General features: G+C 44.5%; 1 protein-coding gene across 1 annotated transcript; it reads right to left on the bottom strand.

Annotated features, from left to right (window-relative positions):
* Window positions 1-18,924: 18,924 nt before the first annotated feature.
* LOC127319538 (uncharacterized) lies at window positions 18,925-29,236 on the bottom strand. The gene is made up of 9 exons (XM_051349508.2): window positions 28,926-29,236; window positions 26,709-26,755; window positions 25,398-26,597; window positions 25,217-25,305; window positions 22,204-22,306; window positions 22,029-22,133; window positions 21,121-21,244; window positions 19,481-19,642; window positions 18,925-19,383 (listed from the first exon to the last, which is right to left on the bottom strand). Exons 1-9 carry the CDS (start codon window positions 29,107-29,109, stop codon window positions 19,223-19,225), a joined length of 2,175 nt encoding a protein of 724 aa, XP_051205468.1. The 5' UTR covers window positions 29,110-29,236; the 3' UTR covers window positions 18,925-19,222.
* Window positions 29,237-72,089: the final 42,853 nt, after the last annotated feature.

Genomic DNA, 72,089 nt, shown 5'->3' on the forward strand with positions numbered 1-72,089 from the left:
TGCTGCCACAGTGAAGCCGTGGTGCTCTGCTCCAGGTCAGTACCCCTGTTCTACTTCCTTCTCTCCTCCTCCTCTTTGTCTAGCTCTGGCTACTGGCCTTGCTTCCCCTCGTGGAGATGCTGGCCATGCCGTGCTACTGCTGTTGTGATGTGCTAGGGCTTGGCATGTTGCTGCGCTACTGATGATTTCTTAGCTCTAGTTGCCATGTCATATTGCTATGCTGTTGCCTGCTGCATGCTTGGATGCCATGATCTACTACTGCTGTTCCTTCCTTACTACGGTCTATGCTACTGCCTGCTTCATTGCTTGCTTGATCACTCTAGCTGTGGCAGTGGCTTGGATATATGTGTAAGCCATCTGTTTAAGCATCTCTGCCTTACTGCCACTTGCAATACTTGCATTTGCAAGTGCCAGCTATGCTTGTTATCTTGCTGTGAAGCTTATGCCCTTGCTCATGAACATGCTGTGATGGTCATGGCATTGCCATGTTGCTCCAGATGTTGCTAGGCTACTGCCTGATCTTGTGTAATTATATAGCTCATCCCTGGCTTGATTACTTTAAGTAATCCTTGCTTGAGCAGGGACCAGTGATGTGTGTTGTGTGCTATCCTTGTGTAACTTGATCCAGTGGTACCTCATGTCTTTGATGTGCTTCTGTCTTTGCCTTATTGGTGATGCTCTCTATAGCTGTGTAGCATTTCACCATGTGCTGGTGATTGCTAATGCTTAATAAAGCATTTACTGATGTTTGCAGTGATCCTCTGGATCATGTGCAAGTGTTCCAGTTACTGGTGACTTATGTATTTCATTTATCTATATAGCTTGTCATTGTTTATTGGATAAATGAGATGAACTGCTTGCAGTGATGACTCTTATAATTAATTTGATTGAGCTAGAGGGATGCCAACAGTTGTTGGGGACCCTAGCTCCTCTTTGAACCCATCTGGGCGATGATACTAGTGCTTGGCTTGATGGTTTTGTGGTTGAGGTGACCCTAGCAGTAATCATCTACTATTTTTGGGTAGCTCCCCTCTCTATGGCTTGCTGTGGATTGCTAGATGCTTTCTGGGTGATCCCCTTTTTGGATTGCCAGTAGCTTTTGATGTTGAAAATCATATAGACAATAATTTGTCTTAATATCTGATGGTTTAGTGAATCATTTAGTGCTAGGTGAGTTGGGCTAGGCTAGTTGTGGATCAATCTTTGATGGATTCTTTGGTTTGCCTTAGTGATGATACACTTGGCTTGACCAATTCTTCCCTAGGGTTATTCTCTTCCAGCTTATTCCCCATTTTGCCAGCATCAAATGGTTTAACACCAAATGATGATGCACACAGGGTAATCATACCCTCTGACTTGTGTATGTGTTATGCACATGCTTGTGTTATGAGCAAAACTGATGTTTGCTCATGAATTTGGGCATACCTCACTCCAGCTCCTAGATTAAGTGCTGATGTAGTGGATTTGCTTCTGGTTGGATTTATGTGCTTGCCCTGCTCCTCTTGGCTTGCTGGCGATGCTTGATTAATTTCTGTGTTTACTGGAATAGGCTGAGCAGCTCTAGCTGTTCACCTGTTCTTGCTGTTCTTGATGTCTTCTTACCCTGATGCTTGTGTCGATGAGCATCAAGGGTTTGGTGACTGAAAAGTTTATATCCTCCTGGTGCTCTTCTCCTTGGTCGACAGCAAGGTGCTGTGTGTGTGATGACTCTCGCTATGTGAGTGTGCTGGTGAGCATGCACCTCACCTTGTGAGCTGCTTGCACTGTGCATGGTTGGGACTTGTGTGTTGTGGATCAGCTCGGCATGTTTGATGTTATCCTTCCATTTTCACATTTTTAGCTAACCTGCCAAGTGGCTTTGCCACTTGGCCTAATGTGTTCTCTATTTTTGTGTTTATCTTTGCAGGGATCAATATGATGATCAAGGATGTCTAATTCCACTTGTTGATCAAGAAATTCAAGATGATCATTTAGTGTAGTTTAGCTAGTTCTTTTATTTCTTGTAATTTTCCTTTTCTTTCTCATTTTTCCATTTGTTCAATTCTTGTATTGTGTTGTAATATTTCATAATTCAATTCTGAATATTGTAAATGACAATGTATCATGTGTGTTGATCAATAAAGCTCAAAGTTTCTCTAATGAGCTTTAATTATATGTTGTATTAATTATATACTTGATTATTGATATTTGTTTAATGAATTACTTCAATTTGAATTATGAAATGTTCATATGATGTTTGAATTTGAAATTCAAACTTACTAAGTTGAATTCAATCATGCAACTTAAATTTGAGATGCACTATTCCCCTCTCTTCTCGAAAACCCTAGTTTAGTTAAGTGAGGTGCAAGTTTATCGCACTCTCGAAACCCTAACCCTGTAAGGTGTCGAGAGAGAAACTTGTCCCCCTTCGATGCAGTTTTCTTTTAAAAGCGCAAAATTTCCCCAGAATTTACGATGCAATGCACATCCCTTTCTAAAATCTACCCCTCGATCATCTCTAAACCTGGGACATTACACCCCCCCTCTCTTGTTCGCTACGATCCATTCAACAATGGAAGCAACTTTACGGACTGGATCCATCATGTGAGGATTGTCCTCACTGCTAGACACCTGCAATATGTGCTCGAAGCACCGCTAGGTCCCCCACCTGCAGAAACTGCTCCCGACAATGTAAAGAATGTTTACACCACTTGGAAGACTCATTACTCCACAGTTCAGTGTGCCCTTCAATACGGCCTAGAGGCAGAGCTTCAAAAGCGTTTTGAAAACCACGGCCCTTATGAGATAGTCCGTGAGCTCAAAATGATATTTGAAACTCACGCGGCCGTGGAAAGCTATGAAGCCTCGGAAAAGTTCTGTGGCTGCAAGATGGAAGAGGGTAGCTCCGTTAGTGAGCACGTGCTCAAGATGTCTGGGCACATGAAGAAGCTCAATGAATTGGGAATTGTGATTCCTAACCATTTGGGCATTCATCGTGTCCTCCAATCACTGCCACCTAGTTATAAGAACTTCGTGATGAACTACAGCATGCAGAACATGAATAAGGAGTTGCCTGAACTCTTCTCCATGCTGAAAACTGCTGAAGTGGAGATAAAGAAAGAGCACCAAGTGTTGATGGTCAACAAGACCACCAGTTTCAAGAAACAGGGCAAGCCTAAAGAAAAGGGCAACTTCAAGAAGGGCGGCAAGAAAGCTGCCTCCTAAGAAGCCCAAGGCTGGCCCTAAGCCTGATACTGTGTGCTATTACTGCAAGGGTGATGGGCACTGGAAGCGTAACTCCTCCAAGTACCTGGCATATCTAAAGAGCGGCAACATCAAGAAGAAAGGTATATTTGATATACATGTTATTGATGTGTATCTTACTAGTAATCGTAGTAGTGCCGGGGTATTTGATACTGGTTCGGTTGCTCATATTTGTAACTCGAAACAGGAGCTACGGAATAAACGAAAACTAGCAAGGGACGAGGTGACAATGCGTGTTGGAAATGGATCCAAGGTCGATGTGATCGCCGTCGGCACACTCCCCCTACATCTACCTTCGGGATTAGTTATAAATCTGAATAACTGTTATTTGGTGCCTACGTTAAGCATGAACATTATATCTGGATCTTGTTTATTGCAAGACGGTTATTCATTTAAGTCTGAGAACAATGGTTGTTCAATTTATATGAATAATATCTTTTATGGTCATGCACCTGAGATAAATGGTTTATTCTTATTAAATCTCGATAGTAGTGATACACATGTTCAAAACATTGATGCTAAACGAATTAAATTGAATGATAATTCTACTTATATGTGGCACTTTCGTCTTGGTCATATTGGAGTGAAATGTATGAAGAAACTCCATTCCGATGGACTTCTTGAATCACTTGATTTTGAATCACTTGATAGATGCGAAGCATGTCTAATGGGTAAAATGACTAAGACTCCATTCTCTGGTATAATGGAGCGAGCTGCAGACTTATTGGAAATCATACATACCAATGTGTGCGGACCAATGAGTGTAGCATCGCGCGGTGGTTATCGTTATGTTTGTAATATTCCAGGTATTGGGGTTACAAAAATAGAGGAAACAGATGTGCGCATTGCATTCATGCATAGAAAATCTGGGGAATTTTCGCGCTTTAAAGTAAAACAGTCACAATAACTGAAGTTTCACTTGACCTTGGTGGAATTGAAGTAGCTCATCAAGTCAAGCGCTATAAACCTCAATGTGACTTTGCTAAAACTTTGTTTTGGGTAGAGATAATTTGATCCAAGGGATTAGATCAAATGGAATTAAAATCAACACAAGAACTTATTAATCAAGGATCAACTACTTTATCTTATTAAAGATCACAACATGATATTCCTTGCCATAACATATGAACATCCATTCAATTGGAAATCAAGCAACAATAATTGGAGAAACTATTCTTCACTTATCTTCTCCATGTCTTAAACTAAACCTTGATCCTACCATGAACCTCAGGGTATTCCTTTTACTCCATTCTTGGAAACATAACAAGGAGATAAACTCAAGAAATATAATTCTTCTCTATTCCAAATAGTTATACCCCAAACCTAGAAAGGTGAGAGTTCTACTATAATTATTAGAGAAGCAATAACAAACCTTGAGCTAAACCTTGGATATACATCCAAGTATTCAATTCATTATCTTCAAGAGAAACCCTAGGATATTATTCCAGACCATCCCTAGAGAGAGAACCCAATTATGTTAAACTTAGATATTGATGATCACATCATTCTCTATAGAGCCTAAACTTAGGTTAGTGTTGAAGTCCTTCCCAAATGAGAGAGACCATTCATAATAATCCCAGCTTTACCTAATTAAGAATAAAGGACAACACTTGAATTAAAGTATTAGGAGAATAACCATTTCATCTTGGAGTGGTGAGACAACCTAATATCACATGGAATAAGACTATATCCATGGATTGATAAGGAAAGGAGGAGATTAATTCAACCAAGATAGCCAAGTGGAGTGTTAGGCTAAATACCTATTGAGATATTGTGAGTACACCATAAACCCTAGAATAACTGTTCTTAAATGAGAGAGCTCAACCTATGGTGTTATACTCAAGATAATTGAGACAACCATAACCATGACCATTCAAGAAACTATAAAAGAAAGTCTATATTTAGTTGATCAAGACAACACTTGATCTTGGGAGTGAGAAACCAAATTCATCAGAGATACCTTAGCAAGCCAAACCTTGATCATTATAAATTGGGTAATGATCACAAACCCTAAGAGCTTGAGGTAAGGATATTAAGAACAAGTGGATCATGCCTAATCCATGATCATGCTTTGGAGAAATATGAGAATAATCCAAGTGCTAACACTTATATGATTAGAAGATATTATTCACCACATGAAATCATAGGGAGATCACTAATAAGCAACCCTAGGCTTATATCTCAATTCCAACTTGTGAATCACTTGGTGATCATAAGTAGAACTCTAGCACATCTATATTCCATTTATTCCTCAATTAAAGGACCTAAGAAAACTTTAGAGTAGAACTCCATACTTTATATGGTGAGAAACCATTCATCATTATAACCAAAGTTAACTATAAAAAGAAATATAACTACTTTAGTACCTTAACAATAATTGAGGATAATAATAGAAATTAATTGGCAGAAGATAAAACCAATTCTCAAATCCTTGGTAATTAGAGAAGCACATAAGATATGAAGCAAGTAACCATCTTATCATGGTTAGGGGAGATTAAACCCTAGCCAATACTCTAATGTGTCATCTCATTTCTACCACCTAGAGTTATATCTAAACCTTAGTTGGTGCATCATTTGGGTAATTACAATTACAAAACCTAAACCATATTTGAGATCCAACCCATGTGTCATTAGGTAAATAGCATTTGAACTCTAATGGTTCATGAATTAAATCCTATGCTTCAATTATAAAACATAAGAGCCACCTAATGCTAAGTCCTATAATTAAACCATATGTGTAGTGATCAAACAATTATCTTTGTAACAAGATAAACCTTGAAGGAAACAATACCTACTTAGATACTTTCAAATATAATGATAGTATTAACCTTAATAAGGGGGGTTATGATAGAAACTATATAACCCTAATACATTTGAGCTCACATAAAATCATGTGCAAGTAACCAATTCACCAAATGAAAGTCAAGTCCTAATACAACCTCTGAAATACTTTAAGTTGAAAGTATCAACTCCAAATTTCCAAACATAATTGATTCACAAGATAAATGGAAATTAAAATGGGAGCATCAATCATGCTTAATTAAAATTTGCAATAAAGGTTCACATATATTAAGTGCTCATTCAAAAACAATTCAGTGTTACAATGATCCTTTATTTAGTCCTAATGAAATTCAAATTATTAAATACCTGCAAAATAGAAAAACATTCAGAATTGAATTAAAAACAGAATTCAGTAAATGAAATAGAAAACAGAAAAAGAAAACAAATAAAAGAAAAGGAGAGACTTACCTGGCTGTGCAGTCCGTGGAGCAGCCCACCATTACAGCCCAACAGCAGCCAAGCCCAACCCAGCAGCCGGAGCCAGCACAGCCCAATACCCCTTCGTCTTGTTTTCGCACAGGTGGAGACCATCGTCTTCGTCCATCACTGCAAGCTGCTCGCTGTCGACTCGACGCCGTCTGGCCACGCCAAGATCCTCGCCGCCGCTCCCTGGCGTCTATAAAGCTCAATGCGCCGCCGCCAGACGAACCCTAACCCTAGAATCCCCTCTCTCTGCTCAATTTTTTCTCTAGGCCAAAACCCTAGCTAGCCCGGCCATCTTCAACGCCACCGGTAGGAACCTCCCCAAGCCCCGCCGTGGCCACCATCATCCTCACCATCCTCGACTTGGTCACCGCGAACAAGGAATCGAGTTGAAACGTCCTTAATCGACCGTGCCTGGCCGTCTTCCCCGACGCCGGCATCGAGCAATCTCGGCGATTGCGACCTCCTCTTGCCTCGCCGTCAAGCCCGGCGTGTTCACGGTGAGTCACTGACTCTCCAGAGCATCTTGGCTCCTCTTATAGTGCTCCATCGCATACTAGCACCATAGGACCGTCTCCGCCGCCGCAGCACTTCATCGCCGGCCATGCTCCGGTGGTCATCAGCGGGCGGCGCGGGTACCAAAATGCTCACCGTAACGTTCTGGTTCGATTGATATGAGTAGTCCATCCGCGTATGCCCGGGAACGGCGGCGCCGTCGCCGACATCCCGCCGGCAGTAGACCTCCAGGCCACCTCGTTGATTTTGACCACGGTCAAGCCAACGTGGCTGCCACGCTGGAACTAGGCCCACTGGTCAGTGACTAGATGGGTAGTTAAACCAGGTAGCTCTAGCATTGTTAGTTAATTTAAATTACAGAAAATTGCTGAATCTTTGTAAATTCATATCAAATTCAATATAACTCAGAAAAATATAAATGTGATATCAAAATTCTTAGAAAAGAAAACTCTATTCAATAAAAATATAAAATGAAAATTTTATTTTTAATAAAAATTTAATTGTTTAATAATGGTTATCTAAGCCTTTACTTTTATTCTTAATTGAATTAAAAATTCAATAATTAGGAAAAGATTATAAAATAAATAAAAACCAGTAAAGTAAATAAAGAAAACATTAAAACTAATTTTCTTTATTTGGAACTTATTAAATCTATATTAATAGGAATTAAACCCTGATTAATAATTACCCTAAATATTAAATCTTTAAAAATAGAAATATGCCAAATCCAATATTAATTTTATTTCAAAGTTATTAACAACTTCAACCTTAAAGTGAAGTTATTAATTCAAGAACTTTAGGGTATTTAGAAAACCCTAATTTCATAAGTAATAGAACCAGGAACTCATCATTTCATGTGATTCCTAAAACCCTAAATTAATTAGGAACCCTAGTTCCATTATTACATGTGAACCCTAAATTACTTCTAAAACCTAAACCCTAGATCCTCACATGTAATCATGGTACTCTATTTTTCATCCATAGTATCATGACAGGAATTAAACACATGCCATGCCACATAAAAATTGTAGGAGCCCCATCATCAATCATATAGTAGTCCATATACACATACCTATCCAACTTAGTTGATCCAATTGGATCAACCACTTCTAAATCCTAGTTCCTACCATCCAACTTACCAACCTTAACCATTCCTATTTAATTAGCATCACACCATGGTGATGATCCCGAATAGCAACCCTGCATATTATCTTGTCTTACCTAACCATACTCCACTAAACCCTACCAGTGTGAGATAATTATTAATCATCCCATTTAGGAAACCAACATTCCTTCTTTAGTAGATCCAATAACCAACCCTAGACAACCTCAACCCTAATTGCAATACTTCTTAATACTTAAGAAGTATGTTCTTCAAAAGTTATTCTTTTGAAGAAAATAAGGAAACCATCATCAATCCTACCTAATAGAACCTATAGCCAATAACCAGCTATCACCAACAAGGTATACCAATCATGATAGCAACCATGAATAATTAATCGCTTAAGTTGCTTATGCTTAAGTAAAACCAATCAAGCCTAGTTGCTAATGGATCCAACTATGTTGTGATCCATATACTACTTACTCCAGAAACCAATTAGAACCATAGAAAACCATAGAACTTCACAACCCTAATTATCATACATGTTCTTCAAAAGTTATTCTTCTGAAGTATATGATAATTAATCATTAACCATACCATGTAGTGCTAAAACCAACCATTATTCATTACATGTTAGGAATATACCAAATGTTATTGTTGTGTGCTACTAGTGTTATTATTATGATATATTACAACACCTGTTTATAATACCAAGTAATCATACCTGAATAAGAACCTTGTATGTGAATCACTCTAAAAGTGCAACACACCCTGAACTAATCATTACAACTCACCGATCCTAAATCATCGGGGTTAGGTCACATTTAGAGCGATTGCATCTCATTCTTATGCATTATTGCATCCTTGCCAATCTTTTAAACATCGTCCTTACCGGACGATGATGCTATTTCAGAATTTGGAGTTATTGCGTATCGAAGACCTTGCCTGCATAATCTTGCAGTCAAGAAAGGCAAGTTCATCACTTGCTCATGTCATTTGAGTATTTCTATCAAATTACTTGCAAAGTATTATGGTTATCACTATTGCATAAAAATCAAAACCACTACTTTCATAACTATGAATATGACTATGTGGTGGGCAATGGAACCATGGATTGTGTTGATATGGTGGAGGTTCCATTGCACGGGCTTATATCCATCTAGGATTAAACAACAAATGTCGCCAGTGATTCTTGTGCCGTAATACCCGTGTTAACCATAAGATCCGGAGTGGGACGGAGTAGTCAAAAGTGTTTCCACCTCTCGTTCATCAACGGATGCGCTTTACCGTAGACACTTGTATCTGTCAGGGCAAGCGGTTGGCTGGGGAAGCCTTAAGTCCCCACGGCATAGTCCGTAGACACTTGTCGCTCGAAGTGCAAGCGGTTGGCTGGGGAAGCCTTAAGTCCCCACGGTATTGTGGTCTATGATGGGTTGCAGCTACCGGCGAAGGAGTTTGGTTCGATCCCAAACTGTCGTCGTGGTCGGGGTCCACCCGTGAGTGGGAATAATGGGACCGGCGAGGACCCAGGGTCGGGGCATGCAACAAAGGGTGGGTGTTCGAGGTAGCGGAGGAACATGATTGGCTAGACCTTATACCGGGCCTCACACCATAGGAAGTGTGGACGGGAAGATCACCGGTTGGCACCAAGGTTAAGATCTCTTATGGGTAAAGCAACACACCTCTGCGAGTGTAAAGAACTGTGACCTGTCACTCCCTGTTCTGGGATGAGGAGCTATGACAGCGGCCGGAAAGGAGCTCCATGAAGTTCTAGTAAACCGGTGAAGGCTGACGGACATAGTTCTTCTGAATAAAAGCAACCTTTTGAAGAAATGATTATGAAATCTTGCATTGGTATTAGACTTTCTGGTCTAATGCTGTAGCTAGTGCATTAAACACCTCTTTCCTATAATGAACTTGTTGAGTACGCTCGTACTCATCCCACTCTTAAATCCCCTGCTTAGATATGGAGGCATTGAAGGAGGATCTACAGTGCAACTCGGAGACCGAGGAGTCAACAACTACTTCACGGGACATGACCCTGTCAGAAGAATCAGATATCACATCCAACAAGGAGAAAACCTAGTTTAGCCATAGAAGGGAACTAGCTTCCTAAACCTAGCTCCTATTTAGCTAGAATCTATTCATAGCCCCTATAGCTAGTCAAATACTCTACACATAGAGTTCGTGATAGAATTAGACTATGAGTCGTTCTTCTGGAGTCTATTTGCAGATTTACCTCATTGTAAAGTAGGAGGCTGTGCTGATCTTATGTAACTGAGTCTGTATGTAATTCTATAGACATGCCTTGGACCCGCATATGTTTCTGTTGTACCACTCTGAGCGATATAATACTAGTGGAACGGTGTTTCATTGGTGTTATATCAGACTTGCATACTACACCATGCAGTGGTATGCCGGGTCACCACAATGTTCTTACCTTCACGGATGATCTGAGTAGAGATGGGTATATCTACTTTATGAAACATAAGTCCGAAACTTTCGAGAAGTTTAAGGAATTTCAAAGTGAAGTAGAAAATCATCGTAACAAGAAGATTAAGTTTCCGCGTTCTGATCGCGGAGGCGAATATTTGAGTTATGAGTTTGGCATGCATTTAAAGAAATGTTGAATACTTTCACAGTTGAAACCGCCGGGAACACCACAACGCAATGGTGTGTCCGAACGTCGTAATCGAACTCTCTTAGATATGGTTCGATCTATGATGTCTCTTACCGATTTGCTGTTATCGTTTTGGGATTATGCATTAGAGACAGTCGCATTCACTTTAAATAGGGCACCATCAAAATCCGTTGAAACGACACCGTATGAATTATGGTTTGGCAAGAAACCTAAGCTGTCGTTCCTTCAAATTTGGGGTTGCGAAGCTTATGTAAAGAAGTTACAACCTGACAAGCTAGAACCCAAAGCGGAGAAATGCATCTTCATAGGATACCCTAACAAACAATTAGGTATACCTTCTATCACAGATCCGAAGGCAAAATTTTCGTTGCCAAGAATGGATCCTTTCTTGTGAAGGAGTTTCTCTCAAAAGAAGTGACTGGAAGGAAAGTAGAACTCGACGAGGCTTTTGAACCTTCTCTCGGACTTGAGAGTAGCGCTGCACCGGAAGATGTTCTTGTGCCGCTTGCACCGATAAGAGATGAAGCAAACGATGATGATCATGAAACTTTGAACGAAGTTGCTACTGAACCTTGCAGGTCAACGAGGGTTAGTACCACTCCTGATTGGTACGACCCCTGTTTAAATGTCATGATTGTGGACAACAATGATGAAGACCCTGCGACGTATGAGGAAGCAATGATGAGCCCAGATTCCAACAAATGGCAAGATGCCATGAAATCCGAAATAGAATCCATGTATGCTAACCAAGTATAGACTTTGGTAGACTTACCTAATAGTCGCAAGGCTGTTGAGTATAAATGGATCTTCATAACAAAAACAGATCCTGATGGTAATATTACTGTCTATAAAGCTCGACTTGTCGCGAAAGGGTTCCGAAAAATTCAAGGAGTTGACTATGATGAGACTTTCTCACCTGTAGTGAAGCTAAAGTCTGTGAGGATTTTGTTAGCAATCGCTGCATTTTTCGATTATGAAATTTGGCAGATGGATGTCAAAACAGCGTTCCTTAATGGTGATATTGAGGAAGAGTTGTATATGGTACAACCCAAAGGTTTTGTCGATCCTCAAAATGTTGATAAGGTATGCAAACTTCAGCATTCTATTTATGGACTGAAGCAAGCATCCTAGAGTTGGAACCGATGCTTTGACAAGGTGATCAAAGACTTCAGATTTATACAAACTTTTGGAGAAGCTTGTATTTACAAGAAAGTGAGTGGGAGCTCTGTAGCATTCCTGATATTATATGTAGATGATATATTGTTGATTGGGAATGATATAGAACTTCTAAGTATTGTCAAAGGTTATTTGAATAAATGGTTTTCAATGAAAGACCTTGGAGAAGCAGCATATATTTTAGGCATCAAGATTTATAGAGATAGATCGAGACGCCTAATGGGGCTTTCACAGAGTACATACCTGGATAAGATTCTAAAGAAGTTTAGAATGGATGAAAGAAAGAAAGGGTTCTTGCCCATGTTGCTAGGTAAGACTTTGAGTAAAACTCAAGGTCCGGCTACGACAGAGAAAAGAGAAAGGATGAACAAGATCCCCTATGCTTCGGCAGTAGGCTCTATCATGTATGCCATGTTGTGTACGAGACCGGATATCGCACATGATGTTAGTTTGACCAGCAGATATCAAAGTGATCCTGGTATGGAACACTGGACAGCGGTCAAGAATATCCTGAAGTACTTGAAAAGGACTAAGGATATGTTTCTTTGTTATGGAGGTGATCATGAGCTCGTTGTAACCAGTTACACCGATGCTAGTTGGAACACTGATCCAGATGACTCTAAGTCTCAATCTGGGTACGTGTTTATTTTGAATGGTGCAGCAGTAAGTTGGATGAGTGCCAAACAAAGCGTGGTGGCGAAATCTTCAACTGAATCTGAATACATAGCTGCTTCGGAAGCGATATGGATGAAGAGGTTCATTACTGAGCTTGGTGTGGTTCCTAGTGCGTTGGACCCGTTGACCATCTATTGTGACAACATGGGTGCCATAGCCAATGCACAGGAGCCAAGGTCACACAAGAAGTTGAAGCATATCAAGCTACGTTTTCATGTGATTCGCGAGTATGTCGAAGATGGTGACATAAAGATTTGCAAAGTAAACACAGATCTAAATGTGGCGGATCTGTTGACTAAATCTCTCCCTAGGGCAAAACATGACCTACAGCAGAATGCCATGGGTGTTAGGTACCTTACCATGTAATCTAGATTATTGACTCTAGTGCAAGTGGGAGACTATTGGAGATATGCCCAAGAGGCAATAATAAATTGGTTATTATTATATCTTTGTGTTGATGATAAATGTTTGCATGCCATGCTATAATTTTATTAATCGGAAAAATTAATACTTGTGTGTTATGTAAACATAAAGAGTCCCTAGTAAGCCTCTTGTTAAGCTAGCTTGTTGATTAATAGATGATCATGTTTTCCTAATCATGAACATTGGATGTTGTTGATAACAAGGTTATGTCATTGGGAGAATGATATAATGGACACACACCCATAATAAGTGTAGCATAAGATCAAGTCATTAAGTTCATCTTGCTATAAGCTTTCAATATATAGTAACCAAATCCTTCGACCATGAGATCATGTAAATAACTTACACTGGATGGGTACTTTGATTACATCAAACGCCACTTCGTAAATGGGTGGTTATAAAGATGGGATTAAGTATTCGGAAAGTATAAGTTGAGGCATATGGATCAAGAGTGGGATTTGTCCATCCTGATGACAGATAGATATACTCTGGGCCCTCTCGGTGGAATGTCGTCTAATTGGCTCGCAAGCATGTGACAAGGTCACAAGAGATGACATACCACGGTACGAGTAAAGAGTACTTATCGGTAACGAGGTTGAACTAGGTATAGAGATATTGATGATCGAACCTCGGATAAGTAAAGTATCGCGCGACAAAGGGAATTGGTATCATATGTTAATGGTTCATTCGATCACTAAGTCATCGCTGAATGTGTGGGAGCCATTATGGATCTCCAGGTCCCGCTATTGGTTATTGATCGGAGAGGAGTCTCGATCATTTCTACATAGTTCACGAACCGTAGGGTGACACACTTAGAGCATCTCCAGCCGCGTCCCCCAAAGCAATTTGGGGCGCGCCGGGCCAAAAAAACGTTCCAGCCGCGTCCCCCAAAGCCCATTTTTGTCCGGTGTGCCCCGATACGGTGTCCGGCGCCCCGAGCCCGTCCCCGTCCCACAGGGGACGCTCCGGGCACGCCGGACACAACGAAAAGCGAGGCGGGCAGTGGCGGGGCCGACCCGTCAGCGGCTCAGTGAAAAATCGTCTCCCACTCCAGCCAAATCCCGCCCCTCCCGCCATATCGCGCCTATCCCGCTGCGCATTTCTGGCCTCCCAACACATATCCCGCCGCCGATTCATTTCTCCTATCCCGCCGATTTATTTCTCCCTCCCGCCGTCCACCCGCCGCCGCTACCCTCTCCCCATCCATGGCGCCGCCGATAGCCCCCAAAAAGATGGCCAAGAAAGCGGCCAAGAAGCCGTCGGGCAATGCGACGAAAGGGGCGAAAGCGCCGTTTGCGAAGCCGCGGAAGGCGCCGGCGCCGAAGAAGAAGCCGGAAGGATGGACCGATGATCAGTGGCATCAAGACTGTCTGCGCCGGAAGATGTCGACGGCGGAGCGGAAAGGACGGAGGGCGGCGGAGCAGGAGAAGAAGGCTCTGGCGGCGCGCCAGCACCAGCACTTAATGGCCGGGTGTCTCGCCGCCACCAACGCGAGCCCATATAGTACGAACGTGCCGATGTATGTTCCGGGAGTGTTCTCTCCGTCGGCATCTGCTTTCTACAACGACGGCCCCTCCGGCACTCCTGGGTGCGTGACGCCTAACTTGTCGCCCCACTACCAGGATGCGCTGCCGCATGGCGGCTTCAACCCCAACAACCTCTACTCCCCGGCGTACGAGCAGCGCGAGCCAGGACCCGATGCGGACGGTGACCCTTTCACTGGCCGCAAGGGGCCACTCGAATTCGACGGCGCCGGTGCTGAGGGTGTTGAGGAAGAGGGCGGGGGTGAGGAAGAGGAGGACGATGAAGAGGAGGAGGTGGAGGACGAGGACGGCGACGAGGACGAAGACGGCGGCGAGGGCGGCGAGGAAGAAGACGAGGAGGGTGCCGGTGACGATGATCTCGTGGAGGTAGACGCGGACGGCGTGAAGAAGAAAAAGAAGAAGAAGGCGTCGGGCACACGAGGCCCCAAGTGGACGGTTTTGGAGGATCTTTGTCTGTGCGAGTCGTGGGCGACGGTGAGCCATGACTCCACCATCGGCGCCAACCAAAAATACGGGAAGTATTGGGCGAGGATCAAGGCCGAGTTCGACGAGCGCAAGCTCATCAAGAGCGACTACAACAAAGTGACAATGAAGAGGAGCCAAAAGGCAATGTCGATGCGATGGGCCATCATCCAGGCGTCGGTGAACTCCTTCCATGGATACCATCACGACTTAGTGACCAGAGCCGAGAGCGGCGCCGACCTCTCCCAAATGGTATGACTCTTTCTTCCATAATCTGTAGCGCCTACATTGTGTTCGATGAAATGATTCCGCTTCCTTTGGCTAGTTTGATAGGGCCATGGAGGTTTACCGGAGGAACTCGGATGGAAATAAGTCGTTCGCACTGATGCATTGCTATACCAAGCTCAAAGGGAACGAGAAATGGCGGTTGACGCGCCTATCGCTGTCCAAGGGGAAGGACGCCATTGATCTGGACGCGCCGCTGGCAACGTCGGCAGGGCGTCCTACTGGCAACAAGGCTGCCAAGGCCGCCTTGGCCGACGCCGCATCGTGTGAGAAGACGAAGGCGTCGATCACGAAATGCCTCGCGGACGTCTCCTCGACCTTTCTCTCCCGCGACAAAAAGACCGATGAAAGGTGGGCGAAGCTGCTCAAGAGGCAAGAGGAGAAGTTGGAGCTCAAGAAACACAGGGACGACATGTCCTTGCTGAGAGCGTCGACAGAGGGAATGTCTCCCCGGACGCGGGCGGCGCACAACTTCTTCAAAGGCCAGATCCTCGATGACATCGAAGCCAAAATGGCGGCGGCCGACGCTGCGACCGACGTTGCGGCCGACGCGGTGGCCCAGGAAGCGGCAGCGGCAGCAACCGCGGAGCAAGAGCCGGCTGACGCGTCTTCGACTGCTACACCATCGTCGGCCTATGCAACGGTGGCGGAGCAGACGAAGCATGCACATCACCAGGCAGATCGGGATGAGGTCATCGTGATCAACGGGCCTGCGTCGACTCAGGATACGTCGCCGTCGGCCAACCCCTTCTTCTAATTTAGCATGCACTATGGTCTGTAATATGATCGCGCGCCCAGTACTTTGATCGCCGCTACTCTGATCGCGATGATTCGGCGGGAACGATCTCTTCTGAATGCAACAATTTGAATTCCTGATTGGGGGCGGCGTTTGGGGGACGCGGCTGGGGAGCGACGTCCCCCAAAGGCGGCACGAACAAAACACGTCCCCCAAACGCTCAATCCGGCGCGGTTTGGGGGACGCTTTGGGGGACGCGGCTGGAGATGCTCTTAAGGTTCAATGTTGTTTAAGTAGATATGGAATATGAGATGGAGACCGAATGTTGTTCGGAGTCTCGGTTGGGATCTAGGACATCATGAGGAGATCCGGAATGGTCCGAAGAATAAGATTCATATAAGGGAAGTCACATTCCGAGGTTCGGGAAAAATGTCGGTATTTTGACCGAAGCTTCTAGAAGGTTCTAGTGGGCCACTGGTGGGCCCACCACCTTGGGAGGGGCCACATGGGCCAAAGAGGTGCTGCCTAGCCTCAATGGGCTGGGCGCACCATGCCAACCAGCCCAACCCCAAGCAAGCTTATGGGACAAGTTTCCCATAGCTTACGGGGCAAGTTTCCCAAGACTTAAGGGGTAAGCTTCCCCGAAACTTGAGAGTCAAGTTTTCCCTCTTTTGTGGGCCGGGCCCAAGGAGGAAAAGTAAGGGCCAAGGCATCCCATGGCTGCTCCATCTCCTATATAAAGAGGGGAAGGGCAAGGGTGCTAAGGGGCGAAACCTAAGAAACCCTAGCCGCCATCCTCTCTCTGTCCTTGCTCATGTACCGGCTTGGCGAAGCCCTGCAGGAAATATTCTCCACCACCACCACCACGACATCATGCTGTTGGGATTCCGAGAAGGATCTACTACATCCGCTGCCCGCTGGAACGGGGAGAGGACGTCTTCATCGACACCGTATGTGTGACTGAGTACGGAGGTGCTGCCCGCTTGCAGCACTAGAAGGACTACATCTCGAACTTGAGTTCGGCAAGAGTACGACTACATCATCCACGAGATTTGATCTCGTTAACACTTTGGATCTTCTAGGGCACGTCACTTATCTATCTCGTTGCTTAGATCTGGTAGATAAGATCTTGGTGGTATTCGTTCTTGCGGTAGAATTTTTTGTTTTCTATGCTACGAACCCCATCAATTCAGGCACGACTACGACTTATCAGCGTGTCAAGAAATTTTTCATTTGGAAGGGACTCAAGTCAGTTGTGGATGATTTGTTCGTCAATGTACTATTTGCCAGCATGCTAAACACGAACATACCAAGCCAGCTAGGAAGTTTCAACCCTTTCCTATTCCTGTAGCACCACGGCAAGACATTACCATGGATTTCGTAACTGGTTTGCCCGAAGTCTGAAGGGTTTGAAGTCATAAGTAGTCGTGGATCGTCTTACAAAGGTGGCTCACTTTGTCCCTTTACGACATCCGTTTACTGCTGCTCAGGTTGCCTAGACTTTCTGGGAAAATGTCGTCAAGTTGCACGGTATCCCCTTGACAATCATCTCTGACCGTGATCCAGTGTTTACTAGTAACCTGTGGCGTGAACTAATGGAAGCAGCGGGCACTAAATTGCATTTCTCAACAGCTTATCACCCGCTGACCGATGGTTAAACAGCTGTGAATCAGTGCATGGAAATGTTCTTGCGTTGTGCAGTGCATGACAGTCCTCGAAAGTGGCGTCGCTGGTTACCCGCTGCTGAATTTTGGTATAATTCAACTACTCATGCTTCCTTGATTTGTTCTTCCTTCAAAGCTCTCTATGGCCAAGATGTTAATACAGGTGCTATGTTGCTTTGGCAAGGGAATTCTATACTGGCAACTGAGTTAGACCGGGAGTTGCACACTACTCAATTGCGGGATTATCTGTTGAGAGCTCAACATCGTTTCAAGAAGAAGGCAGACAAGAACAAAACTGAGAGGGAATTTCAGGTTGGTGATGCTGTGCTCCTTAAGCTCCAACCCTATGCTCAATCTACTGTGGCAAATCGTCCATGTAAGAAACCGTGTTACAAGTTCTTTGGTCCTTACATGGTGGCTCAGAAGGTGGGGACATTGTCATACAAACGCAATCTGTCAGAGGATAGTTGAGTGCATACAGTATTTCATGTCTCGCAACTGAAGCCCTTTCTGCCGAACTATTCTCCGGTTTTCTCTGAACTACCGAAAGCACCAGACTTGACTGCTAAGGAGATCTCTCCTGTGGCTATTCTTGACAGAATAATGAGTAAGAAAGGTCAGGAACCGGTCGTCCAGCTTCAGGTTCAGTGGTCGACCTTACCTGTTTCAGATGATACTTGGGAAGATTACACTGTTTTGCGTTCTCATTATCCCAAGGCTATGATCTGGGAGGAAGCTTCATCTCAAGAGAAAGGCAATGTAACATCTACTAGTACGGTGTAGTGTTCCATCAGTGCACTTCGTGCATTCTGGCCCACATTGTAATCGGTATCAGAAAAAATAGAAGCGCCGTCTCTCATCCTCTATCTCTTGTTCTCAGCCCCTGCTTACTATTCCCACCTCAGATTCAAATTCTCTGTATCCACCAAACCTATTCGTGTTATTCAAATTGATTGGGCCGTCACATTGAGCCCCAGACACATGAGGCCTGCTAGATATCTGACGCAGCTATCAGCGACCCAAAATCAGGAAACTGCAAAGAATTAGCACGTTAGAGGATCCAAGTTCGTTACCAAGGTTTGAGCCGTCACGCACCAACTGATCTTGACCGTCACCTACCAGGCTACCACGTCCACGCAAATGACGTGCACGTGTAGCATCTTCCTCTTTGTGTCTTTCGTGGAGCATAAGTATAACAGCTATGAAAATACCAGGGGTCGGCAATTGGACTACATACAATACTATTTTTTTTACAATTTTATGTATCACGCAATAAAAGCTGTAAAACTATAGAGATGTAAGCATTCTCATATTTATGATTACATGGTCCATTCTGCTGGTACAACTTACTATTTCCCATCCATATCGGGCTTCTGCCATCTCGCGTAAGTATAACACTGTTCGCTGCCATGCTCACCTAACGCATTAGGAACAATCCAGCTCGTACTATACAACGGAAACAACCAAATGTTTCCAGTGTAGTCTTTTCCTCTAGTATCGGCGGCCACCGCCAGTCGACAAGAGAACCCTTGTGGGCTTCTTGCCTTTCTTCCCGACTGCATTTGGCTTAGGCATCTCCATGCTGTTGTCAGCAGCAGCTCCGGCAGAGGATAGGATGCTGGCAAAGGACAAGGAGGACGTTGCTGCCGGCCCTGCACAAGCAGCAACACAGTTTATGTGAGGATCTTATTAGTACACATCATACTCATAGTATGGCACATGTAGAATACCGGATATGGTGAGCCATACCTTGGTCCCTTGCGCTTTCATCTTTGCCAGCCGTGTCCCCAGTTTCAGCTCTTAGAGGAGGCGAGTCTTGTGCAGACGCAAAACCAAGCCGCGTAACATCCGAGAAAAGTTTTCTTTCATTGGCTGGTGGACTAGTTGATGGTCCAGCAATATTTCCCAGAGCTTCAGTGTGTAAATAGTAAGGTATCATTATCAAGCACAAGGCATATGTTCTAAATAACAAAATAAGGCATCCACGAAAAGTTACAAATATGGAAAAATAATGAAATGTTAGAATATACCAAAGACGTAGGAGTAGAATATACTGTATCTAGTAGTAAGAAACTTTTGTCGTCTCCAAACTAAAGTAATCCATGGTGCCATGTCAACTCGGCAAGGGTGTGCCGGCCGTTGAGTTATGGAGGCCTGGGAATCCCGGATCGCTCGCACGGCTATCAGCCTTTGGACACGTTGGATATGGAGGATGCATACAGATCCACTGCATCCTTGGAGCGGAATTGATATGCACTTCTCGAAGGTTGAGCAGGACGTGTTCCACGCCTCCACAAAGGTGGTGATCGGCAATTGGAGCATGGCTCTCTTCTAGTTGGATAGATGGCTGCATGACAAAGCCATCAGGGAGATAGCGCCAATCCTAGAGCGCGCTAGGAAATGCCGCACGGTGAGAGGGGTACTTATCGAGCACCGTTGGCCTCTGGCAATACATGCAGCTCTCGATCATGGTGCGGGGCATGCAGCTCGCGGTAAGGGCAGATGGTACGCTTTGGTGCTGGAGATGACAGATGCACAGTATTCCTCCAAATCTTCCTACAAGCTCCTTTTTCAAAGATCGGTAGTTTCGATCTTGGGAGCTTAACTGGGACTCCTGGGCCCCGCTGAGGGTAAAGTTCTTCATCTGGCTTGCATGCCAAGATCGCTGCTGGACGGGTGAGAGGCTAGCGAGAAGGGGTTGGAGAGACCCCTTCTCGCTTTGGTGCTGGAGATGACAGATGCGCAGTATTCCTCCAAATCTTCCTACAAGCTCCTTTTTCAAAGATCGGTAGTTTCGATCTTGGGAGCTTAACTGGGACTCCTGGGCCCCGCTGAGGGTAAAGTTCTTCATCTGGCTTGCATGCCAAGATCGCTGCTGGACGGGTGAGAGGCTAGCGAGAAGGGGTCTCCAACCCCCCCCCCCCCCCCCCCTACGCTGCCCGTTGTGCAACCAGTCGGAGGAGACCATGAGGAACCTTCTCACGGACTGGCCATTCTCTAGGACGATCTCTGGTATGAGGTGCTATCCTAGAGGATGATTTCGTAGAGTGGTGGTGACGGCTATCTGATCTACCCCCGCGGAAGGGAACCTCGTTGCTTCCTATGCTAACGGCATGGTGGATCTGGAAGCACCGGAACATGGTCATCTTCGGCAACGCAAGCTCCAACTCCACTAGTCTCCTCGACACGATTCAATCCGAGGCTCGATCTTGGGCTTTGGCAGGCGCGATTGGCTTAAGTGCCTTGATCCCCGCCGCAGCTTAGGTCTAGTTGAGTTTTATGGTGGAGTGTTAGCTCATCTAGAGCTTCTAAATTTGTAAACACTCTTTTCCTATCAATGCATCGAAATGCAAAACACAGGGCATACACACAAAAAAATGCAAATTTACCTTCAAAGTCATCCAGAGAGAACATAACATCGTTGTGACTCTGAGAAAAATTTGTATGTTCAAAACGCATAGCAGATGCCTGCACAGCAGCAGCTACTTCTGCCTTAACCCTGTCGCTTTCTTCCTACAAAACAGTAAGAATGTGCTTCGTATGAGACGTCTAAATTTTAATTCAAACATAAACATATTATTCTCCATCTAAGCAGTAATCAGGCCCAGGATTTTGGGGATATGTGTTTGAAGTTTTCAAAACAATAAGCATGACAAACTATTTGTACATGATATTGCAAAGATAACTACTGATAGTTACGTGGCATTACATTAGTCAAAAACCAATTTTTAGCAGCACAACATCCCTCAACAATGCAAAAGGAGATGTATGCGTAGAAGACCATTAGGTGTACACAAGGCAAAAACAAACCTTCCATAGATAGTAGCCAGCACTGCTAATGTGACAAGCATCACATTTTACTCTTGGATACACCCTAATTGCTTTGCTAATTTAACAGAAATGGCTAGCTACCAACTGGGTCTGTACTGCACAACAAGGTGACAACTTTTACCAGTTCAAATTTAAGGAGTATTTGATATCCCCATTATATTAATGTTGTCTACTTACTAACTGTGGTTGTCTCTTTTTGTTCTTCTATTTCTCGACAAGACACCTATATTTTATTGAAAGAGACTGAAAACCAGGTGGGATATCCCAGGCATAGGCCCAAATTGCAAGCTATAGAAGTCCAGATCCAAAAACATCTAACACTGCTACAGTGTGCTTGGTGACTCCCCAAAATATCTATAAGTCAAAATACTGCATAAAAAACTCATTTGTCCAAAGTTTTAGATTGTCACAAGATGGTTAAAAAAACACGCACATCAAGTAATATGTACTAAGCAATAGATCAGACCTTCTTGGCAGTTTGCTTTCTCTGTTTCTCGCGCTTTTTGATTTCATCCATGAATGGAGCCAATGAGATCGGAGGTAGCATATCACTCAGGTCAATTTCACAGAACTGCATAGTTTATATTACCAAACATGAGAATAGGATCAAAAGCAAAACTAGATTTGCGCATCAAATTTACCTGGAATGTTGTTGTTAATGAGAAATGGCTTAAGAAGCGATATCGTTTTCTTGTAGCCTCAGACTGTGTTATAGTTTCCAACTCCAAGATTTTTCCAGTCACTCTGTGCAAGTAGGTTGACCAATAACATTAGCATGACATAGCAACATTCAGATCCCACAGAAAAACACTCTCCAACCTGAATCTCATATCTTATAAACATAAAAAATAATTTCGTCGACATACAGACAAAACAATAAACTATACAAAGTAACACTCTTTTTTATTTGACCAAAGATAGCATATAACTTTCACAAACATCAAGCCTTCATTCTACTATCACTTCCTCGCTGGTCAAGAGAAGTCATGAAGTAAAATACAGCTGAACATTATGTACTCACGTCAACTGTTACATTGGTCATTTAGGTTAATTATAGTGGCAGACGTAGATGCACAAATATGTTGACATTGGGGTGGTAAAGTTTGCACCAAGGGCAGGGTGAAGTACTATCAAATGGACATCATCTGACTGCCCCATGCAGCCCTACCAAATGTTGGCAAGAATTGGCTTGCCAATTATTTGGCCAAGGAAACAATCCTCTACCCTCGCATTGCCAATTATTTGGTAAGAATCTCCGTGAGAAGTGGGTGAGACCCATTGGCAACTAAATTTTTGGCAGTAAACCAAGCAACAAACACTTGCATTTATTATGAAGCTGTATCTAATTTACTGAAGTTATACTCCACGTGTCTACAAATATATGTCAACTTAGTCTAATCACATGAACTAAGTATGATGGCCAATTAACATGGTAGCCCAGTGCCTGTTTCTATGTAGCAGATACCTCAACAAATGATGCTGGTGTTGTGGATAAAACACAAAATGGATAATAACCATGGTAGTCATATTTGGTGTCCCTATACTTTATAAATTTGTAGTCTTGAAACATTTGATTAAGATCTGTCAATTATAAAAGGGCTTCTTTGGAAGAAAGGGTTTCTATAGAAATTTCGTCGGGCTAGAATGTTGTACAAAGTTATCCTATGATCCCACAGGAGTTCTTCCTTTCCTCCAGTTTTTGGAGGATTCCAGACATTTCCTCAAACCTCATGTTTTCACAACCTTCAACTTCGAGAACATCCAATGCAACATGTTGCTTTATCTCTCTTCTCTCTCTCTCTGATCAAGAAATGTTCTCTTGTAACTTGTGGAGCATTGAAATAGCTATATTTTAGGAACTCCTTTAAGGTCAAGAATAATTCCATAGGCCCAAGCCCAAAATCAAGCTCATCAACAGGAAGCAATCTACCCACAAAAATCTATACCTAATAAGCAGTTTTTTTTTTGTTGTATCGACTCTTTACGGTACTTTCTCTATCTATTGGAGAACTTTATCCATAGGCGCTTCCTGCTCGTCACCTCTTCCAAAGAGGCGGTGTTGTTCGACGCGTCGGAGGAACTTGTGTCCTCCTCGTCGTCGACGGTGCTTGCCGGCTGCGCCTTCGCCTTCGCTTTTGCCTCCACCTGCGCCTTCGCCCGGGCCGCCGCCTCCTCAGCCTCTTGCTCCTCCTCCACGGCCTCCCATTCCTCCTCGCTGTTTTTTCGGTGGAGGGAGCATATGCACCCGGGAGTAGAATTGATTTTCCGATTTATGTTTATGTACCTTGTGGGTACTGCAATGCCATCTACTGTGCCCCTAAGGATTTGTACTTCCTCAATACTAAATAAAAGGAGCTCAATTTTTATAAATAAGGATGTAGTTATAACTAAAATATATCTATATACCTCCATATTTAGATACAGTTGAGAAGCTTTTTTAAAAAGGAAAAAGTATATAACTTTTACTTTTGCTTGTGGTTGCAAAAATGAATCACAACACTGAAACAACTACTGTATTTTTATCGGGCACAACATTAGTAGATATTCCCAACAAAAGAAAGTAAAAAAATATTATCGCGTCAATATTTTATCCAAATCTAAATTTTCACCCAACCGTTGCAAACGCACGGGCATTCCTAGTAATAATGAAGGAGCTAACGTTTCCTTGGTTTCGTCCGTCTAAATACGCTTTCGTCCATCCACCTATGCACTTTCGTCCGTCATCTCGAGGAAACTCTTTGATCCGGTGAGAAATCCACGACATGCACGACTCTTCCCGAAAGAAGAGACCACGGGGACCTCCAGGGATCAAAGATCGTAATCTTGGAACCCTATATAATCTACATCTATACAACCCTAATTACATCTCACATCACCTCGTAGAACGGAAGCAGACAATAAGGAATTGGAACACAAGTCTCGCGTCAAATGAACTCGCACCTCAACGCGATCTTCGTGAAGACTCTGGCAGGCTAAACCAATTTAGAAAATAGGCAAAAAGACAGAGCAAAGGTTCAGTTAATACGAATCCTTTCATAAGTACACAACTTGATTCTTGATTAACTAAATTAACGACCTTAAGCTGTTTAGTTATCTGAGGTAATTCATTTTTCTTATTTGTTCAAAACTCTATGATTTTACTATTTTAGCCTCCATATGATACACAATATAATAGAATGTATTTTTTATCTTTGCAAGAGTGAAAATAATGATCCAACAACTGGTTGATTGCAGAAGATATTGGAAACCAAATGTTTGTAAGATTTCATAAGGAGTGATGTAGTCTGTCTAAGGTCTAGGTCATGTCTTCGTTTGCTTCAGCATCATCAAGAGCTTTGTCATGGTCTATTTTTTTTTTTAGTTCGCGTCCACATTAATTGGATTCATTTGGTTTAGTTCTGTTTAGTTTTTCTCTTTTTAACTTAAGTGAATTAATGTGGAAGAAAAGAAAATAGATGTAAAGTGAAATCTAACATTTCGAATGGTTAGAAAAAAACCTGTCGAGAGTTATGAGCATGTATTCATCTATTAATTATGTAGCCGTTGCAACGCACGGGCTCATTTCCTATATTGCACAAGAATGATAAAATAATGACAACATCTGGGATTCCAGGCTTTAGGAAATAAGAAAAAAAAACTAGTAACCAACATTACCTTGGTGGAAGCATAGCAGAGCACCCAAAATGGTTTAGAAGGCATTTCATGTTCAGCGGATGAAGAATTAGGTGTTGTCCATCAAACACCTGTAACAAGATTTTGAACATCAATCTTTGTGAAAACACCAAACCTTGAGCACTGGGAGAGTCATCACCAGAGTCTCAGATATGACACAAACCTGGTAAAATGTGTATGAATCTTGTTCATTCGACTCAATGGTGGCAGCACGTCTCTCTTCCATTTTGGGTGGCACTCCCTTATTGGTGATATTAGATCGGGGTGCAACAGAAAGCCCTGAAATACCAGCGATAATATCTCCATCTGAAACAGGGGAGAGCTTCTGCCCACTGTTCAGCCGCGAAGTTTTCAGACTATCAAAGTTCTTCGTTTTGCTACTAGACACAGATGAGAAGCTATCCTTTATAGGGGGGCTGCTACTTTGGTTTCTGTACTCAGACCAGTATTTCATCCTTTCTTCGAGTTGCTCCAAAGCAGCAGAAACATATGGAAGATTCTCCAAGTCATCAACAAGGCCTAGGTCAGCCCTGTGCAACCAATTACTGAGATCTGATTTTGCCTCTCTAACAGTGAGCTCAACATCAGATGTCAAAATAAACTTGGAGAAAACATCAGTGGGATCTTCATCTAGAGAAGAATATTCACCAGACAGATTCCTAATAAAAGGAGTGAGTGAATTTTTTGACCGCCCCAGAAGAGTGAAGGTCGCACTGTCACCAATATGGAAATGCTGAAGTTGAGTAACAAAGATGGTATTCAACTCCTTCACTGATATCATCATGAAACACAGTGGACACTTCTTCCAGCATTCACCTCTGTAATCCTCTTTACCCATTAATAAATAACGCAAAATGCATGGAAAGCAATATATATGACCACATGATGTAATCTGCGGGCACAATGGGCTTTCCAAGCAAATGGGACATCGCACCTCGGAAGGGCTACAGTATCTTACACAGATTATGTCTTCCCACTGGAGCATCTTATCAGGATCCATTGAATCAATTTGACAATTTCCAGTATCCAACACAACAAACTTGAAATTTGCTTGTAGGAACAAGTCCTTGTTGTAAGGTTTAATCTTCCTTTGCCTTCTCGAGGGATATATTCTAGGGCCACGAGGCTGTGGTCGAGAAATAGGATCATACTGGAAATTCAGAAGATAATTGGCATTCACAGCTTGATTCTTTCTAGAGGCCATCAGAGCTCCATTACCCTGAAGTTCATTAGAATTATGGTGAGAGCCCACCAACTCAAGTCGACCCGAACTTCCGTGTCCAGAAGACTGGCATTCCGAAACATTGTCATCCTCTTGGGTACATGGATCATTCTCTTCACCAGATATTCTAAATCCAACTACCTGGGATTGATTTCTTTGTCATGGATATGACGAGAACAGAAAAAATGTTTCTACACAAGCTGAAAAACAAACAAATTTCAATAAAACACTCATATCATTCAAAAACTTTACCTTTTGGGAAGGATCAATAGATTGTCCAATAACTGAACCAACTGAGTCTGCAAAATATGAATCCCATTGTTAAAATTACTCTGGAGTGAAAGGTTTATAGATTGGTGAGGCATGTCATGAAAGAAAGACAAGAGTAGGGCACATGTCATGTAGACAACATATGTGAGTAAAGCAGATACTTATCAATTAGCATATGGCATATGCCGATACTCCCTCCATTCCAAATTAACTGAAAATATAGCTTTGTCCTAAGTCAACCTTTTTTAAGTCTATAGGAAAAATATAAACATCCACAGCACCAAATTAGTTTCATCATAAAGTGTATTTTCGTACTACATATATTCAATGTTGTGGGTAACATTTTAGCACATTTCCTGTACATTTGGTCAAACTTAAAGAAGTTTGACTTAGGACAGAGCTACAACTTCAACTAATTTGGAACAAAGGGAGTACAAGACATAAGGAACGGTCAACGTGATCAAATGTAAGACCTCAATAAGGCAAGGAAACTAAGTGCTCACACAGAACACGTTGACCAAGAAAATGGAAGACCAAACCAAGCTGGGTAGAATAGTATCTATCTGGCTTCATCAGGAAATATTAATTTACAATATTTAGTCTAAGTATCCTGTAAAACACAGCAATTTGTGAACTGAATGTGTCGCATGCTTTTGGGCCGTTAGATAGGAAACTGAGGGGCATGATCTGCGTGGAAGGTTGCTAGCAACTGCACCCGTAGACCACCTATCCCTCTCCCATCAGCAAATATATGCATTTAATTCTTTGTCAAAACACAAAAAGGGTCACATATATTGAATCACATGTCCAATTCATGATCTGTTTTCACCATTGTCTTTGTTTTGACGAGATCTTCGGATCCAGACCAATGTTGAATACTCACTCAATTCCAATGAATAAGGCGTATAAATTTTGTAAAATGTCAACGCCATCTAAATTTGACCAATGTGTCAATTTAAAATTGTAGATGTTGATATTTTCTTCTATATATTTGGTTATGCGATTCAAAATATAAACATTTACGATACCAATTCAATATCAATATTATAAAACATATTTTCATAATATACTTATTTAAAATTGTAGATGTTGATATTTTCTTCCATAGAGTTGGTCAAACTAAGTAACGTTTGAATTTTGACTAAATTTATACACCTTATTCATTGGAACCAAGCTACTATGTTTATTCGAAATTTTAAAAAACCTGTCTTGAAACTTGGCTGTACATTCAAGAAACAGTTACTCCCTCCGATTCATATTATTAATATGGATGTATCTAGAACTAAATTATGTCTAGATACATTCATTTAGAGTCAATTAATATGAACCGGAGGGAGTACAAAATTTGATGTGTGTTGCACCATGTCTACAGTGTTTTCATGATTTCATAGAGGTTTCATAAAGGCTTCAGTGAGGTTTTATAGCGGCTTAAATTTTATCGCAGTTTCTGTAAAACCTAATCTTAAGCTGTCTGGAACTTTTATTAAATCTCTACTAAGACATCAAACCTCACTTCAGCGACGACGAAGAAGAATTGCATAATGAATAATTCAAACCTGATTATAACCTCCATTAAATCTCTGTGACTACATCGAAAAAGAATAAGGTGCGTTATCCCAAAATTAAAATTCAAACCTTAATGAAACCACAGTATAAACTTGACCATGGGCTGATTTTGATGAAATAAAAGATTCTTCTGTAAAATATGCCCGCAACACGAATTGTGCCTGAATCTTGTAAATTGTATGTCCATCTAACCGCCCAAAGCCTGGGGTGCATTCGGTGCACAGAGTGGTCCATATCACGATATGTTTTCTACTCTAAGTAGTGTAATGTTCATATGAAACCAAATGTTCAATATGCTAGTACTAAAAGTTTCCCAATTGCAGTCTTTTGCTCGAGGAGAAGCATATTGTGTGTGAGCGTGTGTGTTGGGGATGGAAGGGGGGGTTCTATGTGAAGAAGATGGACATGTTAATATCCTTAAAAAAAACAGAGTCCATAGCTTACACCTTTCGCCCGAAGCATGATGTCATTCCTGCAGAAAGTAGTAATACCTAAGCGCGCTGCCCAGCAGCAGCCACTCGACCCCAGCAAACTTACCCAATCCAGATCTACCCGAATCAATACGATCGCACAATCGACGTACGGCAAGCAAGGGAACGAGCGAGCGAGCGAGCAAGCCCAAGAGAAACTCACCGGAGCTTGAGCCAGTATCTCCGGTACCGAGCGCGGCGGCGGAGGGCGGCGAGACGGAGACCCGAGGGGAGGAGCGACGGCCGCGGCGAGGGCGAGGGGCGGTGCCATGACGAGGGCTAGGATTGGAAGAGCGCGGCGCGAGCGGGTGGGATCCTCTGGTGGATTCGGTAGGGGAGATGGACATGAACCCGCGCGGGAGCTCGTTGGGGTGCGTTTGGTCGGCGGCGAGGGGGAGACGGCGGTAACGCGGGGTTGGGGAAAGAGGCCGCTTTATACGGTGGAGCGGAGCTCACGTGCGCCGGACACGCGGATGTGCGTCTGATAGGTGAGCCTCGGCCGAAGACATTTTGCACCCCCATGTGAACGTTGTAAGTATCTCTAACAAAGCCCGTAAAACACGGTGAAACCGATTTTTCCGGCCGATTTACGGGTTCGGGTTAAAAGTGGCGTAGAACAGAGACCTAACTCGTTATCCGGCCCGAAAAACTTTTTCAGGGGACCGAAAATTTTTAGACTCGAAAATTTGGTAACGCGGGGTTGGGGAAAGAGGCCGCTTTATATGGTGGAGCGGAGCTCACGTGCGCCGGACACGCGGATGTGCGTCTGATAGTGATAGGTGAGCCTCGGCCCAAGACATGTATGCACATGCACCCCATGTGAACGTTGTCTTCTCTTAACTAACAATCTCTTAGCAAAACAATTTACTAAAATGTATTAATTTGCATTATTGGTAAGAGATAGTGCAATTGTACCACTTATATTTATGACGAATAGTAAGCGTCGCTGGGAGATCGAAACACACGACCCCTCTCCTCTCATGCCGTTCAATTCAACCTGTTTGAAAGTCTGATGGAATCGCTCCCCCCCCCCCCCCCCCTAAAAAGGATTCATCCTTCCTAGCGCTACATCCCATCGAAATTTCCAAGCCCACTCCATCCCCGCAAAATTCATAGACCCCTCCGCCATCCCAGACTTCGGTGGCCGCTTGTAGCAGCTAGTCCCTCACCCTCATTGTTCCTCCCAACCTGGACGGTGGAACTCGTCCGTGAGCCCCGCCGACGGGAACCTTCTTTGCAGCATAGACATCCCATACCATACCCCCATGGTTTTGAATGAGACATGGTCATCGCCAAAGAAGACAAACTCCAACGCCACATATTGAAGCACTCGCAAGTAGGGCTTGTAGCATCGGCGGCCATCGCTTCTAGCACTCATAGGACGCATGTTGCATCAGCGACGGAGCCTGATGCGGCCTAAGGCCACGTGGGTTGTCCGATCTCACGAATTGACCGAGGGAAAGGCGGGGGAGAGGAAGAACACGAAGAACACGACGATGAACACGATGAACACACGCAAACACACACCAACCCGATACAATTCCGGTTTACTCCCGATAGTCCGAACCACTATCCCGATAGAATTTCTCAAGGGAGAGACACGCGGTAGAATCCCCGAGAGGAAGATCGGTATACGATCGGTGGAATCACACGAGTGAGAGACCGGTGGTAGAATCACAAGTGTGAGAGACTAATCATATAAGGAGGGCCTTGTACAATAGATTTGGGTAATCTAAGGAGGGGGTTTCCCTAATCCCAAAGGGATGGTGGAGGCATGAGCCAAATTCTAGTTCATCAACTCTAACCTAATGAAGGGGAGGTGGGAGCCTATATATAGGGAGCCACTAAGGAGGGGTAGTTTAGGCATAGAAGGGGGTACATGGGCCTTGGCCCTGATTGACTTGTGGATAGCGCTTCACATAGTCCGGAGACTCTCTTGTATGTAGGCCGGAGACTCCGGTCTTGATCTTCATGGGCCAGAGACTCCGTTGTGAGTTGGCGAGGCCGGCGACTCCGGTGTAGCTGCGCCTGGAGCTTCTTCCATGCTTCCACGACCTCGGCCTTGAGTCCTCGAGCATCCATGGCATCCTCCACTTCCTCCGTACTTGGCGATGTATTCCTATCATGGTCATATGACGGAGGATGAAGTAGCATACCATTCCACATAGGTAATTGTACGCACGCATAAAGGAGAAGATTCACCTTTGCGTGACATGTCGGCGTCGATGCATATGATGTGGCGAAGACCGAAGGTCGGGCTACATCATCTCCCCCCACTTGAAAAAGAGTCGTCCTCGATGATAACTCATCATGAACGGGTAGAGGTGGGAGATGACAACAACTCTTGAATGTGGCATCACTTATCATGAACCCTATCAATAGCACAAGACAAGCAACGCAACACTCAAAGAGTAGCCGAAGTTCCATGGGTATAGCAAGAGAGCGCAAGTTGAAGGAGGTCACCTTATCGAAGTGTCGTTGTGCTCTCATTGAGAGATCTTGTGTAGTCGAAGTGTGCTAGCGAAACCATTCATTGGAGCTCACTTGTATCATGCTTGTCAACTCGTGCTCAATCGAGGTTGACATTGGAGTTTGGGTACCTACACACATATTAGACAACAAGAACAACGTGTGTGCATGGTATATGAACACATCATCCATCATGATGCGCCATGTCTTTTGCACATCACCATTAGCGGTAAGCAAGATATTATAGTACACATGGTGAATATGCGGGAAAAACTTAGGAAAATGCTCAACATGGATATATGCAAAGTCTCCAAAGTTTGAGAGAGCTATGGGGGCAATCTCATTTACAAGCATATTAACATCATTGCAAACCAAGCATTGAAAAGAGCAAGTATTCAACATTTTGGTTGCATTAATGGGAGAGTATTGCAAGCATCTAGCACAAAACATGTTCAACATTTTATCATGGTTGTCGACAAACCTAGGGAAAGTGCAATTGTTCATCAAGGTTGTCACAACACAAGCATTAGCATCATCATCATTGCAAGCAATACATGGGAAAGAGCAATTGTTCAACATATTGCAAGCAAGAGGAGAGAAAGTGAAACTCTCATAGCATGGCATGACCATATTGTCACAAGCAAGTAATTCTACATGATCAACAATGTTATCAAGCAAAGCATCACATGGGGAAATGAACGAAGCATATGACATAGCACTTGGATCATCCAACTCATGCATGCACTCACAAATCATCATGTCCACTAGTGGGATCATGGCATCATCAACACCCATATAGGTACCTTTGTAGTCCCGCTCATATGAGGTAGGTGTTGTGGAAGAGGTAGGCTCGATGTGGCCTCCATGTTCATCTTCAAGCAACAAGCATGGTGTGATATCATCATCTTCATGCACCATGTACATCTTCTCCATGATCGGCGTCTCGTCATCCATGGAACCTAGTGAGACACAAGGAAATACACTAGAGGTAGAGGGTAAGATGTTAGAATTGAAAATGGCCTCACATGACCTAACAACTACCACTCTCATCTCACTTGGTGTATCACTCATGCCCTCGAATTGGAGGCACTCATCAAACTCACATATAGTGGAGTCACTCGTCTCACATATAGTGGAGTCGCTCATCTCACATATAGTGGAGTCCCTCATCTCCATGGCAATGGCGTCGTCGATGTCCGAGCAACCTAGCAAAGAGGAAGACAACACAAGCGGAGTAGAGGTTAAGTTGTTAGAAATCGAAACATCCTCACTCGACTCATGGTGTGTATCACTCTTGCTCTCAAGGTGTTTGAAGTATGCGTTGCACTCGGCTTTTTTCTTTGGGTGTCATTTGGGCTTCTCGAGCATCTAGCTCGGCGAAGTATGCTCTCATCTCGGCTTGCTCTTGTGGGGTCATCATGTATATGGCTCACTAGGATAGGTGTATATGTATGTGGTGGAAGGAAAGCTACACAAGTATCCCACCTTTCAAGAAAGTATCGTAAAAATGGTTCACGTCAAGAGCAAAGTCAAAATTGTACCGGGGTTACTCACACACACACTCAAAGCACACGCAAAAGGCTAAGAACTCTATATGTGGTGGGTAAGGGGTGGATAGCAAACGAAAAAGATCAACGGAAAAGTCTATTGTCAAATGTGGGTAAGATCCAAAGTCAAATGTCAAAAGTGGTGATCTATGTCAAGAAAACACGGAAACACACACAACGGAGAACAATGGGGTTAGCGCGACCAAGGAAGTGAGCTAAGTAAGAAGATGGTCCTAACGAAGACTATAAGCTCGGTGTCACGCCAACACAAGAGAGACGGTAGCTCGGTTGCATAAGAGGGAAGCAACAAGATTTGCACAAATGCCACTCTTCTCTTTTCTCTCTTAGTGCTCACAAGCTTTGCACTTCTCGGTATCGGTGGACACACACTCTTTTCTTTTTTTTCTTTTTTTTCTTTTCTTTTTCTCTTTTTTTTCTATGCTTAGAAGCTTTCTTTTTCTCTATGTATATGTCACACTTTTTCTTCTTTTGTGTATCTTTCTCACCGAGCGTGCTTCGGAGCTTTGCTCAACACAACGCGCACACACACACAAACCCTCTCACGGTCGTGACACTTGTGCAATGCTTCGCAACGCTCGGAAAGCCACTCTCAATGGGATAGGTACGCAAAGGAAGAAAAGGGGCTACAAGGGGTAGGGGAGGCAAGTTATACCTATTGACGTTAGGCGGTGTCAAGCACACGAACTTGCGATGATGAAGTGGTGGTGTCGATGACGATGTCGAGGTTGCGCCGGAATCCGGGGTGCCAACGGTGTCGTCGCGGTGTTGGTGTAGGCGCGGAAGCGGAATAGACAATCCTTGCACTCCAAAACGGAAACCGAGCAAATTAAGTCAATGCCCGAAAAGTTGGGTCAAAACGAGCGGTCAAAAGTTGGGTTCCAAAAATCGTCAAAAATTGAGAGTAGACTATGTGGAGTATTTGGGGGATGCTGTTAAAATTTAGAGTCAAACGGGCGCCGAAAAGTTGTTAAAATTTGGGGCAAAAAATGGAGTCAAAATGGCGAAATCCGGTCAGGGGCCGGTTTGACCGGATCCTGTGCCGGACCATCCGATGTGCCGCCCGGTTTGGCTCCGGTCCGGTTGCCGCCCGGTTTGGATCCGGTTTCAACCGGATGGCCCGGTGTGCCGCCCGGTTTGCTCCGGTTTGAGGCGATTTTGCGCGAAGTGAAGATTAGAGGCAGGGCGGGTTGCGCGGGTGCGCGATGCAGAGCAGCGGCGGCCTGGTGGAGTTGGAGCACAGCGTGGGCAAGCGGCGCGGCGGTTGGCTTGGCGTGCGGCCGGTACGTGCGGGCGGAGGCAAGGTGGCACAGGGCGCGGGCCAGCTGGCTGGCGGGCGTGGCCGGGCTTCGCTGCTGGGCCAGGCGGGCGGGCAGCCTACGCGTGGGCGGATGAGCAGGCTGCGCGGCTTCGTGCGCGAGATGGTAGGGAGCAGCGCAGCGGGGCAAAGCCAGTCGAGGCTAGCGTTGCGCGTGTCCGCTGGTGCGCGGTGGCGAGGAATCGAGGAGGGCCTGCTGCGGTGATGAGCAGCGATGCTGGATGGATGCGAGCAAGGCGTACGGCGGGCGGCGCGTTGTGGGGGAACCGTGGAAGCCGGAGGTGGAAGATGGTGGTTGGCGGCGGTATGGGCCAGGCGGGCAGGGCCTGTGCAGAGCGGAAGCTGGCGGCGGTTGGGCAGCTGGTGGCGGCGTGGAGGTAGGCGGTACTGGCAGCGCGCAGTGGTGGTGGGTGGGGCCGGGCAGTGGTGGGGCCAGGAGATGCGGCCGGCGGCGTTGACCTGGTAGAGGAGCTCGTGGGCGCGCGTGCAGGAAGGCCACGACCTGTTCTTCCGCGAAGAACACAAACGAAATACTGCTCAGGAATCCTCAAATTTCTTGCGATTTTGGACGAATTGGAGCACAGAAATTGGGGAAGATGTAGATCAACACAAGAGACAACAGATCCATGGACCAAAACCACAAAAAAACTCAAGAAATTCGCAGATCAAATTTCGAGCTATTTTTTGGGGCAATTTTTTGGGAAATTTTTTGGACGAAAATCGGTGGATTTGGGAGGTCAAATTCGTGGCAACTTGGGCTCTGATACCATATGATGCGGCCTAAGGCCACGTGGGTTGCCCGATCTCACGAATTGACCGAGGGAAAGGCGGGGGAGAGGAAGAACACGAAGAACACGGCGATGAACACGATGAACACACGCAAACACACACCAACCCGATACAATTCCGGTTTACTCCCGATAGCCCGAACCACTATCCCGATAGAATCTCTCAAGGGAGAGACACGCGGTAGAATCCCAGAGAGGAAGATCGGTATACGATCGGTGGAATCACACGAGTGAGAGACCGGTGGTAGAATCACAAGTGTGAGAGACTAATCATATAAGGAGGGCCTTGTACAATAGATTTGGGTAATCTAAGGAGGGGGTTTCCCTAATCCCAAAGGGATGGTGGAGGCATGAGCCAAATTCTAGTTCATCAACTCTAACCTAATGAAGGGGGAGGTGGGAGCCTATATATAGGGAGCCACTAAGGAGGGGTAGTTTAGGCATAGAAGGGGGTACATGGGCCTTGGCCCTAATTGACTTGTGGATAGCACTTCACATAGTCCGGAGACTCTCTTGTATGTAGGCCAGAGACTCCGGTCTTGATCTTCATGGGCCGGAGACTCCGTTGTGAGTTGGCGAGGCCGGCGACTCCGGTGTAGCTGCGCCTGGAGCTTCTTCCATACTTCCACGACCTCGGCCTTGAGTCCTCGAGCATCCATGGCATCCTCCACTTCCTCCGTACTTGGCGATGTATTCCTATCATGGTCATATGACGGAGGATGAAGTAGCATACCATTCCACATAGGTAATTGTACGCACGCATAAAGGAGAAGATTCACCTTTGCGTGACATGTCGGCGTCGATGCATATGATGTGGCGAAGACCGAAGGTCGGGCTACATCAGAGCCGCTTGCAGCAATGTGAATAGGGATTCTAGAAATGACGACAACTATTCGTAGCATCAACAGTAGACAGCTGTAGCATCGGCTCATGGCGCTTGTAGCACTAGTGGTATAGCTTGCAGCATCAGTGGCGAGCTGTTATAGCAGTGGCGCCGACCGGACGTAACATCACCGGTCGGTCGTAGCATCGGCGACGGCCTATCTCAGCATCGATTGTGGCCCATCATAGCAGGGCCGACAATGTAGTGTGCTCTATATTGCAGCAGAGGCCGAGGATGGGGAGCTCGGGGTTGGAGGCAGGCGTAGTAGCAGGCTAAGGGAGAGCTCTCTGTCGGGGGCGCTCATAGTTGTCAAAATCGTGATTCTACGACTTTATGAACCAAATTAAGTGGAACGATTGCACGATTCTACTAGGTGGAATCTAAGATTTTACAATTCTAAAAGTTAAGATCCTACTATTTGCGATCCTACCATAGAGGTTCCGCTGATTCGAAACATGATTCTGACAACTTTTGTCTGCCGCACGTGCGGACGGAGGGTGGTGGCAGGTTGATGCGATGAGCCGCGATGATGAGGACATCCCTACCTCACTACTACCTCCATCATTACCAACTGAAGATGAACCTGCTGTGAAGCTCAAGTCCAATGAAGTTCGGATTAGACCTATTACAAGAGCTCGTGCGAAGTTACTTAAACAACAGGTGAACTTGTTCATAAACGATACTTTGATTGATGAGAACTTTATACTGCCTAAGTCATGTTATTTGTGTATCATCAGGTATGAAGAGGAGACAAGCATCGCACGAGGAGGAGAGGAGCAGCTGGACGTGAAGAAGGACGTCAAGATGGACGTGGAGCTGGACATGGAGCTGGACATGAAGAAATCCCATGGACGCGGGAGGGAGGAGCGGGAGGCATGCACGAGAGGGAAAGACACGGTCCAGGCCGGCCCAGCACCCGATCAGACCAGCCCCCACGCCCGCGCCCGGTCCCTGGCCCGGTCCGACCGGGCGGCACGCCGGACTCACCCCGGCGCCGATCGGGATTTCTGCTGACGCTGACCGGGTGGGGTACTGAGCCAAATTCACCCCGTCCGGTCGGCACCCGGTCCCTGACCCGGTTTCGACCGGCCAGCCCGGTCCCAGGCCCGGTCGACCGGCCCCTGACCGGCCGTGTCCGAGTCTGTCTCGGCCAGATCTGTTCTCGGTCGGGTTTTTCGTACTTTTTCGACCTGAGGTCGTCCCGGACGCCTATATAAGTGCCCAGGACGCCCCACAAGTTGCTTTAGACCATGTTTAAAATAAACCCTAGTTCTTAGTTGTTTGCTCTGCAAAACTATTGAATCCCCTACAACATATTGCTAGATATTGTGTAGATCTGAAAGTCTTGTGTGATCTGTTGTTCCATTGGGAATTAGAAGGTTGCAACTTACCGCTTCGTGGTCGGCGGCTACGTGCGCAAGTGTGTGGAGTTGCGAATATCTTGCAGGGTTGAGAGCTGTTGCATTGGCGACAGGGACCAATCTAGAGATCTCGTTGCGTCATACAAGTTATCATCCACTTCATCAAGTTACCTCCGCTGCAATCACCCCGTGATCATCATCACCCCCGTTGCTTACTGAGAAGATCGGGCCACCCCATATCATCTTGGTATCAGATTCTCGGGTTCCCTCGGTAAGCCATCCACAATCCACCCCATAGTTGAGTTGTGAGTGTTTCCTATCCAGAAAAATCCAAAAAAAAGTTAGGGTTAGGGTTTGCCATAGCCTTAGATTGCACTAATTTCAAGTTTTAGTTGCTTTTCGTGGTTGTTTTTGCGTATCTTTTTCTTGCATCTAGTATTGTTAGGGTTTGAGTCTCTATTATCATCTAGTTTCAATTTTTGTTACTCCGAGTCCACATAGCGTACAGTGTGCTTGTTCCCAACCATAGACACAGCCTATCGATATACGTGACTAGGAACTTCCCCAGAAGAGACTAGTTTTACCGCTCGACAGGCTGCTCATTAGGGTTTTGGTGCTTTGTATATCTTGTTGGCCGTGTTATCAAGGAGTTGAGTTATACAATCAAAAAAAAATTGAAAAGAAAAAAAAAGAGCTACATAGCTGCGTTATAGAAAGACAATACAAAAAGAAAAGTGAAGTGCTAGTAGAATCAAGTGAAGGCCTAAGTTTTCTTTACTGCACCCGTAGTTGAGCAATCTTGTGCCTGTTTCGTTGAGCTTTGCTAGTGTCTCTCGAGTGCATTGCAACCTTTCCTCCATATAGTTGCATTGCCACATTAATCGCCTTGTGTGAGTATCATTGGTTGTCTACGGTTAGTGCTAGAGCTTGTTATTGGTGCAAATAGGTAGCCCACCTACAGCCCCACATATACACTGCTTTGTCGTGTGTTTGTGGCACAAGCATAGTCTTCTGCTAACCTAGCCGGTAAAAAATTCTTCTAAAAATGCCGAACATTTTATGTCCCAGGTTGGAATAGGGATTCAGTATCCAATCTAATAGGAACTGGGCAAATCGTCAAGTACAAAGGCGCCCCAAAAGCTCTTTCCGACCAGGCCAGGCCGAATCAGGCCACCACTTGGGCGGATCCCAATAGTATATTGGTTTAAAATGTTTTGAATACAACATCACTCCTCAGATTGTACTTTAACAAGAAAGTTTTTTTCATATTCATATTTCTTTCTGAACTAAGGTCCGAATCGAGTCTATTCAGGAAGAATTGGTGCAATTCTTCAATCCTAATGAAGTCATTCTGGAGGAATCCAATGAACAACAACGATTACTTAGGATCAGCTTGCGAATTTGCAGCACCGTAGTTCTTATACCCTTGATATTCGCTTCGCTACATCCGTGCACTAGTTGTTACTACAAGTGGTAAGCAACAATAATTTACTTTGGAACGGTAAGATCTCCTTTTCTTATCAGTTTTTGAGTGAGTTGTGAGAGTACCACCATATATTTTTGATTTAGTGCACTAACCTACTAATCATGTTTGCTAGTGATCAAAAATTGAGGGAGTATGAAGCTCTTCGTAATGAGATGCGACGTGAATTCACATGGAGGGAGTATGAAGCTCTTCGTAATGAGATGCGACGTGAATTCCGCGCTCAAGGTGATGAGCTTAGGGGAAAGGTCCAAGGGATCTCCCATAAGCTGGATACTACATGTGAGACCGTCACTACAATGAAAGATCAAATGACGGATATACAGCGCAGTCTTGTGGATTTGCCACTCGCTGTTGAGAATTTGACCCAACAACAACAAGATGACAAAGATCCCGAGCTTCAAGATGACGCACATAATGCTCGTGGTGCGCCTCGTGGTGATCGTCCTCGTGGTTGGGCTCCACTTGGCCGCAATGGTCGTGGACATGATGAGGAAGATGGTTTGGGTGAGCCTAAGTTCTCCATACCCAAGTTTGAAGGAGGAGCTGATGTTGAAGAATACCTCACTTGGGATCTCAAGATTAAAAAGTTATGGAGCTTACATCCGCACTATACTGAAGATAGAAAGATCAAGCTTGCTTCTTCCGAATTTGATGGCTATGCATTCCGTTGTTGGGATGCTTTTGTGCGTAACCGACAAGAGGATGGTGAGCAACCTATTCGCACATGGTATGCTATGAAGGAGGCGATGACTTCTCGCTTTGTGCCCACAAATTATTCGCGCAATATCTTTGATAAGTTGATCCTACTACGACAAGGTGTGAAGACTGTTGATGAATACTACATGGAGATGGAGTTGCTTATGCAGCGTGGCCGTGTCTGTGAGTCTCCAGAGATGACAATGCAGCATTTTCTCAACGGCTTGAAGTATGATATCAAAGGCATTGTTCGTCACTACAGTTACACCAATATGAATCAATTGTTACATCATGCAAGAGAAGCTGAATCACAGTTGGCTGACGAAGCAAAGGTCAAAGGTCGAGCTACGGGAGCTGGGCGCTTCACACCCCGCGTGCCCCCATCTACTGCGCCGGCGCCATCGACGCGCTCCGCACCTTACTCTACTCCGCCTAGCAAGCCGGTCTCCAATGTGTCTAACACAAATAAGTCCGAATCTGCTGCCAGTACGAGTGGCTCTAACATGTCTACTGCGCGCAACCGTGATATGGCTTGTCATACATGTGGTGGCAAAGGTCACTTCAAGAGAGATTGTCCTAACCACAAATTCATGATTATCAATGAGGACAATGAGTATGAGACTGGAGATGATGTTGATCCTAATGCTCCAGAAGATGATGACTATGACACTGATGGTGAAGATGCATATCCGTCTGATGCTCGCACCATTGTTATGTTGCAGCGTGCTCTTAATGTGTTGCCTAGTGCTCAGCGCTGCAATTTGCTCCAAACAAAGGCTTTAGTTGGTCCTGACAAGGCTTGCAAGGTCATTATTGATGGCGGGAGTTGCTGCAATTTAGCAAGCAAGGAGTTGTGTACCAAGCTGAAGTTGAAGTATCTACCGCAGCCGCATCCATACTATATTCAGTGGTTGAGCGACAATGGTGAGATGAAGGTAAACCATATGGTGCGTGTTGAATTTGCTATGGGACCATATAAGGATGCCATTGATTTTGATGTGGTTCCTATGACAGTATGTCACCTACTATTGGGTCGGCCTTGGCTCTATGACCGTTCTGTGCAACACAATGGCTGCGCCAATACATATCACTTGGAGTTCAAGGGCAAGAAAATTAACTTACAGCCTATGACACCACAACAAATTATCAATGAATCTCGTCAGAAAGTTGAAGTAAATTTGGAGGATGCTTCTTTAGATAGGCGAGAGAATTGTAATGTTGTGAGTGATATAACGAAAAGTGAGAGAGTGAATTCCTTAGTCTCATTAGCCACCAAAGAAGACATGAGAGAATTTAGTGAGGATCCTTCGGCCATGCCTCTTATGCTCTTGTACAGGGGTACGGTTTTGGTTTCTAACGACATGACCCCTCTTCCTTTTGGTGTTTCTAATGTTTTGCAGGAATTTGGTGACGTATTTCCGGAAGAAGTAACCGCCGGACTTCCACCATTGCGAGGTATTGAGCATCAAATCGACTTGATTCCCGGAGCTTCGCTACCCAATCGGGCACCATATAGAACGAACCCCAAAGAAACGAAGGAGATACAGAAGCAAGTACAAACGCTACTCGACAAAGGTTATATCCGCATAAGCCTTAGTCCTTGTGATGTTCCTGTTATTCTTGTTCCTAAGAAAGACGGTACATGGCGTATGTGCATAGATTGTAGAGCTATAAACAACATTACTATTCGATATCGTCATCCTATTCCCCGTCTAGAGGATATGTTAGATGAATTGAGTGGTGCTTTTGTGTTCTCTAAAATTGATTTGCGTAGTGGTTATCATCAAATTAGGATGAAAGAAGGGGATGAGTGGAAAACCGCCTTTAAAACAAAATTTGGTTTATATGAGTGGTTAGTAATGCCTTTTGGTTTAACTAATGCACCTAGCATTTTCATGAGACTGATGAACCATGTTTTGCATGAATTTATTGGCAAATTTGTGGTTGTGTACTTTGATGACATATTAATCTATAGCCGCAATGAATCTGATCATACTATACATATTCGACATGTTTTGCAAGTGTTGCGTGATAATAGACTCTATGGTAATCTTGAGAAGTGCACATTTTGCAAAGATAAGATCATATTTCTGGGTTATGTTGTCTCTCAGCATGGAGTAGAATTAGATGTGTCTAAAATTGAAGCAATTCAAAATTGGCCTACTCCCATGAATGTGAGTCAAGTTAGAAGTTTTCATGGTCGAGCTGGTTTTATAGAAGATTTGTGCCCAACTTTAGTACTATTGCTGCACCTTTGAATGACTTGACTAAAAAGGGTGTAGTCTTTGAGTGGGGCACAGCCCAAGATCATGCTTTTGATGAACTTACGAGATTGTTAACTTCTGCACCGTTGCTTGCACTTCCTGATTTCAATAAGCAATTTGAGATTGAATGTGACGCTACTGGTATTGGAATTGGTGGTGTGTTGATGCAAGAGGGTCGTCCAATTGCATATTTTTCTGAGAAACTTTCTGGTGCTAAGTTGAACTATCCTATCTATGATAAAGAATTGTATGCTTTAATTAGAGTTCTTGGGGTTTGGCAACATTACTTATGGCCAAAAGAATTTATCATACATTTTGATCATGAAGCTTTAAAATATCTGAAAGCTCAGTCTACTTTGCATAAGCGTCTTGCTAAGTGGGTTGAGTTCATTGAATCTTTTCCATACATTATTAAGCATAAGAAGGGAAAAGATAATATTGTTGCTGATGCTCTATCTAGGAATAATATGCTATTAACTCAACTTGATGTTAAAATTCCTGGATTAGAAGTACTATGTGATTTATATGCTACTGATCATGATTTTGGTGAACCATATCGCTTATGTGCTCTTGGTAAAACATGGGATAAATATCACATACATGATGGTTTCTTGTTTAGAGCTAACAAACTATGTGTTCCAAAATTGTCTGTGCGTTTTCTCTTATTGCAGGAATCACATGCTGGGGGTTTCATGGGTCACTTCGGGAGTGAGAAGACGCTACTCATGCTCGCTGACCACTTTTATTGGCCAAAGATGAGGCGGGATGTGGACAGGTATGTGAAGAGGTGCATTGCTTGCAACAAGTCCAAGTCCAAGCTGAAGCCTCACGGTTTGTATACTCCTTTACCGCCACCTACTACACCTTGGGAGGATATTAGTATGGATTTTGTGTTGGGTTTGCCGCGTACTAAAAGAGGCCATGATTCTATATTTGTGGTAGTGGAAAGATTTTCTAAGATGTCACACTTTATTGCCTGCCACAAAAGCGACGATGCGTCGCATATTGCTAACCTGTTTTTCAGGGAGGTTGTACGTCTACATGGAGTCCCAAAGACTATTGTTTCTGATCGTGACGTGAAGTTTATGAGCTACTTCTGGAAGACGCTGTGGAGAAAGCTGGGGACGAAGCTACTTTTCAGTACCACTTGTCATGCCCAAACCGATGGTCAAATTGAAGTGGTGAATAGAACATTGTCACAACTGTTGAGATCCATGATCAAGAAGAACCTGAAGGAGTGGGAAGAGTGTTTGCCGCATGTGGAGTTTGCTTACAACAGGGCGGCACATTCTACCACGAAGTTGTGTCATTTTGAGGTGGTGTATGGTTTCAAACCCATTACTCCACTTGACTCGTTGCCTTTGCCCATACATGAGAGAGTTAATATGGAGGCATCCAAGAGGGCAGATTTTGTACGGAAGATACATGTGAAGATTAAAGAGTTAATAGAGAAGAAAGGCAAGAGCAATGCTGCAAGGATGAACAAGAAGCGCAAGGAGGTGTTGTTCAAGCCTGGTGATATGGTCTGGGTACATTTTCGCAAGGATAGGTTTCCGAAGCTACGGAAGTCTAAGTTGCTTCCTCGTGGTGCTGGTCCTTACAAAGTGCTTGCCAAGATCAATGATAATGCATACTCGATAGATCTTCCACTTGATGAGTTTGGTGTTAGTAATTCTTTCAATGTTGCTGATTTGACACCGTATGACGGAGAAGACCTTGGAGCGTCGAGGTAGACGCCTTTTGAAGGGGGGAGATGATGAGGACATCCCTACCTCACTACTATCTCCGTCATTACCAACTGAAGATGAACCTGCTGTGAAGCTCAAGTCCAATGAAGTTTGGATTGGACCTATTACAAGAGCTCGTGCGAAGCTACTTAAACAACAGGTGAACTTGTTCCTAAACGATACTTTGATTGATGAGAACTTTATACTGCCTAAGTCCTGTTATTTGTGTATCATCAGGTATGAAGAGGAGACAAGCATCGCATGAGGAGGAGAGGAGCAGCTGGACGTGAAGAAGGACGTCAAGATGGATGTGGAGCTGGACATGAAGAAATCCCATGGACGCACGAGGGAGGAGCGGGAGGCATGCGCGAGAGGGAAAGACACAGTCCAGGGCGGCCCAGCACCCGGTCAGACCGACCGCCACGCCGGCGCGCCCGGTCCCTGGTCTGGTCCGACCGGGCGGCACACCGGACTCACCCCGGCGCCGGCCGGGATTTTTGGCAGACGCGAGGCGGAATCTTGAGCCGAATTCACCCGTCCGATCGGCACCAGTCCACAGCCCGGTTTCGACCGGCCAGCCCTGTCCCAGGCCCGGTCGACCGGCCCCCTGACCGGCCGTGTTCGAGTCTGTCTCGACCAGATATGTTCTGGGTCGGGTTTTTTTCGTACTTTTTCGACCTGAGGTCGTCCCGGACGCCTATATAAGTACCCAGGCTGCCCCACAAGTTGCTTTATACCACGTTTAAGATAAACCCTAGTTCTTAGTTGTTTGCTCTGCAAAACTATTGAATCCCCTACACCATATTGCTTGATATTGTGTAGATCTGAAAGTCTTGTGTGATATGCTGTTCCATTGGGAATTAGAAGGTTGCAACTTACCGCTTCGTGGTCGGCGGCTACGTGCGCAAGTGTGTGGAGTTGCGAATATCTTGCAGGGTTGAGAGCTGTTGCATTGGCGAACCATAGCTTAGCAGTGGAGCGACCTCCGCTTGGGATTGGATAGGAAAGGAGTGGATGGGGAATTGGGGAGACTTCCGATGGAGAAGAACGGTGAAGAGGGTGTGACGAGGGTGCTCCTTGGCAATGCCCACTGATACGTCTCAAACGTATCTATAATTTCTTATGTTCCATGCTAGTTTTATGACAATACCTACATGTTTTATTCATACTTTATATCATTTTGATGCATTTTCCGGCACTAACCTATTAACAAGATGCCGAAGCGTCAGTTCCTGTTTTCTGCTGTTTTTGGTTTCAGAAATCCTACATAGGAAATATTCTCGGAATTGTACGAAACAAAAGCCCACGGTCTTATTTTCCACAGAGTCTTCCAGAACACCGAAGAGGAGACGAAGAGGGGCCACGAGGCGGCCACACCACAGGGGGGCGCGACCCCACCCCTGGCCGCGCCGCCATATGGGGTGGGCCCCTCGGGCGTCCCCCGACTCTGCCCCTTCGCCTATTTTTCCTCTCCGTTGCGAAAACCCTAGTACCGAGAGCCACGATACGAGAAAAGTTCCAGAGACGCCTCCGCCGTCAATCCCATCTTGGGGGATTCTGAAGATCACCCCCGGCACCCTGCCGGAGAGGGGAATCATCACCGGAGGGCTCTACATCACCATGTCCGCCTCCGGACTGATGCATGAGTAGTTCATCCTTGGACTATGGGTCCATAGCAGTAGCTAGGTGGTTGTCTTCTCCTATTGTGCTATCATGTTTAGATCATGAGCTACCTATCATGATCAAGATCATCTATTTGTAATGCTACATGTTGTGTTTGTTGGGATCCGATGAATATGGAATACTATGTCAAGTTGATTATCGATCTATCATATATGTGTTGTTTATGATCTTGCATGCTCTCCGTTGCTAGTAGAGGCTCTGGCCAAGTTGATACTTGTAACTCCAAGAGGGAGTATTTATGCTCGATAGTGTGTTCATGTCTCCATTGAATCTGGGGGAGTGACAACAACCCCTAAGGTTGTGGATGTGCTGTTGCCACTAGGGATAAAACATCAATGCTTTGCCTAAGGATATTTGTATTGTTTACATTACGCACAATACTTAATGCAATTGTCTGTTGTTACTGGAAGGGGTGCGGATGCTAACCCAAAGGTGGACTTTTTAGGCATAGATGCATGCTGGATGGCGGTCTATGTTCTTTGTCGTAATGCCCTAAGTAAATCTCACAGTAGTCATCATGATATGTATGTGCATTGTTATGCCCTCTCTATTTGTCAATGGCCCAACTGTAATTTGTTCACCCAACATGTTATTTATCTTATTGGAGAGACACCACTAGTGAACGGTGGACCCCGGTCCATTCTTTTACATCTGAAATACAACCTACTGCAATCATTGTTCTCTGTTGTTCTTTGCAAGCAAACATCATTCTCCACACCATACGTTTAATCCTTTGTTTACAGCAAGCCGGTGAGATTGACAAGCTCACTGTTAAGTTGGGGCAAAGTATTTTGATTGTGTTGTGCAGGTTCCACGTTGGCGTCGGAATCCCTGGTGTTGCGCCGCACTACACTCCTTCACCAACAACCTTCACGTGGCCTTCATCTCCTACTGGTTCGATAAACCTTGGTTTCTTACTGAGGGAAAACTTGCTGTTGTACACATCACACCTTCCTCTTTGGGGTTCCCAACGGACGTGTGCTTTACCGTCACAAGGAGCTACCTCTGGCACCGTTGCAAGCCAACGCCCACGCCAGCAACAACTTTTCTGGCGCCGTTGCCGGGGAGATCAAGACACGCTGCAAGGGGAGTCTCTCACACCCAATCTCTTTACTTTGTTTATTGTCTTGATTTATTTTATTTTCTGTCTTGTTTGCTTTCTTTATATCAAAAACACACAAAAATTAGTTACTTGTTTTACTTTATTGAATTTGGTTTGCTTTACTTATTTTTATTATTGTTAAAATGAATACTCCTGAGAACACTAAGTTGTGTGATTTCACTAGCACCAATAATAATGATTTCATATGCACACCTATTGCTCCACCTGCTACTACAGCAGAATTTTATGAAATTAAACCTGCTTTACTAAATCTTGTTATGAGAGAGCAATTTTCTGGTGTTAATACTGATGATGCTGCTGCCCATCTTAATAATTTTGTTGAACTTTGTGAAATGCAAAAGTATAAGGATGTAGATGGGGACATTATAAAACTGAAATTGTTTCCTTTCTCCTTAACAGGAAGAGCTAAAGATTGGTTGCTATCTTTGCCTAAGAATAGTATTGATTCATGGACTAAATGTAAAGATGCTTTCATTGGAAGATATTATCCTCCTGCTAAAATTATATCTTTGAGAAGTAGCATTATGAATTTTAAGCAATTGGATAATGAACATGTTGCCCAAGCATGGGAAATAATGAAATCTTTGGTAAAGAATTGCCCTACCCATGGACTAACTACTTGGATGATCATCCAAACCTTTTATGCAGGATTAAATTTTTCTTTGAGGAACCTGTTGGATTCAGCTGCTGGAGGTACTTTTATGTCCATCACTTTGGGTGCTGCAACAAAGCTTCTTGATGATATGATGATCTACTCTGAATGGCACACTAAAAGGACTCCTCAAGGTAAGAAGGTAAATTCTGTCGAAGAAACCTCCTCCATAGTGATAAGATTGATGTTATTATGTTTATGCTTGTTAATGGTAAATCTCATGCTGATCCTAATAATGTTCCTTTAGCTTCATTGGTTGCTCAAGAAGAGCATGTTGATGTGAACTTCATTAAAAATAGTAATTTCAACAACAATGCTTATAGGAATAATTTTGGTAACAACTATAGGCCATACCCTTCTAATAATGGTAATGGTTATGGTAATTCTTATGGTAATTCTTACAACAATAGTAGGAGTGTACCCTCTGGTCTTGAAGTCATGCTTAAAGAAGTTATTAGTACACAAACTGCTTTCAACAAATCTGTTGAGGAAAAGCTTGGTAAAATTGATGTTCTTGCTTCTAAGGTTGATAGTCTTATTGCTGATGTTGATCTTTTAAAACTGAAAGTTATGCCTAATGAAACTAAAGATATTAAGTCATTTACTACAGCAAACGCTATCCAAGTTTGAATTAATGACAATATTAGAATGATGGCTGAATTGCATGCTAGGTGGGAAATAGAAGAAAAACTTGCTAAAGAGAATAATGTAGCTAAAGTTTGGACTATTACTACCACTAGTAATGTTGATGCTTCACATGTTGCTAAACCTCCTACTATCAATGGTAAAATAATTGGTGTTGGCAATGTTCCTACTTCTACTACAAAGCGTGCAAAATTGCCTGAAACTGCTGAAATTGTTTGTGATAAAAGTGCTGAAATTTTTCAGAGTATTGGGGACAATGATCCCATTGCTTTAGATCATAATGGTTTTGATTTTGATAATTGTCATAACTCTGAAGTTATTAAGTTCTTGCAGAAACTTGCTAGAAGTCCTAATGCTAGTGCTATAAACTTGGCCTTTACAAAACATATTACAAATGCTCTCATTAAAGCTAGAGAAGAGGAATTAAAACTTGAAGCTTCTATTCCTAGGAAGTTAGAAGATGGTTGGGAGCCCATCATTAAAATGAAGGTCAATTATTTTGATTGTAATGCTTTATGTGATCTTGGTGCAAGTATTTCTGTTATGCCTGAGAAACTCTATGATATGCTTGACTTGCCACCTTTGAAATATTGTTATTTGGATGTTAATCTTGCTGATAATTCTATAAAGAAACCTTTGGGGAGGATTGACAATGTTCACATTACGGTTAACAATAACCTTGTCCCCGTTGATTTTGTTGTCTTGGATATTGAATGCAATGCATCTTGTCCTATTATTTTGGGAAGACCATTTCTTCGAACTGTTGGTGCTATTATTGATATGAAAGACGGAAATATTAAATATCATTTCCCTCTTAAGAAAGGTATGGAACACTTCCCTAGAAAGAGAATGGAGTTGCCTTTTGATTCTATTATTAGAACAAATTATGATGTTGATGCTTCTTCTCTTGATGTTACTTCATTTACACTTTCTGCGCCTAGCTGAAAGGCGTTAAAGAAAAGCGCTTATGGGAGACAACCCATTATTTTACTACATAAATTTTTGTTTTATATTTGAGTCAAGGTGCTTGTTACTACTGTAGCAATACCTTTGTATCTTTACTTTATTGCATTGTTGTGCCAAGTAAAGTCTTTGATAGAGAGTTGATACTAGATTTGGATTTCTGCGCAGAAACAGATTTTTAGCTGTCACGAATTTGAGCTGTTCTCTCTGTAGGAGAATCTTAAAATTCTGTAAAAAATCATGAGTAATCCTCAGATATGTACGCAACTTTCATTCAATTTGAGCTTCTTCATCTGAGCATGTTAAGTGCCTCGAAAAAATTCGTCTTTACGGACTGCTCTGTTTTGAAAGATTCTACCTTTTATTTCATATTGCCTCCTTTACTGTGTTTGAGTGGATTTATTTGCTCCATTAAATTTCAGTAGCCTCGGGTAATGTCCAGAAGTGTTGGGAATGATTGTGTCCTCGCTGAACATGTGAATTTTTGATTATGCACTAACCCTCTAATGAAATTGTTTTGAGTCTGGTGTGAAGGAAGTTTTCAAGGATCAAGAGAGGAGGATGATATAATATGATCAAGAAGAGTGAAAAGTCTAAGCTTGGGGATGCCCCCGTGGTTCATCCCTGCATATTTCAAGAAGACTCAAGCATCTAAGCTTGGGGATGCCCAAAGCATCCCCTTCTTCATCAACAACTTATCAGGTCACCTCTAGTGAAACAATATTTTTATTCGGTCACATCTTATGTGCTTTACTTGGAGCGTCTGTGTGCTTTTATTTTTTGTTTATATTTGAATAAATTCAGATCCTAGCATTCCTTGTGTGGGAGAGAGACACGCTCCGCTGTTTCATATGAACACTGGTGTTCTTAGCTTTACTTTTAATGTTCATGGCGAAAGTTGAAAGACGCTTCATTTATTGCTATTTGGTTGGAAACAGAAAATGCTTCATGTGGTAATTGGTATATTGTCTTGAATAATTTGATACTTGGCAATAGTTTTGAGCTCTCAAGTAGATCATGTTTAAGCTCTTGCATCATGTGGTTTAAACCTATTAGTGGAGAACTACCGTAGAGCTTGTTGAAATTTGGTCTGCATGATTGGTCTCTCTAAAGTCTAGATATTTTCTGGTAAAAGTGTTTGAACAACAAGGAAGACAGTGTAGAGTCTTATAATGCTTGCAATATGTTCTTATATAAGTTTTGCTGTACCGGTTCATACTTGTGTTTGCTTCAAACAACCTTGCTAGCCAAAGCCTTGTACTGAGAGGGAATGCTTCTCGTGCATCCAAAACCTTGAGCCAAAACTTATGCCATTTGTGTCCACCATAACTACCTATCATGTGGTATTTTTCTGCCATTCCAAGTAAATTGCTTGCGTGCTACCTTTAAAAAAATTCATTCCTTGTCTTTGCAATACATAGCTCATGGGAAAGTAGCCTAAAAAACTATTGTGGTAATGAATATGTCGCTTATGTATCTTATTTCTTATAAGTTGCTTGTTGAGCGGTAACCATGTTTCTGGGGACGCCATCAACCTGTCACACCTTTGTTGAATATCATGTGAGTTGTTATGCATGTTCGTCTTGTCTGAAGTAAGGGAGATTTGCCATGAGTTAAATGGTTTGAGTATGCATATTGTTAGAGAAGAACTTTGGGCCGTCAACCAAAGCCATGTATCATGGTGGAAGTTTCATCTTGGACATTAATCCTCAAATCTCTTATGAGAATATTATCTGTTGTTGAATGCTTAAAGCATAAAAGAGGAGTCCATTATCTGTTTTCTATGTTGTCCCGGTATGGATGTCCTCAAGTTGAGATCTATCAAAATTGAGAGATCAAATGCGATTTATCTCCTTGGACCTTTGTACAGGTGGCATGGAGGTACCCCTTCGTGACACTTGGTTGAAACATATGTAATGCAATGATAATCCATGGAAATCCGAGCTAATTAGGACAAGGAGCGGGCACTATTAGTATTCGATGCATGAGGCTTGCAACTTATAGGAGGTTTTATGCATAACACATATGAATTATTACTACCATTGACAAAATTGTTTCCATGTTTTCAAAATAAAAAGCTCTAGCACATGAGTAATCCCTGCTTCCCTCTGCGAAGGGCCTTTCTTTTACTTTATGTTGAGTCAGTTTACCTACTTCTTTCTATCTTAGAAGCAAACACTTGTATCAACTGTGTGCATTGATTCTTACATACTTGCTTATTTGCACTCATCATATTACTTTGTGTTGACAATTATCCATGAGATATACATGTTGAAAGTTGAAAGCAACTGCTGAAACTTAAATCTTCCTTTGTGTTGCTTCAAAACCTTCTATTGAGAATCTATTGCTTTATGAGTTAACTCTTATGCAAGACTTGTTGATGCTTGTCTTGAAAGTACTATTTATGAAAAGTCTTTGCTATATGATTCAGTTGTTTAGTCATTATCTATTTGTTAACAAACTATAGACCATTGCTTTGAATCACTTCATTCATCTCATATGCTTTACAATAGTATTGATCAAGATCATGTTGGTAGCATGTCACTTCAGAAATTATCCTTTTTATCGTTTACCTACTCGAGGGCGAGTAGGAACTAAGCTTGGGGATGCTTGATACGTCTCAAACGTATCTATAATTTCTTATGTTCCATGCTAGTTTTATGACATTACCTACATGTTTTATTCATACTTTATATCATTTTGATGCATTTTCCGGCACTAACCTATTAACAAGATGCCGAAGCGCCAGTTCCTGTTTTCTGTTGTTTTTGGTTTCAGAAATCCTACACAGTAAATATTCTCGGAATTGGACGAAACAAAAGCCCACGGTCTTATTTTCCACGGAGTCTTCCAGAACACCGAAGAGGAGACGAAGAGGGGCCACGAGGCGGCCACACCATAGGGGGGCGTGGCCCCACCCCTGGTCGCGCCGCCATATGGGGTGGGCCCCTCGGGCGTCCCCCGACTCTGCCCCTTCGCCTATATATTCTCTCCGTCGCGAAAACCCTAGTACCGAGAGCCACGATACGAGAAAAGTTCCAGAGACGCTGCTGATACGTCTCAAACGTATCTATAATTTCTTATGTTCCATGCTAGTTTTATGACAATACTCACATGTTTTATATACACTTTATATCATTATTATGCATTTTTCGGCACTAACCTATTAACAAGATGCCGAAGCGCCAGTTCCTGTTTTCTGCTATTTTTGGTTTCAGAAATCCTACACAGGAAATATTCTCGGAATTGGACGAAACAAAAGCCCAGGGTCTTATTTTCCACGGAGCTTTCCAGAAGACCGAAGGAGAGACGGAGTGGGGCCACGAGGTGGCGACCCCACCAGGCGGCGTGGCCAAGGAGGGGGGCGCGCCGCCCTAGGGTGTGGGCCCCTCGAGCCTCTCCTGACTCTGCCTCTTCGCCTATTTATTCTCTCTGTCGCGAAAACCCTATTACCGAGAGCCACGATACGAGAAAAGTTCCAGAGACGCCGCCGCCGCCAATCCCATCTCGGGGGATTCAGGAGATCGCCTCCGGCACCCTGCCGGAGAGGGGAATCATCACCCGGAGGACTCTACATCACCATGATCGCCTCCGGACTGATGTGTGAGTAGTTCATCCTTGGACTATGGGTCCATAGCAGTAGCTAGATGGTTGTCTTCTCCTCTTGTGCTATCATGATCAAGATCATCTTATTGTAATACTACATGTTGTGTTTGTTGGGATCCGATGAATATGGAATACTATGTCAAGTTGATTATTGGTCTATCATATATGTGTTGTTTATGATCTTGCATGCTCTCCATTGCTAGTAGAGGCTCTGGCCAAGTTGATACTTGTGACTCCAAGAGGGGGTATTTATGCTCGATAGTGGGTTCATGCCTCCATTGAATGCAGGACGATGTGAGAAAGTTCTAAGGTTATGGATGTCTTTGTTGCCACTAGGGATAAAACAACAATGCTTTGTCTAAGGATATTTGTAATGTTTACATTACGCACCGTACTTAATGCAATTGTCTGTTGTTTGCAACTTAATCTTTGGAAGGGTGCGGATGCTAACCCGAAGGTGGACTTTTTAGGCATAGATGCATGCTGGATAGCGGTCTATGTTCTTTGTCGTAATGCCCTAAGTAAATCTCATATTAGTCATCATGATATGTATGTGCATTGTTATGCCCTCTCTATTTGTCAATTGCCCAACTGTAATTTGTTCACCCAACATGCTATTTATCTTATTGGAGAGACACCACTAGTGAACTGTGGACCCCGGTCCATTCTTTTACATTTGAATACAATCTACTGCAATCATTGTTCTCTGCTGTTCTTTGCAGACAAACATCATTCTCCACACCATACGTTTAATCCTTTATTTACAGCAAGCCGGTGAGATTGACAACCTCACTGCTAAGTTGGGGCAAAGTACTTTGATTGTGTTGTGCAGGTTCCACGTTGGCGCCGGAATCCCTGGTGTTGCGCCGCACTACACTCCTCCACGAACAACCTTCACGTGGCCTTCATCTCCTCTGGTTCGATAACCTTGGTTTCTTTCTGAGGGAAAACTTACTGCTGTGCGCATCACACCTTCCTCTTGGGGTTCCCAACGGACGTGTGCTTCACGTGCCATCAGCCGTTGCCATCAATCCCATCTCGGGGGATTCTGAAGATCACCTCCGGCACCCTGCCGGAGAGGGGAATCATCACCGGAGGGCTCTACATCACCATGCCCGCCTCCGGACTGATGCGTGAGTAGTTCATCCTTGGACTATGGGTCCATAGCAGTAGCTAGATGGTTGTCTTCTCCTATTGTGCTATCATGTTTAGATCTTGTGAGCTGCCTATCATGATCAAGATCATCTATTTGTAATGCTACATGTTGTGTTTGTTGGGATCCGATGAATATGGAATACTATGTCAAGTTGATTATCGATCTATCATATATGTGTTGTTTATGATCTTGCATGCTCTCCGTTGCTAGTAGAGGCTCTGGCCAAGTTGATACTTGTAACTCCACGAGGGAGTATTTATGCTCGATAGTGGGTTCATGTCTCCATTGAATCTGGGGGAGTGACAACAACCCCTAAGGTTGTGGATGTGCTGTTGCCACTAGGGATAAAACATCAATGCTTTGTCTAAGGATATTTGTATTGTTTACATTACGCACAGTACTTAATGCAATTGTCTGTTGTTTGGAACTTAATACTGGAAGGGCTGCGGATGCTAACCCGAAGGTGGACTTTTTAGGCATTGATGCATGCTGGATGGCGGTCTATGTTCTTTGTCGTAATGCCCTAAGTAAATCTCATAGTAGTCATCATGATATGTATGTGCATTGTTATGCCCTCTCTATTTGTCAATTGCCCAACTGTAATTTGTTCACCCAATATGTTATTTATCTTATTGGAGAGACACCACTAGTGAACTGTGGACCCCGGTCCATTCTTTTACATCTGAAATACAACCTACTGCAATCATTGTTCTCTATTGTTCTTTGCAAGCAAACATCATTCTCCACACCATACGTTTAATCCTTTGTTTACAGCAAGCCGGTGAGATTGAAAACCTCACTGTTAAGTTGGGGCAAAGTATTTTGATTGTGTTGTGCAGGTTCCACGTTGGCACCGGAATCCCTGGTGTTGCGCCGCACTACACTCCTTCACCAACAACCTTCACGTGGCCTTCATCTCCTACTGGTTCGATAAACCTTGGTTTCTTACTGAGAGAAAACTTGCTGATGTACGCATCACACCTTCCTCTTGGGGTTCCCAACGGACGTGTGCTTTACCGTCACAAGGAGCTACCTCTGGCACCGTTGCAAGCCAACGCCCACGCCAGCACCCACCTTTGTGGGCTTAGAGTTGACGGAATCCTGCAGGCTGACACGAGACATTGGATACCAAACAGACAGGAAAAGAGATTTACCCAGGTTCGGGGCCCTCGATGTGGTAAATCCCTTACTTCCTGCTTGTCTGATCTTGATTATCGAAATTATCGGGTTTACAATGGGGTAGCCGAAGGCTATGTCTATGATCTCGTCGAGAGGCTAAGATTTCTAATGACCTAGCTCTAGACTTGCGGTGAATCTGGCTGTGGTGATTGTGTGTGTCCCTCGGCAGACCCTCTCCTAGCCCTTATATTGCAAGCCAGGTATCGAGAGTTATGTTCGGGTTCGACTAGTTTACAAAGAGTTCGATGTCTAAACTTTCCTTGTCCATCATCTTCTTGCCTTCTTCATCAAGAATCCTTCTTTGAAACCGACGTATCGGCCCACCTTGGTCGGTAGATGATCTTCATGGGCCCCTGGTTGGGCCATAGGAGGTAGCATAACATTGGTTACCCGAAGGGTAATGCCCACATCAGGGTAAGATAGGAAAAGAGATATGAAAGCGAGTCGGCCCAGGCGGATGCGTGGCGCACGGTGAAGGCGGAGGATGGAGTGATCCCCTGGATGATAAATAGCATTTTCCTGTATTTATTACCTTTTTAGATGACCTAGACTACTAAGAGAAAGTAATCATTTCATTTTAAAAATAGTTATTTATATGGAAAATGATATGGTCTGGGCGGAGGATACACATCTGATGCCCACAAGTATAGGGGATCATTGAATTCTTCGATGGAAGTATTACCCAAATTTATAGTTCGATTTAAGGGGAACACAAGAGTATTAATAAGACTTTAGCAATTGAGACGTCACTCTCAACCACACATGTATATCAATATACTCACTAACCAAGTGGTGATTTATAGTTATTGATTCAAAGTAGTAAAAACAAGTAGTAAACAATAGTAGCACATTTCTAGTTTTCACCGAAAGTAGTGATGTGTAACTTACATTGGCTAAAACCGTAGTCATGAGGTGATAGCGGGGTGTATGAATGATATTGATCATATAATGTAATCCTAATAATGTAGCATTTATCTCTAATTTAGTTGTGTGTAGGTGTGTGATCCGAATATATTATGCATACTAACAAGAGAATTTGCATAACATCTTTTGTCCTGCCTGCCCATTTTACCGGGGCCAACTTGAAACTACAGGCAATTAAGTTATATTCTTTTGAATAGCCCGGAACAAAGCATTAACACTTCATAACCACACAATATCTGTAGAGAAGTATTGGAGATTGCACAACACCAATAGGGCCGGCATCTCATGTATATATAGGCGGACACATGTACAATTACAGGTACAACCCTGACAAAACACGGGGACCTATACCTAGTACAATATGTTACTCAACATCCCCGCAGTCGAAGGGTCGGCACCGACACATAGACTGGAGCGAAACTCATGAAAAGTGGTGGATGGCAATCCCTTCGTCATGATATCGGCAAACTACAGAGACGTCGGTACGTGAAGAACTCGAACGTGACCTAGGGCAACTTGCTCACGAACAAAGTGGATGTCCAACTCGATGTGCTTGGTGCGCTGATGATGAACGGGGTTGGCGGAGAGGTAGACAGCCGACACGTTGTCGCAGAAGACCATCGTAGCCTTGTCAACGGGACAAGAGAGCTCGGACAGAAGCTGACGAAGCCATGTGCACTCAGCCACAACGTTATCCACGACGCGGTACTCGGCCTCAGCACTGGAGCGAGACACGGTGGGTTGCTTCTTGGACGACCAAGAGACGAGCGACAAGCCAAGGTAGACGCAGTATCCGCTGGTGGAGCGTCGCGTGTCCGTGCAGCCCGCCCAGTCCGCGTCCGAGTAGGCAACGAGGTCGGTCGACGTCGAGGGCGAAGCATGCAGCGACAAGCCATAGCCCATGGTGCCACAAACGTAGCGGAGAATCCGCTTCACCGCGGCCCAATGAGCATCCCGAGGGGCATGCATATGCAAGCACACCTGCTCCACAGCGTACTGGAGCTCCAGACATGTCAACGTCAAGTACTGGAGGGCACCGACGATGGATCGGTAGAACGGCGCGTCGGAGGCCAGCGACCCATCATTGGGTGAGAGCTTGGCCTTCGTGTCGACAGGAGTCGGGGCAGGGTTGTAGTTAAGCATCCCTGCACGCTCGAGGAGCTCGAGGGCATACTTCCGCTGATGAAGGAAGAACCCGTCCGCACGCCGAACAACCTCGATGCCGAGGAAGTAGTGGAGCGGTCCGAGATCCTTCAACGCGAACTCAACGCGAAGAATGTCAGTGAGTTGTCGAAGAAGACCATCGGTGGAGGCCATCAAGATGATGTCGTCGATGTAGAGCAGCAGGTAGGCCATGTCGTTGCCGGTCCGGTAGACGAACAGCGATGCATCGGAACGCGTGGAGCGGAAACCAAGCTGATGCAGGAAGCCGGCGATGCACTGGTACCAGGCGCGGGGCGCCTGCTTCAGTCCATACAAGGACCGAGAGAGCAAACACACGTCATCAGGGCGCTCGGCGTCGACGAAGCCGATGGGCTGGTGGCAGTACACCTTCTCCGATAGATGGCCATGATGGAAGGCGTTGGAGACTTCCATCTGATGCACCGGCCACGCGCGAGAGGCGGCAAGGTGCAACACCATGCGGATCGTGCCCGGTTTGACAACCGGGGCAAACATATCCGTGAAGTCGACACCAGCGCGTTGCCGAAAGCCGTGCACGACCCAGCGCGCCTTGTAGCGCTCGAGAGTACCATCGGAGCCAAGCTTGTGCTTGAAGACCCATTTTCCGGTGATGACGTTGGCGCGAGGGGGCCGGGGAACCAGCTCCCAGGTTCGGTTACGCTGCAGCGCATCGTACTCCTCCTGCTTGGCAGCGCGCCAATGCGGGTCGCGCAACGCGGCGCGAGCCGAGGTGGGCACCGGCTATAGGGCGGAGGTGGACACATCAACAGGTGTCGGGCCGGTCGAGGAGCCGGTTGGACCGGCCTGGTGGCCTGGTGGGCCGGCCGGTGGCCCGGTTTGATCGGGCGGCCGACCGGGCGAGGGGGCGGAGGCCCCTGGACACCACTCCGGTTGGCACCGGTCTGAGAGCCGGTTTTGACCGGGTCGGGCGGTTGTATGGCCGGTTCGACCGGGTGCTGGGCCGACCAGGCTGGTCGTGGGGCCGGTTGGACCGGCCTGGTGACTGGTTGGGCGGCTGGGAGGTACTCCGCCATCATGCGGCAGGACACTGTTGCCGCTGGCCCAGAAAGCAGACGCGGCAGATGGGGATGCCGTATAGACGTACTGGTCGGCGGGGTAGCGCGTGGATGGCCGCCGCACGCCCGCACGTGCTCGGGTGAGCATGGGTGTAGGAGCTGCAGCGACGGGCGGCGAGGTAGCCAATGAAGCGGGCGTCGAAGAGGCGGCCGATGGAGGTGCCGCGGGCGACGGGGGCGCCGGAGGCGCCTCGGTCGTCGCGGGCAACGGGGGCGCCGGGGGCGCCGCAGGCGACGGAGACGCCAAGGGACCATGCGGGGCCGGTGTAGAAGGGGCCGCCGCGGTCAGTCGTCGGCGCGCGGGGCCGGCCACAAGGGGCCAGCGGGCGCCGGGGGCGTCGTCGGAGGTGTCGCCAAGAGTCCCTGCTGAAACGGAAAAACCAACTCGTCAAATTACACGTGTCGGGAGGTGAGGACACGATGCGAGATCGGGTCGTAGCAGCGGTAACCCTTGGTGTTGGCGGAGTAGCCAAGAAATTCACCAAGGGAGAGAGCGCGGCGCGAGCTTGTGCGCGGCGGTGGCAGCAGTGTTAGGATAGCACCGGCAGCCGAAGATGCGGAGGTCATCATAGGCAGGCGGCGCACCGTAGAGTAGGTGATGCGGCGTGTAAGACCAACACACACAACATGGGCGGATGTTGACGAGGAGAGTCGCCGTGGCAAGAGCATCCGGCCAGAACCGTGGGGGCATATAAGCGTGGAACAAAAGGGTGCGGACGCAATCGTTGAGGGTATGAAGCATCTGTTCAGCACGACCGTTCTGTGGAGAGGTGTATGGACACGTGAGGCGGAAGACAGCGCCATGGGCGGCGAGGAGTGAGTGAATAGTGATGTTGTCGAACTCTTTGCCGTTGTCGGTTTGTAAGGCATGAATGGGGCGACCGAATTGAGTGGAGACGAATGCGAAGAAGGCGGTTTGGATGGCGGCAACGTTGGATTTACGACGGAGGGGAAAACTCCATACAAAATGCGAGTAATCATCCAGAAGCACTAGATAATAAGTATAACCAGAATTACTCGGAACAGGCGAGGTCCAAACATCACTATGAATAAGTTGAAACGGAAAAGACGCGACTGTGGAGGAGGAACTAAACGGGAGGCGAACATGTTTGCCTAGACGACATGCTTCAGAAGAGTGGGTATCCGTTTTATTACAAGTAAAGAAAAGCCTTGCATTATTTGACGTAGAGCGGCGGAGCTAGGATGGCCGAAGCGAGCGTGCCAGAGGTCGACACCGGCGGAGAGGGCGAGTGGGATGCCGGCGGTGGTGGAGGCGGAATCAACATGGTACAGATCGCCGGGGCTGTCACATCGATGGAGGAGCATCCGAGTACTACCATCCTTGATAGAAAAACCAAAGGCGTCAAATTCCACAGTCACAGGATTATCACGACAGAAAGACTTAACGGAAACAAGGTTTTTAATCAAGTCAGGAGAAACAAGAACGTTATGTAGAGAGAGAGAGAGAGAGAGGAGTGGAAGTGGAAGGAAAAGAGACAGAACCGGTGTGAGTAATGGGGAGAGCATGACCGTTGCCAACGATGATGCAAGAGGAAGTGGAGGCGGGTGTAGAAAAAGAGAGGTTACCGGGGTGCGCAGCCATATGCGCGGAGGCACCGGTGTCCATGAACCAGTTGCCACCGCCACCATACGCCCCAGCTGAGGGGACGCTCTGGAGGGCGGTCAGGAGCGTGTCCCACGAGGCCGAGCTGGGGGGGGGGGGGGGCGGCATAGGCCGGGGCAGGCTGAGGTGCCGCGTAGAAAGCCTGGTGGGTTGCTGGACGCGGACCCATGATGCCCGGGTAAGGAGCGCGCGGCACGGGCATGGAGTAGGCATGAACGACCCTGATCCACGGATTGTGACCAGCGGTCCATGGCGGAGGGGCGTTGTGCTGAGGTGGACGAGGCGCGGGGGCGGTGGCGTTGCCACCACCGCCACGACGACGACGGCCGCGACGACCACCGCTAGGAGTAGCGGGCTGCCCGGTCCAGGAGCCGGTGGGACCGGCTGAGGCGCCGGCTGGTCTGGTCCACGGCCCGGTCTGATCGGCCTGGTGACCGGATGGGCCGGTCCATGACCCGGTCTGGCCGGCCTGGTGACCGGATGAGTGGAAGCCCGGCGGCGGACCCGTGGGGCGAGGCGCGGGGGCGCGAGGCGTGGGTGCCTGGGCACCGCGGGAGAGGCCAGCGATGAAGGCGGTGTGGGCCGCCCGAGCCCGGATATGCTTGAGGCGGCGCTCCTCGAGGCGCAGGTAGGCCACGGCCTGCTCGAAGGAGGGCGTGGTGAGGAGCGTGAGGTTGGAGGCGGCGTTGCTGAGATCCTCGCCGAGACCTGCCGACAGGGTAGAGAGCATGATCTTTTCATCGATTGGAAAGTCCAAGTCGCGGAGCTCGTCGGAGAGGCTCTTCAGCTTGAGGCATACTCGTCGAGAGAGTGGTCGTTCTGGTGGGTGCCGAAGAACTCCTGCTGGAGGAAGGTGACCTGCTGGATTGTGTTGTCGGTGAAGAGGCCGGTGATCTTAGCCCAGACCGTGTGTCGGAGTCGACGTCGCGGACGATGATGCGGAAGATGTCGTTGGAGACGGTCTGGTAGAACCAGCGGATGATGGTGGCGTCGATCGCGAGCCACTCGGGGTCCTGCGGCATGGCGAGGAGGTCAATGGTGCCGTCAACGTGATCGAGGAGATCATAATCGCGGATGAGCAGCCCGAAGTACGTTTTCCACGGGAAGAAGTTGGCAGCGGTGGTGGAGAGCGTCACCGGCACGCGCTCGGCGATAGGGATCTCGCGGATGACGGTGACGGAGGGGCCGACGAAGGGGTTGCTGCTACCGGAGCGGGAGGAGAAGGGATCGGATGGGCCGGAGGAGGAGAAGGCCATAGCGGAAGCGATCGTGGTGGTGAGAGGGAGGCCGGCTGCCTTTGAAGGTAAAGCACACGTCCGTTGGGAACCCCAAGAGGAAGGTGTGATGCGTACAGCAACAAGTTTTCCCTCAGTAAGAAACCAAGGTTATCGAACCAGTAGGAGATGAAGGCCACGTGAAGGTTGTTGGTGGAGGAGTGTAGTGCGGCGCAACACCAGGGATTCCGGCGCCAACATGGAACTTGCACAACACAATTAAAATACTTTGCCCCAACTTAACAGTGAGGTTGTCAATCTCACCGGCTTGCTGTAAACAAAGGATTAAACGTATGGTGTGGAGAATGATATTTGTTTGGAAAGAACAACAGAGAACAATGATTGCAGTAGATTGTATTTCAGATGTAAAAGAATGGACCGGGGTCCACAGTTCACTAGTGGTGTCTCTCCAATAAGATAAATAGCATGTTGGGTGAACAAATTACAGTTGGGCAATTGACAAATAGAGAGGGCATAGCAATGCACATACATATCATGATGACTAATATGAGATTTACTTAGGGCATTACGACAAAGAACATAGACCGCTATCCAGCATGCATCTATGCCTAAAAAGTCCACCTTCGGGTTAGCATACGCACCCCTTCCAGTATTAAGTTGCAAACACCGGACAATTGCATTAAGTACTATGCGTAATGTAAACAATACAAATATCCTTAGACAAAGCATTGATGTTTTATCCCTAGTGGCAACAGCACATCCATAACCTTAGAACTTTTTGTCACTGTCACAGATTCAATGGAGGCATGAACCCCCTATCGAGCATAAATACTCCCTCTTGGAGTTATAAGTATCAACTTGGCCAGAGCCTCTACTAGCAACAGAGAGCATGCAAGATCATAAACAACACATATATGATAGATCAATAATCAACTTGACATAGTATTCCATATTCATCAGATCCCAACAAAACAACATGTAGCATTACAAATAGATGATCTTGATCATGATAGGCAGCTCACAAGATCTAAACATGATAGCACAAGAGGAGAAGACAACCATCTAGCTACTGCTATGGACCCATAGTCATAGGATGAACTACTCACGCATCAATCCGGAGGCGGGCATGGTGATGTAGAGCCCTCCGGTGATGATTCCCCTCTCCGGCAGGGTGCCGGAGGCGATCTTCAGAATCCCCCGAGATGGGATTGACGGCGGCGGCGTCTCAGTAACTTTTCTCGTATCGTGGCTCTCGGTACTAGGGTTTTCGCGACGGAGAGATTATATAGGCGAAGGGGCAGAGTCGGGGGACGCTCGAGGGGTCCACCCCATAAGGCGGCGCGGCCAGGGGTGGGGCCGCACCCCCCATGGTGTGGCCGCTTCGTCGCCCCTCTTCGTCTCCTCTTTGGACTTCTGGAAGGCTCCGTGGAAAATAAGACCGTGGGATTTTGTTTCGTCCAATTCCGAGAATATTTCCTGTGTAGGATTTCTGAAACCAAAAACAGCAGAAAACAGGAACTGGCGCTTCGGCATCTTGTTAATAGGTTAGTGCCGGAAAATGCATCAAAATGATATAAAGTGTATATAAAACATGTGAGTATTGTCATAAAACTAGCATGGAACATAAGAAATTATAGATACGTTTGAGACGTATCAAGCATCCCCAAGCTAAGTTCCTACTCGCCCTCGAGTAGGTAAACGATAACAAGGATAATTTCTGAAGTGACATGCTACTATCATAATCTTGATCAATACTATTGTAAAGCATATGAGATGAATGAAGTGATTCAAAGCAATGGTAAAGATAATGACTAAACAACTGAATCATATAGCAAAGACTTTTCACGAATAGTACTTTCAAGACAAGCATCAAAAAGACTTGCATAAGAGTTAACTCATAAAGCAATAGATTCTTAATAGAAGGTTTTGAAGCAACACAAAGGAAGATATAAGTTTCAACAGTTGCTTTCAACTTCAACATGTATATCTCATGGATAATTGTCAACACAAATTAATATGATGAATGCAAATAAGCAAGTATGTAAGAATCAATGCACACAGTTGACACAAGTGTTTGCTTCTAAGATAGAAAGAAGTAGGTAAACTGACTCAACATAAAGTAAAAGAAAGGCCCTTCGCAGAGGGAAGCAGGGATTACTCATGTGCTAGAGCTTTTATTTTGAAAACATGGAAACAATTTTGTCAACGGTAGTAATAATTCATATGTGTTATGCATAAAACCTCCTATAAGTTGCAAGCCTCATGCATCGAATACCAATAGTGCTCGCACCTTGTCCTAATTAGCTCGGATTTCCATGGATTATCATTGCATTACATATGTTTCAACCAAGTGTCACAAAGGGGTACATCTATGCCACCTGTACAAAGGTACAAGGAGATAAATCGCATTTGATTTCTCGATTTTGATAGATCTCAACTTGAGGGCATCTATACCGGGACAACATAGAAAACAGATAATGGACTCCTCTTTTATGCTTTAAGCATTCAACAACAGATAATATTCTCATAAGAGATTTGAGGATTAATGTCCAAGCTGAAACATCCACCATGATACATGGCTCTGGTTGGCGGCCCAATGTTCTTCTCTAACAATATGCATACTCAAATGATACGCGTAGATGACTTTATGTCTTTCGTTCAACACGCGTCCGTTGGGAACCCCAAGAGGAAGGTGTGATGCGTACAGCGGCAAGTTTCCCTCAGTATGAAACCAAGGTTATCGAACCAGTAGGAGCCAAGAAGCACGTTGAAGGTTGATGGCAGCGGGATGTAGTGCGGCGCAACACCAGGGATTCCGGCGCCAACGTGGAACCTGCACAACACAACCAAAGTACTTTGCCCCAACGAAACAGTGAGGTTGTCAATCTCACCGGCTTGCTGTAACAAAGGATTAACCGTATTGTGTGGAAGATGATTGTTTGCAGAAAACAGTAGAACAATATTGCAGTAGATTGTATTTCAGTAAAGAGAATTGGACCGGGGTCCACAGTTCACTAGAGGTGTCTCTCCCATAAGATAAACAGCATGTTGGGTGAACAAATTACAGTTGGGCAATTGACAAATAAAGAGGGCATGACCATGCACATACATATCATGATGAGTATAGTGAGATTTAATTGGGCATTACGACAAAGTACATAGACCGCCATCCAACTGCATCTATGCCTAAAAAGTCCACCTTCAGGTTATCATCCGAACCCCCTCCAGTATTAAGTTGCAAAGCAACAGACAATTGCATTAAGTATGGTGCGTAATGTAATCAACAACTACATCCTTAGACATAGCATCAATGTTTTATCCCTAGTGGCAACAGCACAACACAACCTTAGAACTTTCTGTCCTTTGTCCCGGTGTCAATGCGAGGCATGAACCCACTATCGAGCATAAATACTCCCTCTTGGAGTTACAAGCATCTACTTGGCCGAGCATCTACTAGTAACGGAGAGCATGCAAGATCATAAACAACACATAGATATAACTTTGATAATCAACATAACAAGTATTCTCTATTCATCGGATCCCAACAAACGCAACATATAGAATTACAGATAGATGATCTTGATCATGTTAGGCAGCTCACAAGATCCGACAATGATAGCACAATGGGGAGAAGACAACCATCTAGCTACTGCTATGGACCCATAGTCCAGGGGTAGACTACTCACACATCACTCCGGAGGCGACCATGGCGGCGTAGAGTCCTCAGGGAGATGATTCCCCTCTCCGGCGAGGTGCGGAGGCGATCTCTGGATCCCCCGAGATGGGATCGGCGGCGGCGGCGTCTCCGGAAGGTTTTCCGTATCGTGGCTCTCGATGCGGGGTTTTCGCAACGGAGGCTTTAAGTAGGCGGAAGGGCAGGTCAAGAGGCGGCACGAGGGCCCCACACCACGGGCCGCGCGGCCAAGGGGGCCGCGCCGCCCTAGGGTGTGGCCCCCTCGTGGCCCCTCTTCGTCTCTTCTTCGGACTTACGGAAGCTTCGTGGCAAAATAGGACCCTGGGCGTTGATTTCGTCCAATTCCGAGAATATTTCCTTACTAGGATTTCTGAAACCAAAAACAAACGACAAGCTGGCACTTCGGCATCTTGTTAATAGGTTAGTTCCGGAAAATGCACGAATATGACATAAAGTGTGCATAAAACATGTAGATAACATCAATAATGTGGCATGGAACATAAGAAATTATCGATACGTCGAGAGACGTATCAGCATCCCCAAGCTTAGTTCTGCTCGTCCCGAGCGGGTAAAACGATAACACGGATAATTTACGGAGTGACATGCCATCATAATCTTGATCATACTATTTGTAAAGCATATGTAGTGAATGCAGCGATCAAAACACTGTATATGACATGAGTAAACAAGTGAATCATATAGCAAAGACTTTTCATGAATAGCACTTCAAGACAAGCATCAATAAGTCTTGCATAAGAGTTAACTCATAAAGCAATAATTCAAAGTAAAGGCATTGAAGCAACACAAAAGAAGATTAAGTTTCAGCGGTTGCTTTCAACTCATAACATGTATATCTCATGGATATTGTCAACATAGAGTAATATAATAAGTGCAATAAGCAAGTATGTAGGAATCAATGCACGAGTTCACACAAGTGTTTGCTTCTTGAGGTGGAGAGAAATAGGTGAACTGACTCAACATTGAAAGTAAAAGAATGGTCCTCCATAGAGGAAAAGCATCGATTGCTATATTTGTGCTAGAGCTTTGATTTTGAAAACATGAAACAATTTTGTCAACGGTAGTAATAAAGCATATGTATCATGTAAATTATATCTTACAAGTTGCAAGCCTCATGCATAGTGTACTAATAGTGCCCGCACCTTGTCCTAATTAGCTTGGACTACCGGATCATCACAATGCACATGTTTTTACCAAGTGTCACAAAGGGGTACCTCTATGCACTTTGTACAAAGGTCTAAGGAGAAAGCTCGCATTTGGATTTCTCGCTATTGATTATTCTCAACTTAGACATCCATACCGGACAACATAGACAACGAGATAATGGACTCCTCTTTTATGCATAAGCATGTAACAACAATTAATAATTTTCTCATTTGAGATTGAGGATATATGTCCAAAACTGAAACTTCCACCATGGATCATGGCTTTAGTTAGCGGCCCAATGTTCTTCTCTAACAATATGCATGCTTAACCATAAGGTGGTAGATCTCTCTTACTTCAGACAAGACGGACATGCATAGCAACTCACATGAAATTCAACAATGAGTAGTTGATGGCGTCCCCAGTAAACATGGTTATCGCACAACAAGCAACTTAATAAGAGATAAAGTGCATAATTACATATTCAATACCACAATAGTTTTTAAGCTATTTGTCCCATGAGCTATATATTGCAAAGGTGAATGATGGAATTTTAAAGGTAGCACTCAAGCAATTTACTTTGGAATGGCGGAAAAAATACCATGTAGTAGGTAGGTATGGTGGACACAAATGGCATAGTGGTTGGCTCAAGTATTTTGGATGCATGAGAAGTATTCCCTCTCGATACAAGGTTTAGGCTAGCAAGGCTTATTTGAAACAAACACAAGGATGAACCAGTGCAGCAAAACTCACATAAAAGACATATTGAAAACATTATAAGACTCTACACCGTCTTCCTTGTTGTTCAAACTCAATACTAGAAATTATCTAGACCTTAGAGAAACCAAATATGCAAACCAAATTTTAGCATGCTCTATGTATTTCTTCATTAATGGGTGCAAAGCATATGATGCAAGAGCTTAAACATGAGCACAACAATTGCCAAGTATCACATTACCCAAGACATTAATAGCAATTACTACATGTATCATTTTCCAATTCCAACCATATAACAATTTAACGAAGGAGAAACTTCGCCATGAATACTATGAGTAGAAACTAAGGACATACTTGTCCATATGCTACAGCGGAGCGTGTCTCTCTCCCATAAAGTGAATGCTAGGATCCATTTTATTCAAACAAAACAAAAAACAAAAACAAACCGACGCTCCAAGCAAAGCACATAAGATGTGATGGAATAAAAATATAGTTTCAGGGGAGGAACCTGATAATGTTGTCGATGAAGAAGGGGATGCCTTGGGCATCCCCAAGCTTAGACGCTTGATTCTTCTTAATATATGCAGGGGTGAACCACCGGGGCATCCCCAAGCTTAGAGCTTTCACTCTCCTTGATCATGTTGCATCATACTCCTCTCTTGATCCTTGAAAACTTCCTCCACACCAAACTCGAAACAACTCATTAGAGGGTTAGTGCACAATAAAAATTAACATATTCAGAGGTGACACAATCATTCTTAACACTTCTAGACATTGCATAAAGCTACTGGACATTCATGGATCAAAGAAATTCATCCAACATAGCAAAAGAGGCAATGCGAAATAAAAGGCAGAATCTGTCAAAATAGAACAGTTCGTATTGACAAATTTTATTAGGCCACCAGACTTGCTCAAATGAAAATGCTCAAATTGAATGAAAGTTGCGTACATATCTGAGGATCATGCACGTAAATTGGCTTAATTTTCTGAGCTACCTACAGGGAGGTAGACCCAGATTCGTGACAGCAAAGAAATCTGGAACTGCGCAGTAATCCAAATCTAGTACTTACTTTACTATCAAAGACTTTACTTGGCACAACAAAACACTAAACTAAGATAAGGAGAGGTTGCTACAGTAGTAAACAACTTCCAAGACACAAAATAAAAACAAAGTACTGTAGGTAAAAACATGGGTTGTCTCCCACAAGCGCTTTTCTTTAACGCCTTTCAGCTAGGCACAGAAAGTGTGTATCAAGTATTATCAAGAGACGGTGTGTCAACCTTACCTTGGGCTTTACCCTTACCTTTCTTATTGTTTTTCTTTCCCTTTGGTTTAGGAAATATATGATTTTCCCCCCGGTATAGAGGTGAATTTCAGAGTGCCTTCTCCCACATCAATGACTGCTCCCAATAGTTTCAGCAGGGATCTTCCGAGTATGATTTTTCCTGTCCCTACACATTCAACAACAAGATAATCAATGGATATTGTTCTTCCAAGAATGGTTGTATGCACACCTGCGGCTATCCCCTTAGGAATTATAATAGAGTTATCAATGAGAGTTATTTCTTCTCCTCCTTCATCGACTCCCCAAAGTTTCAAAGATTTATAAATGCTTTCAGGCATAAGGCAAAATTCATACATAATATCACAGTAGGCATGGAGAGTTCGATCACCGATAACAATTTTAACAGTAGGATCCCACAATGAAAGTTTAGAGTTCACTAAAACTTGTTCAAGACGATTACGAACGTGGCAATAGTTATCATCCAAGCGAGATGTACTTATCTCGAGATTGTTTAATCTACTATATATGCTAGTGAGGGCTGAATCAAAGTTATTAGCTGAATCATGTGATGCAACCAACTTCTTTATGGCATTAAAAGCTTGATCCCCATTGCAATGAAGTAAATCTCCTCCCACTAAAGTATCCAAAGCATATCTATAGCGAACCATAAGACCAAAATAAAAATTACTAAGGAGCAAACTTAGAGTCATTTGAGGTTCAGTTTTACGATAAGAAGTAAAAATTCTAGACCAAGCATCCTTAAAACTCTCCTCATCCCCTTGTTTGAAAGTGAAGACTAATTCTTCAGGCGAAGAAGTAACAGGTTCAGAGCTAGACATGGTAACAAAAGTAACTAATTTTTTTTTTTGTATTTTTAATACAGAGTGCAAGACAGTAAATAAAGCAAGCTAGATAAAGTAAATGCAAGTAACTAATTTTTTTTGTGTTTTTGATATAGCAAACAAGATAGCAAATAAAGTAAAACTAGCAACTAATTTTTTTTGTATTTTGATTTAGTGCAGCAAACAAAGTAGTAAATAAAACTAAGCAAGACAAAAACAAAGTAAAGAGATTGAGAAGTGGAGACTCCCCTTGCAGCGTGTCTTGATCTCCCCGGCAACGGCGCCAGAAAAAGCTGCTTGATACGCGTAGATGACTTTATGTCTTTCGTTCAACACGCGTCCGTTGGGAACCCCACGAGGAAGGTGTGATGCGTACAGCGGCAAGTTTCCCTCAGTATGAAACCAAGGTTATCGAACCAGTAGGAGCCAAGAAGCACGTTGAAGGTTGATGGCAGCGGGATGTAGTGCGGCGCAACACCAGGGATTCCGGTGCCAACGTGGAACCTGCACAACACAACCAAAGTACTTTGCCCCAACGAAACAGTGAGGTTGTCAATCTCACCGGCTTGCTGTAACAAAGGATTAACCGTATTGTGTGGAAGATGATTGTTTGCAGAAAACAGTAGAACAATATTGCAGTAGATTGTATTTCAGTAAAGAGAATTGGACCGGGGTCCACAGTTCACTAGAGGTGTCTCTCCCATAAGATAAACAGCATGTTGGGTGAACAAATTACAGTTGGGCAATTGACAAATAAAGAGGGCATGACCATGCACATACATATCATGATGAGTATAGTGAGATTTAATTGGGCATTACGACAAAGTACATAGACCGCCATCCAACTGCATCTATGCCTAAAAAGTCCACCTTCAGGTTATCATCCGAACCCCCTCCAGTATTAAGTTGCAAAGCAACAGACAATTGCATTAAGTATGGTGCGTAATGTAATCAACAACTACATCCTTAGACATAGCATCAATGTTTTATCCCTAGTGGCAAAAGCACAACACAACCTTATAACTTTCTCATCCTTTGTCCCAGGTGTCAATGCAGGCATGAACCCACTATCGAGCATAAATACTCCCTCTTGGAGTTACAAGCATCTACTTGGCCAGAGCATCTACTAGTAACGGAGAGCATGCAAGATCATAAACAACACATAGATATAACTTTGATAATCAACATAACAAGTATTCTCTATTCATCGGATCCCAACAAACGCAACATATAGAATTACAGATAGATGATCTTGATCATGTTAGGCAGCTCACAAGATCCGACAATGATAGCACAATGGGGAGAAGACAACCATCTAGCTACTGCTATGGACCCATAGTCCAGGGGTAGACTACTCACACATCACTCCGGAGGCGACCATGGCGGCGTAGAGTCCTCCGGGAGATGATTCCCCTCTCCGGCAGGGTGCCGGAGGCGATCTCCTGGATCCCCCGAGATGGGATCGGCGGCGGCGGCGTCTCTGGAAGGTTTTCCGTATCATGGCTCTCGGTACTGGGGTTTTCGCAACGGAGGCTTTAAGTAGGCGGAAGGGCAGGTCAAGAGGCGGCACGAGGGCCCCACACCACAGGGCCGCGCGGCCAAGGGGGGGCCGCGCCGCCCTAGGGTGTGGCCCCCTCGTGGCCCCTCTTCGTCTCTTCTTCGGACTTCTGGAAGCTTCGTGGCAAAATAGGACCCTGGGCGTTGATTTCATCCAATTCCGAGAATATTTCCTTACTAGGATTTCTGAAACCAAAAACAGCAGAAAACAAAGAATCGGCACTTCGGCATCTTGTTAATAGGTTAGTTCCAGAAAATGCACGAATATGACATAAAGTGTGCATAAAACATGTAGATAACATCAATAATGTGGCATGGAACATAAGAAATTATCGATACGTCGGAGACGTATCATCAAACCATTCAACTCATGGCAAATCTCCCTTACTTCAGACAAGACGAACATGCATACCAACTCACATGATATTCAACAAAGGTGTAACAGTTGATGGCGTCCCCAGAAACATGGTTACCGCTCAACAAGCAACTTATAAGAAATAAGATACATAAGCGACATATTCTTTACCACAATAGTTTTTAGGCTACTTTCCCATGAGCTATGTATTGTAAAGACAAGGAATGAAATTTTTAAAGGTAGCACGCAAGCAATTTACTTGGAATGGCAGAAAAATACCACATAGTAGGTAGTTATGGTGGACACAAATGGCATAGGTTTTGGCTCAAGGTTTTGGATGCAAGAGAAGCATTCCCTCTCAGTACAAGGCTTTGGCTAGCAAGGTTGTTTGAAGCAAACACAAGTATGAACCGGTACAGCAAAACTTACATAAGAACATATTGCAAGCATTATAAGACTCTACACTGTCTTCCTTGTTGTTCAAACACTTTTACCAGAAAATATCTAGACTTTAGAGAGACCAATCATGCAAACCAAATTTCAACAGGCTCTACGGTAGTTCTCCACTAATAGGTTTAAACTACATGATGCAAGAGCTTAAACATGATCTATTGAGAGCTCAAAACAATTGTCAAGTATCAAATTATTCAAGACCATATACCAATTACCACATGAAGCATTTTCTGTTTCCAACCAAATAGCAATGAATGAAGCGGCTTTCAACCTTCGCCATGAACATTAAAAGTAAAGCTAAGAACACATGTGTTCATATGAAAAAGAGGAGCGTGTCTCTCTCCCACAAGGATTGCTAGGATGCGAATTTATTCAAACACAAACAAAAATAGAAACATACAGACGCTCCAAGTAAAGCACATAAGATGTGACGGAATAAAAATATAGTTTCACTAGAGGTGACCTGATAAGTTGTCGATGAAGAAGGGGATGCCTTGGGCATCCTCAAGCTTAGATGCTTGAGTCTTCTTGAAATATGCAGGGATGAACCACGGGGGCATCCCCAAGCTTAGACTTTTCACTCTTCTTTATCATATTATATCATCCTCCTCTCTTGATCCTTGAAAACTTCCTCCACACCAAACTCAAAACAATCTCATTAGAGGGTTAGCGCATAATCAAAAATTCACATGTTCAGAGAGGACACAATCATTCCCAACACTTCTGGACATTACCCAAAGCTACTGAAATTTAATGGAGCAAAGAAATCCACTCAAATACAGTAAAGGAGGCAATGTGAAATAAAAGGCAGAATCTGTTAAAACAGAACAGTGCGTAAAGACGAATTTTTTCGAGGCACTTAACATGCTCAGATGAAGAAGCTCAAATTTAATGAAAGTTGCGTACATATCTGAGGATTACTCATAAATTTTCTCAGATTTTTTAGAGTTTCCTACAGAGAGATCTACTCAAATTCGTGACAGCTAGAAATCTGTTTCTGCGCAGAAATCCAAATCTAGTATCAACCTTACTATCAAAGACTTTACTTGGCATAACAATGCAATAAAGTAAAGATACAAAGGTATTGCTACAGTAGTAACAAGCACCTTGACTCAAATATAAAACAAAAATTGCAGAAATAAAATAATGGGTTGTCTCCCATAAGCGCTTTTCTTTAACGCCTTTCAGCTAGGCGCAGAAAGTATAAATCAAGTAACATCTAGAGAAGAAGCATCAACATCATAATTTGTTCTAATAATAGAATCAAAAGGTAACTTCATTCTCTTTCTAGGTAAGTGTTCCATACCTTTCTTAAGAGGGAATTGATATTTAATATTTCCTTCTTTCATATCAATAATAGCACCAACAGTTCGAAGAAAGGGTCTTCCCAAAATAATAGGACAAGATGCATTGCATTCAATATCCAAAACAACAAAATCAACGGGGACAAGGTTATTGTTAACCGTATTGTGAACATTGTCAATCCTCCCCAAAGGTTTCTTTATAGAATTATCAGCAAGATTAACATCCAAATAACAATATTTCAATGGTGGCAAGTCAAGCATATCATAGAGTTTCTTAGGCATAACAGAAATACTTGCACCAAGATCACATAAAGCATTACAATAAAAATCATTGACCTTAATTTTAATGATGG

The sequence above is a fragment of the Lolium perenne genome, chromosome 6 (assembly GCF_019359855.2).
Source record: "Lolium perenne isolate Kyuss_39 chromosome 6, Kyuss_2.0, whole genome shotgun sequence".
In the NCBI taxonomy this organism is placed as follows: Eukaryota; Viridiplantae; Streptophyta; class Magnoliopsida; order Poales; family Poaceae; genus Lolium; species Lolium perenne.

Coding starts and splice junctions, on each gene's coding strand:
- LOC127319538 (XM_051349508.2), bottom strand. CDS start 29,109: ATGTCCATCTCCCCTACCGAATCCACCAGAGGATCCCACCCGCTCGCG. Junction 26,756..28,925: donor AGATACTGGCTCAAGCTCCG/GTGAGTTTCTCT, acceptor CATATTTTGCAG/ACTCAGTTGGTTCAGTTATT. Junction 22,134..22,203: donor CATTAACAACAACATTCCAG/GTAAATTTGATG, acceptor TAAACTATGCAG/TTCTGTGAAATTGACCTGAG.